The sequence below is a fragment of the Amblyraja radiata genome, chromosome 2 (assembly GCF_010909765.2).
Source record: "Amblyraja radiata isolate CabotCenter1 chromosome 2, sAmbRad1.1.pri, whole genome shotgun sequence".
Classification (NCBI taxonomy): domain Eukaryota; kingdom Metazoa; phylum Chordata; class Chondrichthyes; order Rajiformes; family Rajidae; genus Amblyraja; species Amblyraja radiata.
In genome coordinates this window covers 62678157-62750245 of record NC_045957.1, presented here as the reverse complement: position 1 = coordinate 62750245, position 72089 = coordinate 62678157, and the positions used below count along the sequence as shown (strand labels likewise).

General features: G+C 42.1%; 2 protein-coding genes across 14 annotated transcripts; one reads left to right on the top strand and one right to left on the bottom strand.

Annotated features, from left to right (window-relative positions):
- Window positions 1-24654: 24654 nt before the first annotated feature.
- Window positions 24655-54156, bottom strand: hnrnpa2b1 (heterogeneous nuclear ribonucleoprotein A2/B1). 12 transcript variants are annotated; one of them, XR_004416473.1, is made up of 12 exons: window positions 53502-53747; window positions 50476-50589; window positions 48336-48482; window positions 45178-45388; window positions 43912-44013; window positions 42785-42856; window positions 42632-42711; window positions 38781-38858; window positions 30571-30643; window positions 28864-29066; window positions 26273-27405; window positions 24655-24925 (listed from the first exon to the last, which is right to left on the bottom strand). XR_004416473.1 is itself a non-coding variant. In XM_033047779.1 (12 exons), the coding sequence occupies exons 2-11, from the start codon at window positions 53505-53507 to the stop codon at window positions 30591-30593; spliced, it is 957 nt and encodes a 318-aa protein (XP_032903670.1). In that variant the 5' UTR covers window positions 53508-53716; window positions 54087-54156; the 3' UTR covers window positions 29737-30216; window positions 30571-30590. The 12 variants fall into 12 exon arrangements, 7 of the variants coding, with proteins under 7 accessions (XP_032903670.1, XP_032903656.1, XP_032903668.1 ...); XR_004416479.1 differs by adding an exon at window positions 34130-34249 and having other exon boundaries at window positions 24655-27405; window positions 42632-42694; window positions 53502-53741; XM_033047779.1 differs by lacking the exons at window positions 24655-24925; window positions 26273-27405; window positions 28864-29066 and adding exons at window positions 29737-30216; window positions 34130-34249; window positions 54087-54156 and having other exon boundaries at window positions 42632-42694; window positions 42794-42856; window positions 53502-53716.
- A 24-nt stretch (window positions 54157-54180) lies between these two features.
- Window positions 54181-69561, top strand: cbx3 (chromobox 3). Of its 2 annotated transcripts, XM_033047799.1 has the most exons (6): window positions 54181-54326; window positions 55594-55674; window positions 63451-63592; window positions 65656-65821; window positions 68444-68541; window positions 69362-69561. In XM_033047799.1, exons 2-6 carry the CDS (start codon window positions 55623-55625, stop codon window positions 69489-69491), a joined length of 588 nt encoding a protein of 195 aa, XP_032903690.1. In that variant the 5' UTR covers window positions 54181-54326; window positions 55594-55622; the 3' UTR covers window positions 69492-69561. The 2 variants fall into 2 exon arrangements, with proteins under 2 accessions (XP_032903690.1, XP_032903697.1); XM_033047806.1 differs by lacking the exon at window positions 55594-55674 and having other exon boundaries at window positions 54213-54326.
- The last annotated feature ends 2528 nt before the right edge of the window (window positions 69562-72089 follow it).

Here is a 72089-nt window from a genome sequence, read left to right as displayed (position 1 = left end):
ACCAGACTGATTCCTGGGATGTCAGGACTTTCATATGAAGAAAGACTGGATAGATTCGGCTTGTATTCGCTAGAATTTAGAAGATTGAGGGGGGATCTTATAGAAACTTATAAAATTCTTATGGGGTTGGACAGGCTAGATGCAGGAAAATTGTTCCTGATGTTGGGAAAGTCCAGAACAAGGGGTCACAGTTTAAGGATAAGGGGGAAATCTTTTAGGACCGAGATGAGAAAAACATTTTTCACACAGAGAGTGGTGAATCTCTGGAATTCTCTGCCACAGAAGGTAGTTGAGGCCAATTCATTGGCTATATTTAAGAAGGAGTTAGATGTGGCCCTTGTGGCTAAAGGGATCAGGGGGTATGGAGAGAATGCAGGTACAGGATACTGAGTTGGATGATCAGCCATGATCATATTGAATGGTGGTGCAGGCTCGAAGGGCCAAATGGCCTACTCCTGCACCTATTTTTCTATGTTTCTATGGTAGCAATTTGCTGACATGTTCAACATCAATCCAGGTATGACAGCTAATTTATCCCCGTTAACCCCTTCCAAATTAACACCAATTGCGAGCAAGGTAAATAAGTAGATATTGACTGCCTGAATTTTCCAGTTTCTGTTATTGGATTATTGTTTATTTCCTATGCAGATTAGCACACAGCATGACATGGGCTATACGTGCAGAGTTAGACATTCACAAATTTAAAACCCTTCAAAACCAGAGGAAGTTGAGAACAGTATGTGAGATATATTGTTTGTGCTCACAATCACTATTCAGAGACTAAATCGTGGAAACAAGAAATGCTTTATTTGCGAGTCTGCAGAATCGGGTGCCTCTCCAAGTTGAGACACACCGAGCAAAGGAAAAGCGTCTTGTTTTATACAATTCAGTATACAGTCTTTATTGATCGGACGCTTCCCCTTCTGACCCCTTCCAATCAGGGTACCGAGGTTCACAATCTTCCAACCCTCTCCTCCGTGCGTCATCAACCATTCCCTCTCCTCCCACATCATACATCGCATGTACATTTAAATTAGGTTCTTTGTCATGAGGGGCGTAAAGTTAATATTCATTTAACTGATTAAGCATGCGCAGTATCTGTGCCCTAACCTACTTAATTGCCTTTGACCTAAAGAATAGCTTCTGTGTTGTCAGCTACATTCCTTACCTCATCTTGTTATTCTACAATGTTATCAACAGCTCTGAAGGTCTGACTGTTTGTTCGAATCACAAGGTTGGTGTTTCCAGTTACTCGGCCCATCACAAGGTCGGTGACTACGACCATTCGGCCCCTCACAATGGTGGTGGTTTAATCATCTTATCCCTCACAATCCTCCCTTTTTCTTTTGCAACGCATCCTGTATTAAACCCCATTCCTAGACTTCCTGCTGTTCCAAAGCTAATAACATTCTTCTTATCTCTCTTTCCTCTGGGTCCTCTCTCGGCCTCATTATCATTATCTTCTGGACGCCCCCTTTCTCCCCCATGGGGACTACAACTGCCTGCATTTGGCTTATACTTCTAGTTATAAGAACCCTGAGACATGGTATACAACAGGGGATAATGATCAATGCAGCTAATGCCCATAAAATCACCAGTCCCACCGCTTTCCACCAGGCTCCTCCTAAAATGTAATCCTACCATCCTGCTCCCATGATTGTGTTCCATCTCTGTACCGGGACATGTGCTATTTTTCTGATTCCTTCTGATATATCCATTACTGCTTGCCCGTTGTCATCTATGTTTAGGCAGCAATTAGAGAGGTTGAATTTTCCGCATACTCCTCCCTCTTCGGCTAGTAAGTAGTCTAAGGCCAAACGGTTTTGGTATATCGCTGTTCTCATCTGTGTCTGCTGCTTCGCCAACATCTCTAGTGCAGATGCAGTCTGGTTAGTAATTACTTCCAGCACTGCCTGTAGTCTTATGATCCGATTTAACATATACACTGGGGTCCGGTAGCCCCAGGATCCGTCCTGTGCCCAAGTGGCTGGTCCATAATATGAGATGATTCTTGCAGGTGGCCACTCATCATTTTCCCATTTCCCGATGTCCATTCCTCTCTTCGTTCGGTGTAGATCATCAAAGATGGGTGTTCCTAGCGACCGCCCCTCCTCAGTGGTCAACAGAAAAAACCCTGGTTGTACCAGTCCAATTAAACAAGTCCCACTCCATTTTTCTGGCAATACCGAGTATGCCTTGTGTCCGCATATCCATAGCAGTCCTTCAGGGGCAGGTCCACTAGAGGTAACATTGTCCCATATGTCCTGCAACACTGGGATTCCCTGGTAAGGGTTGTTCCCGGTGCAATTCCATAATCCAGTCGATTCGCTTCCATCAGTCTTCATCCAGATAGTACAGTTTCCTTCATCCTTTACAGTGGGATACCATTGAGTTGCAGGTGGAACTCACTACTGTTGCAGGTGGAACTCACTACTGTAGCAGGTGGAACTCACCGCGGCTCGAGAGACTCGAGAGACTAACAGAGACTAACAGAGGCAAAGAGGTTTGCCACGCACTGCAAGGGAGCAGTGGACCAGACAGGAAGAGCGGAAGGAATTACCACTAGACAGCCAAACCAGTAGGTAATTTACGGCTGGGGTGAGTACTTTCCCATTTATAGGAGGTAGGATTATATAAATAAGGGGTGTATCAATACAGTAGGGGATTCTTAAATAGGACCAGTTAATTACTTATATAAGATGGGCGGTCAGGAGATGTGCCAATACTGCGAGATGTGGGAATTTGTCGACACCATTGATGTAGAAGATCCCTACAGCTGCAGTAAGTGTTTGAGGCTAGAGGAACTCCAGCTCCGCATTGATGAGCTGGAGACCCAACTTCATACGCTGCGGTACATCAGGGAGGGGGAGTATTACCTGGATGTTTTGTGCCAGGGGATGGTCACACCGACCAGTTTAACTAATTCAGTAGGCAGTGAGCAAGGAAAGGAAGGTGTGGCCATAAGCGAGGCAGGTAGGGGGAACCAGGAGGAGATGCGGCAGGAGCCACAGCCCTTGTCCCTGACGAGCATGACCGAGGCTCTTACTCAATGTAAGGACGGGATCAGGGGCTGTGGGAGGGATGAGCAACCTGGCTGCAGCACCGTGGATCAGGAGGCCATTCAAGAGGGGGGAGTTAGAAGAAATGCCGTAGTGATAGGGGATAGTATTATTCGGGGGGTAGATAAGGTTCTCTGCGGCCAGCAGAACATGTCCCGAAGGCTGTGTTGCCTACCCGGTGCTAGGGTTAAGGATATCTCTGCGATGCTGGAGAGAAATTTGCAGTGGGAGGGGGAGGATCCAGTGGTCGTGGTCCATGTGGGGACCAATGACATAGGAAGGACGAGGAAGGAGGATCTGCTGAAGGAGTTTGAGCAGTTAGGGAATAAATTAAAAAGCAGAACCTCGAGGGTACTGATCTCCGGATTGCTACCTGAGCCACGGGCCAAATCGGCGAGGGTACGTAAAATTAGAAAGCTAAATGCGTGGCTCAAAGACTGGTGTGGGAATAATGGGTTTGGTTTCTTGGGCCACTGGCACCAGTACTGGGACAGGGGGGATCTGTTCTGTAAGGACGGACTTCACCTGAACGGTGCTGGGACTGGGGTCCTGGCAAATCATATAACTAGGGCAGTAGAGAGGTCTTTAAACTAAGTAGCGGGGGGGAGGTATCAAGGGGGGTAATAACGGCAGGGGTAGAGGAAATAGAGCAGGGTATCAGTGGGGAAGCGGAAAGTCAAAATGTGACAGGAGACAGAATGTGTGAAGATAAAGCTCTAGATGTAAAAGGGGCAAAAATGGAAAGGAAGGGTAGTAAAAATCATCTGAAAGTGCTTTATCTAAACGCACGGAGTATTCGTAATAAGATAAATGAATTAACGGTGCAATTAAGTATATATAGTTATGATATCGTGGCCATTACGGAGACATGGCTGCAAGGGGATCAGGACTGGGAGTTAAATATAGAGGGGTACTCGACAATTAGGAAAGATAGACAGGAAAGAAAGGGAGGAGGGGTGGCCCTTTTAATAAGGGAGGGAATAACGGCAATAGAGAGGAAGGATATTGCGTTGAAGGATCAGGATAGTGAAACAGCTTGGGTACAGATAGAGAATAATAAGGGGAAAAAAACACTAGTGGGTGTAATTTATAGACCTCCAAATAGCTGTGACGCTGTTAGTCAGAACATAAATCTGCAAATAGTTGACGCATGTAAAAAGGGAACTGCTGTAATCATGGGGGACTTCAATTTTCATATTAATTGGGCAAACCAAACTGGGCAGGGTAGACTAGAGGAAGAGTTTATAGAATGTATTAGAGACGGGTTCCTAGAACAGTATGTCACAGAACCGACAAGGGGGGAGGCAATCTTGGATCTGGTTCTGTGTAATGAAGCAGGATTAATTAAAAATGTCATAGTTAGGGACTCGTTGGGAACAAGTGACCACAATATGGTCGAATTCCATATTCAAATAGAAGGGGAGCAGGTTGAAACTCAGGCTAGGGTGCTTAGTCTAAATAAGGGGGATTATGAAGGTATGAGGACTGAGCTGATCAAAGTTGACTGGGATAGCAGACTCAAGAATAAGACGGTACATGAGCAGTGGTGTACGTTTAAGGGTATACTGTATAACCTTCAAGAAAAATTTATTCCTATGAAGAAAAAAAGGGGTAAGGGTAAGAACAGTCAGCCATGGCTCAGTAAAACTATAAAGGATAGTATTCGGCTGAAGGCAAGGGCATATAAGGTAGCCAGAGATAGTGGGAGGGTAGAGGATTGGGAAGCATTTAAAGGTCAGCAAAAAATAACTAAGAGATTAATTAAGACGGGGAAAATAGACTATGAAAGGAATTTAGCGAACAACATAAAAACTAATAGTAAGAGTTTTTATAGCTATATAAAAAGAAAAAGGGTGGCTAAGGTGAACGTTGGTCCATTGGAGGGTGAGACTGGAGAGTTGTTGGTGGGGAACATGGAAATGGCAAAGGCATTAAACGAGTATTTTGTATCAGTCTTCACCATAGAAGACACAAAAAATATTCCAACGCTGGATAAACAGGGGGCGGTAGGAATGGAGGAGCTAAATACTATTAAGATCACCAAGGAGGTGGTATTAGGGAAATTAATGAGACTGAAGGAGGATAAATCCCCTGGGCCTGATGGATTACATCCAAGGGTCTTGAGGGAGATAGCGGTGGGGATTGTGGATGCATTGGTGATAATTTTCCAAAACTCCCTGGAGGCAGGAACGGTCCCAGTGGATTGGAAAATGGCCAATGTAACACCTATATTTAAAAAAGGAAGTAAACAGAAGGCGGGTAACTATAGACCGGTTAGTCTAACATCGGTGGTGGGTAAAATGTTAGAGACAATTATTAAAGAAACACTAACGGGGCACTTGGATAAACATGACCTCATCAGACAGAACCAGCATGGTTTTGTGAAGGGGAAGTCCTGTTTAACGAATCTGCTCGAATTCTTTGAGGAAGTAACAACCCGGGTTGATAAAGGGGAACCGGTGGATGTGGGATACTTGGACTTCCAAAAGGCTTTTGACAAGGTGCCACATAAGAGACTATTGCTAAAAATAAAAAATTATGGGATTGGGGGTAATATATTAGCATGGGTAGAGGATTGGCTAACAAATAGGAAGCAGAGAGTGGGGATAAATGGTTCATACTCGGGATGGCAACCGGTAACTAGCGGGGTTCCGCAAGGGTCGGTGCTGGGACCCCAGTTGTTCACAATTTATATAAATGATTTGGAGGAGGGAACCAAGTGTAATATATCAAAATTTGCGGACGATACAAAAATGGGAGGAAAAGTAGGGGATGAGGAGGATAGGAAGAGTCTGCAAAAGGATATAGATAAGCTAGGTGAGTGGGCAACAACTTGGCAGATGAAATTTAATACTAATAAATGTGAAGTCATTCACTTTGGGAAACAAAATGATAGGGCAAGTTATTTTCTAAATGAGGAGGAGCTGCGTTGTAATGCAACGCAAAGGGATCTAGGGGTATTAGTACATGAATCACTAAAAGTTAGTATGCAGGTGCAGCAAGCAATCAGGAAGGCCAATGGAGTTTTGGCCTTTATTGCTAGGGGGATTGAGTATAAAAACACGGAGGTCTTGCTGCAGCTGTACACAGTATTAGTGAGACCACATTTGGAATACTGTGTACAGTTCTGGGGTCCATACTTAAGAAAGGATGTACTAGCCCTGGAGGCAGTGCAGCGAAGGTTTACAAGATTAATTCCTGCAATGAGGGGATTGACATATGAGGAAAGGTTAAGTAGGCTGGAACTCTACACTTTGGAGTTTAGAAGAATGAGAGGCGATCTCATTGAAACATATAAGATCGTGAGGGGCCTTGATCGGGTGGATGCACCGAGGATGTTCCCAATGATCGGGGAAACTAGAACTAGGGGACATAGTTGCAGAATAAGGGGGGGCTCTTTTAAAACTGAGATGAGGAAGAACTTCTTCACCCAGAGGGTGGTTAATTTATGGAATTCACTGCCCCAGGGAGCAGTGGAAGCAGAAACTTTAAATATATTTAAGACTAAAATAGATGGTTTTTTAGCTGCCAAGGGGATAAGGGGCTACGGGGAGAGGGCAGGGATATGGACCTAGGTATGGTTAGTATAGTAAGACCTGAGTGATCTCCTGGACAAGTGTCGATCGCCTGGATTGGGGTCGGAGAGGAATTTCCCGGATTTTTTTCCCGAATTGGACCTGGGTTTTTATCCGGTTTTTTGCCTCCCCCAGGAGATCACGAGGTTCTTGGGGTGGAGAGGGGTGATAGCGGTATAAAGGGGAGGGTAGTGTCTTGTGTTCTGTGTCTTGTGTCTACTGTTTGTGGGTAAGTGTGTCTGTTTAGTGTTCAGCCATGAGCGAATGGCGGTGCGGGCTCGACGGACCTGGTGGTCTACTCTCGCACCTACTTTCTATGTTCTATGTTTCCTCTGGCCACCACACTCGGTATTGATTTGGCCACTGGGTGATGATGCGCTGGCAGGGGCTGCTGCCTACTAGGATGGCATCCTTTGCCCAGGGCCTGGCGATACACTCAGTTCCAACCGGGGTGTGTGTCAGGACCCATTCCTGGGGACTTCGATCTCTTCCCACCGTCAAATTCCACTTTATCAGGTTCCATACCTCAATGATAGATCCTCTCCATGGCCACCGTGAGCTCATCAGCGGTCCTCCACAAACCCAACAGTTAGTCACATTCAGGGTTCTGGCTATCCGGAGGGCCAAGTCCACAAACAGGTTTCTCCCCACTTCGGGGATCTCAATCTGCTGCTTTATTTCATCATACATAGTCTGGTGCAGTTGAGGCTGGGAAGGTGGGGGAGGTTTGTTGACTACTGCTTCTGCTAACTTCCCTATCACTACCTCCTTAATTCTGTCTAATGTTTCCTCCCTGGCTCGGGAAGGGATGCCTAACTGTCCTCTCTTGGTCATGCAGACCCATTTCTCCCCTTTTGGGCAGGTAATGTGCCCAACACTTCCTACATGTCCCTTATTTTCTACTACATAATATCCCCTCCCTCCGCCCTGACAAACAGCTCTAGTCCTTAGGTCGTAGCAAACATCACTTACATGGGAATGATAGGTAAATGCTCTGGTTGTTCGCCCTCCATATCTGATAGGATGGTAGCACTTATCACAGTTATTAACACTTCTTATAATGGTTACATACATAGTTAGTAATACTACAACTGCTCCTTTCATGCTGTTAGTTTCATACACTTATTTCTTACTGAAAGTTAATGCCAGGGGCTTATTCCCTGGTTTTACCGTCCACTGATCGTCTTTCTCAGGAACTGACGTCTAGTCAACGGGTCCTTTAACCCGGGTCGCATGTGTCCACCCTTTTTCTTTTGTTCGTACTGCTGTCTCCGTTGTCAGCAATGCCAGGTATGGGCCAGTCCACCGGGGCTGCAGTTTCTCCTCCTTCCAACTTTTAATCAGTACCCAGTCACCGGCCTTTATAACGTGTATTGGAAAGTCGAGTGGTGGACTTTGTGCCAACAGTCCTTTTATTTTTAATTCTGCAAGGGAACGAGACACTGCCAGTAAATAGTTCCTCAGGAACACATCGCTGCCTTCGAAGGTCGGCGTGCCCTCTACCTTTCCAAGATAGGGCAGCCCAAACAACATTTCGTAGGGAGACACCGCAATATCTTTACGGGGTGCCGTTCGTATTCTTAATAATGCAATTGGTAAACACTTAGTCCAGGGTAGTCTGGTTTCCTCCATTAACTTAGTTATCTGTGTTTTAAGGGTTGCATTCATCCTTTCCACTCGCCCAGAACTCTGGGGGTGCCAGGGTGTATGCAATTTCCAATTTATTCCCAAGGTACTGCAAACCAACAGGTGAACCTTAGAGGCAAAATGTGTTCCTCGGTCGGAATCTATGGATTCGATGACCCCGTATCGGGGAATGATTTGTTCTAATAATATCCGGGTTACTGCCTGAGCGGTGGCATTTATCGTGGGAAATGCTTCCACCCACCTGGTGAAATGGTCTACAACTACTAGGAGGTACTTCCACCTTTGTATTCTTGGAAGTTCTGTAAAATCTACCTGTATTCTCTGCAAGGGTCTTATAGCCAATTGTTGTCCTCCACCAGGGTCGGCTCTCATTACCTTCTTGTTAACCCTCTGACATAACACACAACCGGAGACTGTCTGCTTAGCCAAAGTATAGATACCTCGGCAAGCGTAGGTCCGTAGTAGTGTGTCACACAGGGCCTGCGCTCCCCAATGTGACTGGGAGTGCAGTTGTGTCATCAAATCCCGAGTTAATCCTTTGGTTAACATTTGTTTCCCATCCGGTGTCCACCACCTCCCGTCAGTGGAACGCCGAGCCCCTAACTCATTCATTTTGTCCTCCTCCTCCTGTGAGAATACAGGTATCTTTCCTACTCCTTCCCTTAATGGTATTAAAGACAACATCCTCACTGTTCCTTCTGTCGCTGCCTTTTTGGCGGCTCCGTCTGCCGCTTCATTTCCCCTTGCTTCTAATGAGTTCCCCTTTTGGTGTCCCGCCACATGGACCACCGCTATCCTTTCTGGCAAATGTAATGCTTCCAGCGCCTTCTCAATTAATTGCTCATGTGCCAACTCCTTTCCTCTTGCTGTAATCATCCCCCTTTCTTTCCATATTCTCCCAAACGTGTGCACTACTCCAAATGCATATTTGGAGTCGGTGTACACCGTTCCTTCCTTCCCCTCCAACAATTCTAACGCCTGTATTAAGGCATACAATTCACATGACTGAGCCGACCAACTACCTGGCAACCTGCCCGCTTCCACTCCTTCAAATCCTTCTCCTCCTATTATGGCATACCCACTATATGTTTTTCCATTTATACAGCGGGAAGAACCGTCTATAAACCACCTTTCTCCCTCTACCAGAGGCTGCTCCTCCAAATCCTCCCTGCTCTTGGTCTGTAGTTCTATAACTTCGCTACAGTACTGTTCTGGTCTCTGCCCTTCCTGCTCGTCGTCCGCTGAGTATAAAAACTGGGAAGGGTTTAAATTCTTATCGGTCAGAATGGCTTGTCGGGTGTAATTGTCTATCCATAATCTACAGTATCCAATTAACCCGAGAAACTTCCTGATTTCTTTTTTGTTCCTTGGCATCGGCAGCCCGGTGATCCCAGCTATTCTTTCGGGGTTTATTCTCCTTTTCCCGTCACTAATCAGGTGTCCTAGATATTTAACCTCCTGTTCTACAAATTGTAGTTTATTTTTGGACACTCTCAATCCCTTTTCCCCTAAAAAGTTTAAGAGGGTTATGGTTGCATCCCTTACTGGCACTTCTTCTCCGCCTGAGAGTAACAAATCATCTACGTACTGCAATAATTGTGTCCCATTGGTCCTGGGAACATACTCTAATACTTGTTCTAATATTTGCCCGAACAGGTTCGGTGATTCAGTCCATCGATACTGTTGCTTCCTCAGTGTGTCTGGGTTTTCCCACTCGAATGCAAAGAGGTCTCTACTTTCCTCAGCCAGGGGGCAGCTCCAAAAGGCGTCTTTCAGATCTACCACACTGAACCACCTATGGTTAGGGGGTATACGTCCCATTATGGTATAAGGATTTGGGACTACCGGGTGTCGAGCCCTAACTACCCTATTCAATTCTCTTAGGTCCTGGACCAGTTGGAACGTTCCGTCAGTCTTTCTTACAGGGAGTATTGGCGTGTTGTAGGGGGACATACAACTCTCCAATACTCCATCCTTCAGTAAGTTTTCTATAATTGGCTGCAGCCCTTTCCTTCCTTCCATTGAAATCGGATACTGTCTTACCTGTACTACTTCACTTCCTTCTCGCAAGGCTATCCTCAGAGGTGGTATTCTTAGCCCTCCCCTATTTCCCTCTCTTGCCCACACCTGTGAGACTATTCTTTCTTCATCTTGGGTCGTCAATTTATATAGTTGTACTATAATCTGTCCACCTACGGGAGCTGTGCCCATTCCTAATTGAACTTGTAAGTCCCTTCCCATCAGATTTATTCCTGCCTGGGGCACCAGGATTAAGTCTTCCATGGCCTCTCGATTTTCATATCTTACCATTACTCCTTCTATCTCGGGAGCTTTCATTACCTTTCCCCCTACTCCAGAGATTTTGACTTGCTTTTCCCCTAATCCCATTCCCTCCGGTATCCTGGTTACACTTGATCTTTCCGCCCCTGAGTCTACCATAAATACCGTGTCATCTCCTTGGGGACCTAATTTTAAGTTTACCAAGGGTTCCCGTGTACGTCCTACACACCCCAAGGAGGGGAACCCCTGACCCCTCTATTCCTCCATCAGTGTGTACGATTGTACTTCATGCCTTATCTTTGGACATTCTCTTTTAAAGTGTCCTTCTTTGTGACAATGATAACACCGGGATGGCCCGGTGCGCCATCTCCCTGATCCTTGTTCTTTATTTCCCGGGGGACCCCAACCTTGGTCCCTCCATTCACCCCTTCCTCTTTCTCTTCTTTGAAAGTTTGGGGTCCCTGGTTCTCGCCCCCCCTCACGGGAGGAGCAGATGCCCTGACCACGGGGGTTCTTTGGGTTGGGTTCCAACGCCACTTATTTCTCAATCCGACAACTCTTCGGATGTCTCAATAAGCCAGACGCACACCTCACCCCCCCCCTCACCCCATCCGTGCAACATCCGCCCCAATGGACTATCAGGCGGAATGTGCGGCTCTTCACCAGTTTGAGCCTTTTTCCCCGGGCCCTTACTTTGCCCGTTCCGGTTACCCATCCCTGTCAGACCTTTTCCCGTCCAACAGAACCCAATCGCCCGAATAATACTTAATAGTCAATATTCTTACCCGAGTCCTGTGCACAGAAATTGCTCGATTGATTGATCCCTTTCACCGGATTCCCTCTTGTTTCCAGAGTCTCTTGTCCGAATATCACTCGCTCAAACCACTGACGGCAAGCAAGGAGATCAGAGACTGCTGAATCAGCAGGGTGCACCTTCCCTTCCTTTCGTGCCTCCGTCAAGTGGCCGGAGTGGCGATCGCGGACGAGCCCCCAACTTGTGAGATATATTGTTTGTGCTCACAATCACTACTCAGAGACTAAATCGTGGAAACAAGAAATGCTTTTTTTGCGAGTCTGCAGAATCGGGTGCCTCTCCAAGTTGAGACACACCGAGCAAAGGAAAAACGTCTTGTTTTATACAATTCAGTATACAGTCTTTATTGATCGGACGCCTCCCCTTCTGACCCCTTCCAATCAGGGTACCGAGGTTCACAATCTTCCAACCCTCTCCTCCGTGCGTCATCAACCATTCCCTCTCCTCCCACATCATACATCGCATGTACATTTAAATTAGGTTCTTTGTCATGAGGGGCGTAAAGTTAATATTCATTTAACTGATTAAGCATGCGCAGTATCTGTGCCCTAACCTACTTAATTGCCTTTGACCTAAAGAATAGCTTCTGTGTTGTCAGCTACATTCCTTACCTCATCTTGTTATTCTACAATGTTATCAACAGCTCTGAAGGTCTGACTGTTTGTTCGAATCACAAGGTTGGTGTTTCCAGTTACTCGGCCCATCATAAGGTCGGTGACTACGACTATTCGGCCCCTCACAATGGTGGTGGTTTAATCATCTTATCCCTCACAAGTATCTTTTCAGGATCCAGGTCAGAGGATTTTTCTACAGACGATCCTCTTTGAAATGGCCTGCCATATAGATATGTGGGCAGCAATGGAAATATATAATGTTGATTATTGCTGGGAATAACTAGTTTGATAATGGCAACTATACTATTGTCAAACTAATTACTCCATATCTTCAAAAGTCCTGCCCTGAGGTCCTAAACATTTCTCTTTCCATAGGTCTCCACCAGAAATTCAGAACTGTTATCTTTATTTCTCAAGCATGCCGAAACTCAACTTTTTCATCCAAATAAGTTCATCCTCACCAAAGTGAAAAATATTATGCCTTTGTCAGCAGTATAAACTTCTGTTCTCTCGATCAAGATCTGACCACACCTGTAACGATTTGGATTCTTCCTTTCCCACTATTAAAAGTTGTTGAATGAAAGCAAGTTATTCTGAAGAATATGGTCTGAAGAATGGTCTCGACATGAAACATCACCCATTCCTTCTCTCCAGAGATGCTGCCTGTCCCACCGAGTTACTTCAGCTTATTGTGTCTATCTTCAAGTTATTCCCTTAATTACTATTAAATGTGGTGAGCCAGATTTGCAAATGGATAAGCAAATAGGCTTTTGTTGAAATGTGTTCCAGGTACTAACAATGGAGATTAAAGTGTAACAGAACAGCATGGAATTCTCTCTCAATTTTGTGTTGAGCACATTTAATAACCTTTCACAACTTTAGTATTTGCAGGCACTAATATCAACACATTTAAAAAACAATCTTATTTCCACAAATTGAATAAACAGGCAGAATAGATGGTCAGTTTGTTACATAACCTAGCCAATTTATATCAATTTCAGATGAAATTTGAAATCTACTTTTACACTCTATGCCTTAAATAAAATGGGGGTGTACTTAACTGGAGGCGCAGTTGTAAACATCAAATTAAATCAGTCATGGGAAGATAAGGCTGCAATAACATTCATCCAAAATAACATTTGAAGAAACCAATCCTAATTATTTCAGACAGAAGCCCAGATTGTAAGAGGCATTTAACTTCCTGAAGGCCTTTGATGAAATACTCTATACATTCCAATACAAATTAATGACAGCGAGCATACACATTCATGGATTAGCAACTAAGAAAGATCGATGCAGTTATATGGAGACTCAAGACGGCACATGCCGGAATCTTGAGCAAAAGAAAAACTATTGGAGGAACTCAGCAGATCAGGGAGCATTTGTAGAGGAAGATGGACAGAATTTGATTAAGGAAAATGGGGAATAAAATATAATCAGAGGGAGGGATGGTGAATTAAGCGAACAGGAGGGGGACAATGGAGGACCCAGAGAAAGGAAAGGTGGGTGGTGATCAGATGGTTAGGGCAGGAGTGCGTGTGTATTTGGAAGGCAAGGTGAGGGGTGGGGGGGGGGGGGGGGGGGGGGGAGGGTGAAACCTGAAATTGAGCTATTGTTTTATGCCATTGAGTTGTCGGCTGCCCAAGCAAAGTAAGAGATTCTTCCAGTTTGTGTGTGGCCACACTCGGGCGGTGGAGAAGGCAGAGGAAGGACAATTCATTATGGGAATGTTGAGTGAAGTGGCTAGCTACTGGGAGCTCAAGATAGTTCTGGTGAAGAGCTCAAGTATTCGAGAGAGATTGAACTCACCAATACAGAGGAAGTCAGGTTGAACACCCAATGCAATATACAATATTGGAGGTGGTGCACTGTAACTGCCTCACCAGGAAGAGCTGTTTGGATAATTCAATGGAGATGAGGAGTTATAGGGACAGGTATTGCACCTCCTACAGATACAAGGAAAAGTGCCTGGGATGAATGAACCAGAGTCAGAGAGCGGTCTTTGGAAAGCATTAAGACGTGGGATCACATTGAGGCTGCTGGAAATGTCAGAACCCACCCTCTCTTCGTTAATCCAGCACCCAGGTTTCTTTCCACTCCCCTCTTGTACAAATTTTGCATCCCTTCTACATATCATCCCTCCCTCTGATTCTACATTTCACTCCTATTATCAGACTTCTCCATTTATCACCTCGACCTTGGTTATTATCTCAATCCTCTTCCCCACCTGACTAAGCTGCTAATCAATCACCTTACCTGGATTTACACATCACTTGACCAACCCTTATCACCTCTACCAGCCATCTCCCCTCTACTCCATCAGTCAGAAGGAACCCGTCGTCTGTCCAATTCCCTCTAGTTTCTGTCTACCCTGCAGTCCCTCCACCAGTTGTTTTTAAATACAACATTACAAGTACAGATAGAGAAAACAAACTTCTGCAGACTGCTTCTGGGGAAGGGAGAAATTGTAATGTTGAGAGGTAGGACAATGGCAAGTGATAGGTAGACACAGACGGTGGGGATTGTGAATTCTTTTTGAAAACCAGCATTTGCAGTTCCTTGTATCTACTGAAGACTGAGAAAACTGATATGATGCAGTTTATTCTAGACCGCCTCATTTGAGGTGCAAATAACGTGCCCAGGCGACCTTATCACATAAGTGTTGCATTCCCAGAAAAAAGTTTGCATTGATTTTCTGTAACATGGACCTTTTTCCAATTGAATGCCATGTTAGTGAGCAGAGATGCATGGGATGTGTGTGATGTTATTCTCTTTTATACATGCGAAAAAGTGAATTGTCACTGATATTTAATAGCCAAGGCCAACATTAGACTCTGCAGATGGCAAGGATCATGCAAAACACATTGTCAATGTTTATTTTAGTCACAATTAGAAACATAAAAAATAGGTGCAGGCCATTCGGTCCTTCGAGCCAGCACCGCCATTCATTGTGATCATGGCAGATCGTCCCCAATCAATAACCTGTGCCTGCCTTCTCCCCATATCCCTTGATTCCACTAGCCCCTAGAGCCCTATCTAACTCTCTTAAATCCATTCAGTGATTTGGCCTCCACTGTCCTCTGTGGCAGGGAATTTCACAAATTCACAACTCTCTGGGTGAAGAAGTTCTTTCTCACCTCAGTCTTAAATGGCCTCCCCTTTATTCTAAGACTGTGGCCCTTGGCTCTGGACTCGCCCAACATTGGCAAATTTTTTCCTGCATCTAGCTTGACCAGTCCTTTTATAAGTTTCAAAAGGATAACCCCTCATCCTTCTAAACTCCAGTGAATACAAGCCTAGTCTTTTCAATCTTTCCTCATATGACAGTCCCGCCATCCCAGGGATCAATCTCGTGAACCTACGCTGCACTGCCTCAATCACAAGGATGTCTTTCCTCAAATTGGGAGACCAAAACTGTACACAATACTCCAGATGTGGTCTTACCAGAGCCCTATACAACTGCAGAAGAACCTCTTTACTTCTACACTGAAATCCTCTTGTTATGAAGGCCAACATTCCATTAGCTTTCTTCACTGCCTGCTGTACCTGCACGGCAACTTTCAGTGACTGGTGTACAAGGACACCCAGGTCTCGCTGCACCTCCCCCTTGCCTAACCTAACCCCTTTGAGATAATAATCTGACCCCTTATTTTTGCCGCCAAAGTGGATAACCTCAAATTATCTATATTATACTGCATGTCAACTCACTCAACCTGTCCAGGTCACCCTTGTGTGGTGCAATCAAGATGTTGATAACACGTCACCTCATTGACAATGGTGAGTCCTTCTCTGCAAGATTCATAGATTAGCAAAGTAATTACTGGATTTGGATTTATGGGAGAAAAGCGCCAAAATAGTTGCCGGCAGGGGAGGGATGGATAAAGGTGCAGTTATCTTAAGGAGCGACCCAAGGTTACCACAGTTCCCAAGACTGCTGCATGTCAGAGGGATTGGATTGCATACTAAAGGGCTTGTCCCACTTGGGCAACATCCTGAAAAGAGGATGTCGCTTCGTGGTCAGGTTGTGATGCGTGGCGATGCATGTAGTGACACGCCCCAGGATTTTGGAATGTGGAAAATCCTTGCGCAACATGTGTCTTATCTTAGGTACACAAAATTGCTGGGGAAACTCAGCGGGTGCAGCAGCATCTATGGAGCGAAGGAAATAGGCGACGTTTCGGGCAGAAACCCTTCTTCAGACTGATGGGGGGTGGGGGGGGGAAGAAAGAAGGAAAAGGGGAGGAGGAGGAGGAGCCCGAGGGCGGTCGGATGGGAGGGTGGGAGGAGACAGCTAGAGGGTTAAGGAAGGGGAGGAGACAGCAAGGGCTAGCCAAATTGGGAGAATTCAATGTTAATGCCATAAGGACGCAAGGTCCCCAGACGGAATATGAGGTGCTGTTCCTCCAATTTCCGCTGTTGCTCACTCTGGCAATGGAGGAGACCCAGGACAGAGAGGTCGGATTGGGAATGGGAGGGGGAGTTGAAGTGCTGAGCCACCGGGAGGTCAGGTAGGTTATTGCGGACTGAGCGGAGGTGTTCGGCGAAACGATCGCCCAACCTACGCTTGGTCTCACCGATGTAAATCAGCTGACATCCAGAGCAGCGGATGCAGTAGATGAGGTTGGAGGAGATACAGGTGAACCTTTGTCGCACCTGGAACGACTGCTTGGGACCTTGAATGGAGTCGAGGGGGGAGGTGAAGGGACAGGTGTTGCATTTCTTGCGGTTGCAACGGAAAGTGCCCAGGGAGGGGGTGGTGCAGGAGGGAAGGGAAGAATTGATGAGGGAGTTGCGGAGGGAGCGGTCTTTGCGGCAGGCAGACATGGGGGGAGATGGAAAGATGTGGCGAGTGGTGGGGTCACGTTGGAGGTGGCGGAAATGGCGGAGGATTATGTGTTGTATTTGCCGGCTGGTGGGGTGAAAGGTGAGGACCAGAGGGACTCTGCCCTTGTTGCGTGTGCGGGGATCGGGAGAGAGAGCAGTGTTACGGGGTATGGATGAGTCCCTGGTGTGAGCCTCATCTATGGTGGCGGAGGGGAATCCCCGTTCCCTGAAGAACGAGGACATTTCCGATGCCCTGGTATGAAATGTCTCATCCTGGGAACAGATGCGGCGTAGGCGGAGGAATTGGGAGTAGGGGATGGAGTCTTTACAGGGGGCAGGGTGGGAAGACGTGTAGTCCAGATAGCCATGTGAGTCAGTGGGTTTGTAATGTATGTCGGTCAGGAGTCTGTCCCCTGCGATGGAGATGGTGAGGTCAAGGAATGGTAGGGAAGAGTCGGAAATCGTCCAGGTGTATTGGAGTGCTGGATGGAAGTTGGTGGTGAAGTGGATGAAGTCAGTCAGTTGTGTGTAGGTGCAGGAGGTGGCACCAAAGCAGTCGTCAATGTAACGGAGGTAGAGGTCGGGGATGGGGCCCTGGTACGTCTCGAACAAGGATTGTTCAACGTACCCGACAAAGAGGCAGGCGTAGCTGGGGCCCATGCGTGTGCCCATAACTACGCCTTGTGTTTGGAGGAAATGGGAGGAGTCAAATGTAAAGTTGTTGAGGGTGAGGACCAACTCCGCTAAGCGGAGGAGAGTGTCAGTGGCTGGGTATAGGTTGCTCCTCTGGTCGAGGAAGAACCGGAGGGCTCCGAGGCCATCCTGGTGGGGGATGGAGGTGTAGAGTGACCGGACATCCATGGTGAAGATGAGGGGGTGAGGGCCCTGAGAGTGGAATGCGTGGAGGCGGCGGAGAGTGTCTGAGGTGTCTAGAACATAGGTGGGGAGGGATTTGACCAAGGGGGATAGGATGGAGTCAAGGTATGTGGAGATGAGTTCGGTGGGGCACGAACACGCAGAGACAATGGGTCTGCCGGGAGAGCCGGGTTTGTGGATTTTGGGGAGAAGGTAAAAACGGGCCGTGCGGGGCTGGGGAACGATGAGGTTGGAGGCTTGGTCTGGTAGGGCGTGGGAATTGATGAAGTCGGTGATGGTGCTAGAAATGGTGGCCTGGTGCTCGTCAGTGGGGTCATGGTCCAAGGGTAAGTAGGAGGAGGTGTCCGAGAGTTGGCGCGTGGCCTCAGCTTTGTAGAGATCGGCACACCAGACTACCACGGCACATCCCTTGTCGGCTGGTTTGATAACCCAATCTGGGTTTTTGCGGAGTGATTCGATGGCAGTGCGTTCAGAGGGGGAACGATTAGAGTGCGATAGGGGAGTGGAGAAGTTGAGGCGGTTGACGTCGCGGCGGCAGTTCTGAATGAAGAGTTCCAGAGCCGGGACTTTCTGAGGGGGGTTCCACGAGGAGGGGGTACGTTGGAGACGGGAAAAGGGGTCATCATTGGGGGGCGAGGACTCCTTCCCATGGAAGTGCGCTGTGAGGCGGAGACGACGGTAGAAGCGCTCCAAGTCGTGGTGGGCGCGGAACTCATTGAGATGGGGACGGAGGGGGATGTGTCTTGCGCCCTTTCGCACTACGATGTACGGGTGACCGTGATGACGCACGATCATTGCCTATGCTAATTTATTGTCCGTTGCCATGCGACACTGACGCATCGCAACGACCATAAAATCGCAAAGTGGGACAAGCCCTTAACATGTTCATTGCGTAGATTTGGGGTGGAGTGCACTGCATATAGTCCTGTGCAACCCATTTCTCTCCCGGTTCACAGACTAGCCAGTCGCCTGCCACTTTTGCAGGCTGGAAGAGTCGGTGTTCCACATCTATAAGGAGTGTGCAAGGTCGCAGCCCCTGTTCAAATACCTAAAGGGGCTGCTCCTTGCCTTCTGGCTGCACTTCACACCCACCATCCTCATCTTTGGACACCTTGTGTGCTTAGAGGAGAGGACTGAAGATGTCCTGGTTGGGTTGCTCCTAGGCCTGGCCAAGCTGGTCATCCACGAGTCACTCGCCGGGCGGAAGAGGGTTCTGCCCGCCCCTTTTACGGGATTACGTTCACGCGTAGGTGGTATTAGACACTACGCAATGTCCACAGGCATTCTGGCCTGGAGGATTTCTGGGACCACTGGGCACCGCAGAGGGTGGAATGCATCCTTAATAAGGATTGTGAAATAATTATTTAAAGAAAATCTATTTTACCTGTATTGTGTGGTGTTTGTTGTAAATAGTTGAATATTTTTTATTGTTACATTTTTTTTTTTTTAAAACACATTCATTGCTATTTCTCCAGACTGGAATGGTATCGCTATAATTGCCACCCCAGTTGAATGTTACTCCCATATTAAATTACTAAAAATACATTGGGACATTTTCTTTCGCCCTTTGTATTTGTCAAAATTGGTTAGTGATTTGCAAACTCTGCAATGGCGAACTTGCACAATCAAACAGCTGTAACGTGGAGGTCCTCTTAGTTCCACTGCCCTTTGAGTTCCAGACTCTGGACAATTACATTTATAAAAACACCATAAGGAATATAACTTTTAAGAAAGCAGCCAAGATTAAGAACGAACCTTACAACTGAATAAACAAAATATCACCACGGGAAATTCGAAAACCTAAATGTTCAAAATATTCTTCTGGGGCAACCATGGAATTTATAATCAATTATATAAACTGGAATTTAAAAAAAAAGTCATAAATAAATGTCCTCAAGACCTATTAAACGTTAAAACACCCAGCTATTCAGTTAATATGTCCACAAGACCTATTAAACATTAAAACACCCAGCTATTCACGAACATCCTGTCGAGTAGATTTGGTCAAGGGAAACATGCTCTGGTTTAGATGACTCTGGGTAAATGTCTATTGAAATGGTCACGTGATTCTAGAGTAATAAAGATTTGCAACAAATCCTCACCTTGCTTGGATGGATCATAAACAATTAATGAAAACATATTCAGGTGACAATTTCCCTGGAAAGTTCCACATATTTTACAGGGATAGCATATTACTCGCTGGTTTAAAAATGACTTCGTTTTGGGTGTTTATGTAAAAATGCCCCAAAATATCTTGATCAATGCAATAATTGATTCCAAATATTTTAAATTTATGTTTTTTTTGAAGATGGGAAAACGGTGGAGTAATGTAATGTAGACCCAATCTCATTTATGAATGGGATTTAGCTTGACTGCCATATTTTTAACGTGTAATATAGTGATAGTGTAAAATTGCCAAAAGGCCGTTACTGGTGTGTTGCATCTATCTATCCATATTATTATAATAACTATTATATTACTAAAACTCTCATCTTGTTTGTTTGTTGGTCTGCCTGTCTGTCTGTGATTATTCATACCCGGAAATACGCCAAAACGGTACACGAAAATGCTACAATTTTTGAACCACCTTACTCACAATTGTCTTGCAGTGTTTTCATTAAGTTTCGTTCAGATTTATGGTATATTTTACAAGTTATTCACGTTTTTAACTTTTCAAAATCCCACGTTTTGAGAAAAATCTGTTCCATCTGCCTGGCAGTTAGCGGCTACGATTTCACAATGGGATTTTAGCCCTGCCCACTACAATGTTGCAATCCCAGTACACTGAGTCCTGGCAGCCCTAGCAAATGCAAGTGCAATTGCATTTTTCTTTTTTAAAGTTTAAAATGAGGGAGAGTGAATAAGGGGAAACGAGCCATCCTTGCAGTTGGGGGCTATGGCTGAGTGGTGGAATATTGCGTTGGGGGAAACGGGTGAATGGTGGAATATTGCATTGGGGGCCAGGCCTCCCGTGGGGGCTATGGGCAAGTGGTGGAATATTGGGTTGGGGGAACAGGTTGCGTTGGGGGATCATGCCTCCCATGTGATAGGGGCCCAACGGGATCCCACTTGGTCTAGTATCTATCTATACGCAACTAAAACTATGATCTTGTTATCTTCCGGTTTGGCGGTCATTCTATTTGCGCAAAAATGGTACACGATTACGCTATGATTTTTCGCCAGCTTACTCACTGTTCTCCTGTACTGCGATTGCACCAAGTTTTGTTCCAATCGGTGGAAGCTGGTAAGCGTTATCAAGGCTTAAAAATCTTTAAAACTGCGCATGCACAGATCGATTGCATCTCTTACCATTCAGCGCAGATTGGTCCCTTCTACCGTCACTCCGCAGGACGGTCAACCCCTTCCTGCCCATCGCACCAACAACCCCTTCCCCTATGGTCCCATTCGCTGGCTCATGTCCCCCTCCCCCGTGATACCGCACTCTACACATGGCTCTCCCCCCTTCACAACCTTCCCCTTGCCCACACATCCCCCGGGTATGGGTGAGTGGCGGAATATTGCGTTGGGGGACCAGGCCTCCCATGGGGCCTATGGTGAGTGGTGGAATATTGTGTTGGTGGAACGGGTTGCCTTGGTGGACAAGGCCTCCCGTGTGACAGGGACCCAACTGGTCCCACTTGGTCTAGCACTTTATAATGTTGTTCCAACATGTATTATTTTTTAAAGTCTGAGAAATATTAAAACAAAGCTGTGCATCAAAAAGCTGTTATCCGTAAATAAAATGGTTACCATTGTAAATTTTAACGTTATTCGGTAATTACCATTTCCCACTATCCGAGAGCCATACAAGCAATTTCTTGACCAGACATTTTAATGAAATTCATCTACACTAGCTGAAAGGAGGGCTAGAGTGAAGGCCTCACTCAGTTTTTAAAATTAACCAAACTGGCTGGTACTTACTAGATGCAACAACTTCCCAGTGGCATCCATATTAGACTGATCAACATGTTGCAGTTCAGAAACTCAATTTTAATATTTTGACTGCAACACACAAAACTACAAATGAGTTTCCAGTGGGCATACTACAATTTTGAAAAGTCAAAATTGAACTATTTGTTTTAATATAAAAAGGGATCCTTGGTCCAGAAGACAGAAAATTCACTGGTATTTACTGCCAGACCTCACCAAAACAGTATTTAGAAGCCCTCTTATTGTCATGATCATTCACTCAGCTGCATGCAGAGCAAATATTTCAAGGCCCAGTCCATTTGCTTCTCATTCTGACATTGAAGCTCACATTTCAATACTGTTCTACCCATGTTCATCATGCCATCAAATTCATTGACAACCCCAACCCAGCAAAAATTATAACCAGTTGTCCTCCATTCTCTTAAGACTGTAAGACTTGCCACCTGCAGTCAGGGCTCTGGAACTCCGGTCTGGCCAGAGCCATCAGATCCATTCCCATGGTTGACTTCCACGGCAGATCTAATCTGCCGCCATCCAAGGCAGACTTTGAAAGCGCCCCCCCCCCCCCCGCCGAGACTTGCTGGTCCAGAAAAACAGGTCACACTCTGGAATAAGGAGTGTCTGAAAATCAGTGGTAGACCTGTACCATCTTTGGAGAAATTGAAAGTTTAATACAAGATACAAACAGTTGCAATAAATCATGATTCTGACAAATCCAGAGAACATTTTAATTGTGGATTTTTTTTATCTTCTACCTTGAATTAACATGAGCAGCTTGTTCAAGTTGTCTGCCAATATTTACAAGCTAACCAATTTGTGAATTACATATTTTATCTTCTGTATTAGATGCATGCTTTAAGTTGCTACTGATTTTCAAGCCAGCCTTTTATTGGGTCGAAATGTGCTGGCTGCGGCTCGTGATTCCCAAGGAAACTGCTGGCATTCAGCCCTCAGACAGAAACATAGAAATTAGGTGCAGGAGTAGGCCATTCAGTCCTTCGAGCCTGCACCGCCATTCAATATGATCATGGCTGATCATCCAACTCAGTATCCCGTACCTGCCTTCTCTCCATACCCCCTGATCCCTTTAGCCACAAGGGCCACATCTAACTCCTTCTTAAATATAGCCAATGAATTGGCCTCAACTACCTTCTGTGGCAGAGAATTCCAGAGATTCACCATTCTCTGTGTGAAAAATGTATTTCTCATCTCGGTCCTAAAAGATTTCCCCCTTATCCTTAAACTGTGACCCCTTGTTCTGGACTTCCCCAACATCAGGAACAATTTTCCTGCATCTAGCCTGTCCAACACCTTAAGAATTTTGTAAGTTTCTATAAGATCCCCCTCAATCTTCTGATGACACATTATAATCCCTCACATCCTGTTCTGTTGGTCCAGTTGCACTGATTATGACATGACCAAAGGAATCCCTGCTTCAATTATTCAAAAGTTTTTGCTGAAGCATATCTGTATTTCCTGATGAATGGCACCTTATTTAAATAACTCAAACTCCATAAAATATATTTCCTGTAAAATTCTCCACTCTCTAGGCTTAACCAAAAATGGCACACGGATTCTCGTGACAAATGAGGACATGAAATTTCTTTCTGCATTGCTCCACCCTGTGGGGATTCTTCCTCCTGGAACTCTTCTGCAGGTTGGTCCATTAGGTGTCCACACCTCTGTTGAAGAGAACCTTGCTCCCAGCTTTTATCACATTAACCCCATTTTTAGTTCAGAGACACAGCATGGAAACAAGCCCTTCGGCCCATCGAGTCCACACTGACCAATGACCCCCGTACATAAGTTCTATCCTACACTCTAGGGACAATTTAGTGACATTGACCACCGGTTCACACCAGTTTTGTGTTAACCCACTTTCTCATCCACTTCCTATGTACTAGGGGCAATTTACAGAAGCCGATTAACCTACTAACCTGTGCGTCCTTAGAATGTGGGAGGAAACCGGAGCACCTAGAGAACACTCACACGGTCACAGGGAAAGCATGCAAACTCCGTACGGACAGCACCCGTGGTCAGGATCGAACCCGGATTGGTGGGTATATGGAATGGGTTGCCAGAGGACGTAGTTGAGGCAGGTGCTCAGAGTCACAACATTTAAAAGACATTGGAATGATATATGGATATGAAAGGTTTGGGATGATATGGGCCAAATGCGGGTAGGTGGGACTAGTGGAGATGGTGTGGGCAAGTTGGGCCGAAGAGCCTGTTTCTGTGCTGTAAGAATCCATGACCGAGACTTACAAGTTCCTATAAGAGAAATTAAGAGGCTGCTTCCCCCTCTTTGGCAGCTTCTCTCTCCCTCATAGATACCGTATGGTTGTGATAGCGTGGCTTTAATAACTGGAGACTCAAGAGACTGAGGATCTAGAGTCTAGAGCAAGAAGCAAACAGCTGGAGGAACTCAGTGGCACAGTGATGTTGCGGGTAGAGCTGCTGTTTCAGTGCTAGAGATTCACCTCGGGTTCTGTCTGTGTGGAGTTTTTATGCCCTCCTGTGACTGTGGGTTTCCTCCAGGTGTTCCAGTTTATCTCCTTGACCCCAAAGACAGTGGTTTGTGGGTTAATTGGCTTTTGTAAATGGCCCTGAGTGTGTGGTGAGTGATTGCGAATGTGGGATAAAATTAAAATTATGTGAATGGGTGATCGATGGTCAGCATGGATTCGGTGGGCCGAAGGGCCTGTTTCCACGCTGTATCTTTCAATCAAGCAATCAAGTTGTGGAGGGAAATTGACAGACGATGTTTTGGGTCAGGACCCTTGATCACTCTAGTCTTGCGGATGGGTCTAAAACCTGTCTGTCTATTTCTCTCCACAGATGTTGCCTGACCTACTGACTCCCTCCAGCAGTTTATTTCTAGTCTTCAAAAATGATGTGCTTCCCTGAAGGCTGCTCAGAAGAGTTGGAAACTGCACTAGACTGACTTTGCTCCCACAGAGAATTCTACAAGCCTAGTTTAAGGGCTTATATCTGTGTGTAAACCAGCTGAAAACGATTTCACATTGGAGATTGTCCAATTTTACATTCTTTTTAATGACAATCTGATTTGGCATTAGTTCTAAACACGTTTAGTACACTAAATATGAATGGAATTTCTCTGCAACAGAAGTTCCACAATGATGCTGCACATGCAGCAATTCCAAGATTTACTGAGTGACATGCATCAGACCTGTTACTATACTGTTGCTGGAATTCACATACAATTCAATGACAGGGGCCCATTTTGTTTACATTCCTCAGCATATACTGGGATTATCATTTACTTGAAAGTATGTCATGCCAGACCTAGGTAAAAAAAAATATCAAGATTATAACAGTTATAATCAAGTGGGTCAAACATTTAGAATAAGAAATGAGATGTTAAAAAGGACAATTTGAGTAAAATTGTTTAAAGATAGTGGAAATGTTAGTTTTATATTACATGCAACTCCCATTAAAAAATGGTCAATAGTTCCAACTCTCAGATTTTTTTTAATTTCCGGTTAAGATCACTAGTTGCTGTGGTGCAGTCTTAGATTTATTGAATTAAGACCGGAAAATTACTAGTTAATGGGATGCACAAGTACACTATATCTTATAGCATAGGTAAAGATTTCAGCATAATAGCAACAATATTGACATTGTAGATGCCATCTATTGTGAAATGCAATCCTATGTTAGCAGCACAATAAATGGATTTGTTCAGGAGTCTTCAAAATCCCACAGGCATAAAATATTTTCTGCTCACAAGGTTCAATCCTCTCCTGTTCTCCCTTGAATTCCCATTTGGAATACCTTTGCTCACAATCATGGTCACCTCTCACTTCCAACATCACGTGGCCTTACTCTTGACATCCAAATCTCCTTGGCAATTATTGTTATTCTATACTAGCCCAAATCTTCCCCTCGGCCCAGGAATATTAAAAGCACTCTTCCAAACTACTAAAGGAAATCAGGACACAAGGTTGTAACTAATCGATATGACGCAAGCCTATTGCACTGCCAGTTTCAAACATGTTGATGACACACAGTATCAGAGCAGTGGCCATTTGGCCCATTTCCATGCTAAACAAAGGTTTACTAATTCTCAGCTGTTAAGTCATAACATCCAATGTTGTGCAGCTAGTACAAATACCTGGCATTTTTAAGTATTAATAGTTCTTCCTCCACCACCTTAAGTTACAAGGTCTTGACCTCCTCGGGTGAAGTATTCTTTGATTCTCCTCTAATTGTTCTATTAATGCTCCATCATTACCCAACTTTTATAATTCTATACATGCTAATTAGATTCGTTTTCAGTTTTCTTTGCTCCAAAAGAAACACTTCAAATATACCCAGCTTCTCCTCAAAACTACGCTTGTGGTTCTCCAGCCCTGGCAATATCCTTGCAGATCTACTTTGCAACCAGCACCATAAAAGCTTTGTGATAAAAACCGAATACAAGACACCCTTGCAAAGTACACATAACTTTCTGTTTCTTGTGGCACCACTGCATTGGTATTATATACTTTGACCAATGAAGCCATGTATAATTTAAACATTGCAGTCTATTACTTAAAAAAACCCCCGATATTGTTGATTTGAATTTTACGTTTTACACAAGTGAAGTAAGCTAATTTGACCCATTGCCATATATTCTAATCATATACCAACCAAGTAGACATTTCTGGCTCTCACAGATCCATTCCTTTGTTCTTCTAATTGGCAGAGTAAGATGGCCTTAAAACCCAGATTTTTTTTAATGCACGAATGCCCTGTTAACATCAACTCTTAATGGTTCATCCAGAACTTATGCAACAATCTCACCAGTACTGGAAGCACAATCATCCGTCCATGGCTTTTATTCACCATTAACCTTTCCACATTTGCTCCAAATACTACTATGCCATTTACCAGCTGTAGAGGACAGAACTAAACATGGATATGAACACAAAGGTTTCAGTTTTCCAATTTCAAAAAAATCAAACATGTTCGGTCACAAAATTAGCATCTACATCTTAAGTTTTTTGGCTGCATCCGATGTCTTTGGAACAATGGTCAGAGTATCTTTCAGACAATGAAGTACTAATTAATTTCATCAGACAGAAATGAGAAACGTAACAAACAGCTCTCAAATTGGCTGGCAGTGAAGTGGGGGGGGGGGGGGGGGTGAACTACACTTGAGTACCAGTTATTTATAATCTGAGTGCTTGAGTACCAGTTATTTATAATCTACCAACAATTTAGCAATGTTTAAACTTATTTCCAAGTTTGTGGATGAATACAAAATTAGATGGAACTGAGAATTGGGAGGATGCCTTCAAGGAGAATATAGACAGTCTGGTTTGGCAAAAACTACCATTACCAAGATAAGTAGGGCAGCTCCTTTTGAGCACATAGTAGAAAAGTAGGTAATATAAAATATAAATAGACTGGGTAATACTGATGTTCAAAGGGTCCAATGTATTCCTGTAAACTCACTTAAAGCCAACATGCAGATGTTAAAGCAATCAGAAAAGCTGATGGCTTTTTATCACAGCAGCATTTCAAAACATGGAGTAAAGATGTTTTACTGCAATCATACACGACCTTTGTGAGATTGTACTTGACATACTGTGCACAATTTTGGACTATGGTTTAAAAATTCATACTAGTTCCAAGGATGGCAGGCCTGCCGTATGAGAAACTAAGCAGATTAGACAGGTCAAAACCATATTTAAAGCCTGTCACTGAATGCAAAGCAATTAATTCACACAACTCAGCTTCCTTGCCAAAAATGTTCATGATCCACTGTTCCGTATCGGATCCTGCAAAGGTAGAAAGAAAAGAAACAATCCAAATGTAAGTTCCATATCCACAGAAATAATGCTGAAAATAAACAAATCAAAAACGAATGAATTAAAATAACTCCTCTTCAAATGAGTCACATAAGATTCAACTAGCATCACTCATGGGATTTCTGATTAAAAATTATCCTGAGACTAGATTTGTTCCCAAATGAACACCCCAATTGGCACATGCTGTTTGAGTAACCAGTACGGCTCAGTAAAACTATTGCACCACTACTGAACAAAAGCCAATAAAGAGGTCTATTCAGCCATTGCAACCCAACCCATTTTTGGCCAAATTTTCAAATCCAATCCTATTTTTTCTTCAAAGTATCACATTTTAATCTCAAAAAACTAAATTCCTGAAACTTTCTTAGGCAGTATTAAATTTAATTGCAGAAGTTTTAAGTTATTTTTCTGTGGTTAAAAAATATATAATTAGACAGCATGGAAACAGTCCCTTTGACTATACTAATCCCATTTTCCAGTATTCAGCTTGAAGCATTCTCTATGGCATGGCACTTCACGTGTCCATCTAAATACTAAACTGTTGACAGTATCTGCATCCACCAACTAGCCTCATGTGTTCCAGATTTCAACCACCGTAGAGGCAAATGATCAAGCTTCCTCTTTTCCCCATATTTTTCTGGAAATATCAAAACTAGGCCAACTAACAAAGATACAGAAACAACTCTTCAAATTTCAGCCTACTAGGGAGTGCTTGATGATCATTCACAGGAGAATAAAATGAGCAACATGAAACCGATAAATCTATCCACTCCCAGTAGCCGTAAAACATTTTACAGCTGGATACCATCAAATAAATCCAAGTTGCTATTCCTGAAAATATCCAATGTTGCGAATGAACCAAATATCTAAAAATGTTTATCAACTTGGGTTCCGTGTCGGTCAAAGCAGACAATAAGCAGAACCTGTGTTACAGAACATTTCTTTTCAAGTAAATAAACTTTCGATACCACTCATTAAATATATTCTGTTGCAAGATTAAGGATTTCTCACAAGGGGAAGTAATTTGTCTGCTCAGGTTGTCCATCATTTCAAAAAAATCATGCATGCCACATCATTTATTTCTGGCAAAATAAAATATCCAGTTAACCTGGCATTCTGGCAAAATTTGATATAATGTTGCACAAAATTTTTTTCCAGTATAACCATTTGATGCTCACAGGGAACACAAAACCAAAGAATAGTGATGACAAGCTAGCAAAATGTCCCATCCTCAAACATTATCCTTGAATTTTATTTTAATAAATAACAAAAGATTAAAAGCTAATCCTAACATTATTAAATGTACTTCACCAAATGCCAACAAATTCAGATACATCATGGGACAAAATTTATCGGAACATTCACCAGGTGTGAAGCACAGGTATTTTAAAATCAATATTAACATACTATTCAGTTCCATATACTTACCTACTTCAGCAGAGAACAAAACTCATCATGTGGCTTATAGCCAAGATCACTGCCCTCACCACTGTGATTTCAGTTTCAGTGCAGATCAGACCAGTTGACATAAGTCAGATGCTGGCTGAGGATGTTTCTGATCACATGTGGAATCAAGTCTGGCAGCTCTAAGGTCCAGTGGACAATCAACACCCATTTTGAGATACTAAAACCTTAAATGGCACAGAAAAGGTTATTAGTCGGGCATAAAGCAACCATTCGTTTTGTGCATGATCTTGCACAGAGAATATGGTGTAAAGAAATTCCCACATTGTACTATATTTCCTAGCAAATTCAAAATAGTTAACTGCTAGTTTGCTATGAGCTAAGTATTGACCTCATCACTTCTGTAAAATAAGACAATTAAATAATATCTTACCTACACGGTGAAGTTTAACTGATGCTTAGCTCTATTCTGCTCTATAAGACATCTGTTTTCGTTGGCCTTGTCTTTAAATTTATTGTAGTTATAGCTTTTGATCCGTGAATATCGCTCAGTTATAAGAGTGCTGGCTGAAAATAGGCTTCTTTGTCCAGACTTCTTGTGCTAGACCTGTATTCTTGGAAGTGTAAACCACTTGCTGTTTAACGTCGGATCTTGCCTTTGCTGGCCGATGAAGTGACTGCTGTATCTATACGATCTAAGGATCTCTCCATTTCGCAGAAACCATTCTCAGTTCTAGCAGTTTAAAAAGAATTCTGAGGAATTGACGATTCATCTCTGCACCTTTTGCCTGCTTAGCAGTCCTTGTATTTCTCTGGCTGTGTCAAGAGCTTAATATTTACCCACCCAGAATATATCTACCTAAGAAAACAATTACACACCCCTTTTCTTTTTTTGGGGGGGATTTTATTAAAGTTATTGTGGACATACAACATTTTCCAAACTCTACACACTGCAGATATTTAACATAGAAAGGCTGAATATTATAACTCCATGATCCTGGTTCATAGCTCTCAAAATTCTCAGTGCATCTAAGAATATTTAAATGTCAAAAATCCCCTCAAACTCATAACAATCCCACATTAGAACTTGTGTAGAACACTACAAAGACACTACAGCAAAGAAAAATTTAAAAAGCTAGAAATCTGTCTCCAAGGCATCTTTACAGTCCTTTCTCCACATCAAGAGTCCGCTCAATTAAACAATCCCAAGCATTGACAAAATGGTTTTCTCTGCCTGTGCTCTGGAGTCTTCCGTCATCTCACTGCCTTTTTATGTTCCGCTGAGATAAATTTTTCCTTAAAATTTTGCTGAGAGAATAACCTGCAGCTGTCCTGTAAACTCTGGGCTCACATCCTCCCCTATTTATATAGTGATGCCTGTTACAATAAAATAGAGGTAAACAGTAAGCAACAGTTAATCATAAAAATCCAAGGTTACTCTATATATAATATTGAAACGGTACAAAACCCTTCAAGTGTTATGCCAAATGTTATGTTTCCATAAAAGTTAATTTAAACAATTTGTTGCTACATTATTTCTCCCCATGCAACCAGCTACAATTATGAATAGTTGCACATATCTAACTGGAACAAATACATGGTGTATATATTTAAATTACTTGAAGCATTCTATATTTAACAAATCTAAGTGTTAAAAGTAACTTTGAAATGGTTGCTACTGGTACTATTTACAGTAAAATGTTCAGTAATAAGAATGGATCACATACTTACCCTTGGAATGGGTTATTGAATTAGTATCTGTTACGGCCACCATATCCTCCTCCTCCACCTCCTCCATAGTTTCCTAGAATTAAATGTTTTTTAAATGATCACAAAATTCAATCAGTTTGCATGGAAAACAATGAACTATAGTACCACAAATCCTGGTTATTTTGATCACTATTCCATCTCAAATGCCATGCAATCTTCTGCTCTTGCAGGAAAGTATAACATTCTCCAATTCCTCTCATCTTAAAGAATGACAATTTCCTTTAAATACACCACAGTAATTTAAATTAGTACAATTTAGGTTTAATTTCCTAAAGTAAAATGGCACCAATCTGATGGAAAAGGTTTCAATATGAAAAATGAACCATGTCTTTCCTAGATGCAGCCAGACCTCCCGTTTCCAGTACTTCATATCTATAGTGGAGCTTCGCCCAAATATAGATTCAGAAAATAAGCAATATTACCCATTTGCAAAACCAAGATGTTAAAGTCCATCTTTTGAATACAAACCAAACCACAAGATTGAATAAAGGACTGGCACATCTCACTCTTCAAATAATATTTTAATAGGAATTCCAATTATTGTGTCATTGTTTTCTTTAAGCAGAGTTCTGCAGGGATCTGTGCTGGGACCTCTGTTGTCTGTCATAAATGACTTGGACGTAAACATAGATGGACTGGTCACCAGGATTAGCGAGGAAGCTTGCCAAAGTATAAAGATATAGATCAGCGACAGAAATGGCAGGATAAATAGCAGATGGAGTTTAAGCCAAGCAAGTCTGACATGTTGCATTTTGTGAAAATGGAATCCAAGAGTAAAGTATTAGTTGATGGCAAGACCTTTAACATCATTGATGTACATAGGGATCTTGGGGTCCGAGCTCATAGCTCCCAACACAAGTAGACACAGTGGTAAAGGAGGCAAATGGTATGCGTGTCTTCAATGACAGTGCATTGAGTAAAAGAGTCAGAAAACCATAATGCAGCTCCATCGGACATTGATGAGGCCAAACCTGGAGTACTGTGTGCAGTTGTCACTCCATTACAGGAAGGATGGGGAGAGAGTGCCAAGGATGTTTATCCGAATGCTGCCTGGATTAGACGGTACTAGCTACAAGGAGAGTTTGGACAAACTTGGTTCATTTTCTCTGGAACTCTGGCGTCTGAGAGACACGATAGAAACAAAATAAACAGATAGGGTAGACAGTCAGAACCACCAATCATCCCCTCCCAGACATGTCAAAGACTAAGAGGCATAGCATCAATACAAGTGGGGCAAAGTTTAAAGGAGATGTTTGGGCCAAGATATTTTTAAAACAGAGCGGTGAGTGCTTAGAACGTGCTATCGGTTGTTGGCAGCAGATATGATAGTGGTATTTAAGAAACCTTTGGATAGGCACACAGAGAATGGAGGGATACGGATTACGCACAGGCAGAAGAGAAAAGTTTAACTGTGCAACAGAGCCGGTTTCTGTATTGTTTTATGTTCTGTCTTGGGTATAAACTAAAACAACTAAATTTAAATTGGTTATTCATTTCTCAAGAATATAGTTCTAAACCACAAGAATGAAATATTCCATGATATTTTAAGCAAGTCAAGCTCTGAGTGACAACCTTTAGTTTTAAACATCAAAGGCCATTCTGCACCAATTACAAAAAAGCTGCAGTATGAAAATGAAATGTTTGTAGACAAAAATTCAGACTAATACTCAAGATGAAAATGGTACAAAGTAGAACTACCAAGAAACAATATGGATGAAATAATCATTCGAATGAAGAACTGCTCACTACATCAAGGAGTTTAAATAGCTGTCAATTACAAGAACTAATACTAGAGTAATGCTTCCCTCCATTAAATTTCACCAAAGCAACTTGTCAAAAGGGATAACAAGGATCAAAACAAAGACCAAACTTCTAACTGCATGCTTTTTGACTTCTGAGAAATAGTTTAAAAAAAAATTTGAAGTACAGGAATTGCAAGAATCTGCTACTTTTTCCTGATACACAAGTCTTATTCATTCAAATAGTTTTAAAAAATGAAGTGGGCACTCTAAACCATACACTCACATTTAATTGACGTGATTTTTAATGCAATGCAATATTTCCAATAGTAAATTACATTGTTTATATAAATAAGAGTGACTCTCACTTCTAATCCAATTCATAATTAAATAAATCTGAGAAACAATGTTAATTATCATAAAAAGGTTTAATTTATTTTTAATTATGCCGCATCTGAAAATGGATCCATTGTAATTAACACACAAATTTTTCTGGTGATTTAGGAATTTATTCATTGATTTGAATTCTCAAAGAATGCTCCTTTTTTTGCAGGTCAATTTCAAACAGTTTCATTTAAGGTTGGATTGTGGTTCTAATTAAATTTCAAGAAATTAATACTTAAAAGGCACAAAGACAAAGAAAATATCCAATTGAAACTTCAAGTTTACACTTAAACTTCAGCAAAATATCTAAGTATGATGCACATTGCAGATATTCAGGCTGAACATTCCAATTGTTGCTTTATTGTTACAAAGGAACAAAGCCAATTGTTACGGTTTTCCTGCGAGTTTTTACTCAGTAAGTTCTGAAATGATAATATCCATGGAATGATTAGTGCAACTGGATTACATTACTTTTCAATAACTGATCAATGTAACATGAATTTTAGCAATTAACATTTAACACTTGATTTGGCCAACTCAGATGCATATAAATTTAAAAGTCCTAATTAACCTCACCAGAGGTGGTCTTGCACAGGTTATTTCCTCCATATTGATAAAAAATATATCTAACAGGTAAAAATACATAATGCTACTCTTGTAAAATTAAGTTTTCACCAAATCAGATCACTAACAGGATGCCACTAGGCTAGCTGGAGGGCAGAATGGAAGAAAACATTTCATACATGGAACATCCAACAGACTTAACAGTACAAAGAATCTCTGAAAAGTAGTCAGTGAAAAAACAACTTGTGGACAGCAAAGTCTCAAATAATCACATATGACCAGATAGCCTTATGGGATTCTGTGCATTCCCAATGCAACAGATAGTGTCTCATCGGAAATATAGTACTTTTGACAACCTGCAACAACAGCCTCACTGGAGTCCGCCTACACCTTTGTGCTAAAGAAAACTGGATGGGTCTGGAACTTGACACAGTAGAAGATTCCACGAGGGGATAACAACTGGAATTCCATGCTGATTAATTTACAATTTATTTTAAATTATAGAGTAAGAGTGCAGTAAAAATGAATGGAGGCAACTTCACTAACATAACATTTAATACTCCACAACATAAATTTGGGCTAAACCTTCAAACCATGTTCATGGTATGCTGAATTCAAGTGATTACTGGGCAGGGCACCACATTATACTGGCAAAGAAAAAAAAATCTAACTAATCCACCCAGGCATTTAAAGCAAACAAAATCATGAAGGGTCTAATTTCCAAGAATACTTTTCATCCCAGTCAAGAGGGAACAAAACTTAATTTACTTCTATGAACTGCCCAACTTTCTACCATATAGTAACAAAAAATCAAAAAACAAAAAAAAAATTACCTCCATATGGTCCACCCATATTTCTACCTCCAAAGTTTCCACCTTTCATTGGTCCAAAATTAGAATTCTGATGATTGTAATTTCCAAAATCATTGTAGTTACCACCACCACCAAAATTTCCTAAGGTTTAAAAAAAAGGCAGATTACTACGAGTATTTTGTTCAAGCCTTTTCATTTCCTCTATTGTCCTTTGCTATTATTGTGAAAGGATTTCAATGTACTTTGTAAAATCACAACCACAAACTTTTCTGTTTACTCAGCAAATTCTCCCAAAATGTTCACCAACACTGCAAATACCTATCAGCAAAATCAATATCCAAGTTTGACATTTCTCATATTTTCTAATCACCAAGAGCGACAATGATTAATTCTAGATATTAAAAATGTATAAATTTGTCCTAAAAGAAACAAAATTATCTATTCCACTATATGTTGCAGATTCAACTGTTCTATCTATCCTTACACCCAACAGTTGCAAAATTGAAAAGTACCATTTAATTAAGGGTGGAAACACAGTACAAAACAACTGCCCCAAAACAATGATTGTTAACAGAGTCGCTATTTTTGGTGTGTGAATGCAATCTAATAAGGGGGAGAATATAGATACGAAATGGACAATTAATATATATAAAAATCAACAAGAGCTTCTATGGATATACAAAATAGAGTACCCAAGTTAAGTTTGGGTGCCCTGGAGGATGAGAGTGCGGAATAATTAATGGGAATTAAAAAAAACGGCAGAAAATTTATAGCAATATTTTGCACCAGTTTTCATGCTGCTGCAAATATGCCAAAAGGTATACCATACAGGCTTGCCTCAAGAATGAGAAAACTTGTAATAATCTCCACCATGTTAAAAAAACAAATGAGGCCAAAGGCAAGATAAGTTGTCAGGGCCCCGATGGAAATTACATCATTGATTGAAGTTTTTTAATAAATTTACGAATAAAGTATCAGTGGATTAGAAAACCAAATCTGTTTTACTTGTTCAAGAGAAGGGAGGCAAAAAGGAAATTGTAGGCCAGTTATTTTTACTTCAGTTGGCAAAATGTCAGATTCCATAAATTTATTAAATAGCAAGTCATTTAGAGAAGCACAATGCAATCAAACCAAGCCTCTCCATTAATGGAAAGCAAACCCAGCTTATCTGATCTCTTACCATAACTTAAGTCCTGCAGTCCAAGCAATATCCTGGTAAATTGTCCCTGCAGGTTCTCCAATGCAATAATTATTCCAGTAGTATGGTGATCAGATCTGCACACAATACTCCAAGTACCATCTCAGTTTTTTTCCAGTTGCAAAACAACATGTCTAATATTTGTGCCCTGACCTATGACAGCAAGCATGCCATATACCTTCACCACATTTGCAGGTGTTGCCACTTTCACCTGCACAAATTATGCCAATAAAAGCTCAAGACCCTTCACAGCTCCAAATATTTCCCTTCAGAGTTGTTACTGAAAAATTTAGATACCTTGGAGCTTACGTGACTAGAAAATAGACCTCTATTTCAAACAAATTTCCCACCACTAATCTTTAAACTAAATACCCACATTCAATTCTGGAAAACACTCCCTATTTCCCTTATAGGTAGAGTGAATGCCATAAAGATGATCTTCCTTCCACAATTCCTATACTTATTTCAATCAATATCGATATATCTGCCCAAAAGTTAAAAAAAATTTTTTTGACTATTATTACAAATTTCATTCGGGACTACAAAACGCACAGAATACACAAAAGACATTTGTGTAAACCTAAAGAAAATGGAGGATTAGCTCTTCCTAATTTCCTTTTCTACTACTGGGCGACTAATATTAAAAACATAATTTTCTGGATGGATGATACGTGTCAACAGGTAAATTGGTTAAAAAAGGAGAGGGAAGATTGTTTGCCTTTTAACATAGGCGCGGTTCGTCTTTCTCCAACACATCTGAATAAATCAACGTATGAGCAAAATCCGATAATACACAGTACCCTACGTATCTGGAAACAGTTGAAATTAAGTCCAACTGAGACATTTCTCTCTCCTTCTACAAATCGCTAACAATCCCTCGTTTAAACCGTCTACTTTAGATATGGCGTTTGCGCAATGGAAACACTCAGGAATTGAAACGGTGGGAGATCTCTACGAGAAGGGGATTTTCCTCTCGTTTCAAGAACTACAGGAGAAATATCATTTGAACAAGCAATCTCTTTAGATATCTTCAAATCCGAGATTATGTAAAAACATACACACAAGACTGTCGTTTTATTGGTCCAGATATACTAGACGATTGTTTGAATAGAAATGCCGACACAAGCAAGTTCACATCTTACATTTATAACATTCTTTTAAATGCGCATACCCCATCTTCTGAGATGTATAGGCGAGCATGGGAAGACGAGTTGGGTTTATTAATTTCATAGGATAGCTGGGAGGAAAGCCTGCTATACATACATTATTGCTCTCTCAATGTCAGGCATTCCCTGATAAAATTTAAAATACTGCATAGGCTTTACTACTCAAAGACTAAATTGAATAAGATCTTCCCAACAGTCTCCCCTATTTGTGATAAATGCTACCTTCAAGAAGCGACTTTAACCCATTCCTTTGCTTCCCGTATAAAGATACAAAACTTCTGGAGTGGAATATTTGATATCTTCTCTAAAATACTTTAAATTAAACTGGAGCCAGATATAAAACTGATAACATTAGGTATGTCAGAAGCTTGTTCTAAGCTAACGATATTTCAAAGTGTCCTTGACTACGGCCTAATAACTGCGAAAAAACTCATACTCAAATTTTGGAAAAAGACAACAGTTCCCACAGTAAAGATGTGGATTACTGACATGTCCGAGACACTACATTTAGAAAACATTAGGCTTGTTTTGGCTGAAAAAGCAGATCAATTTCTCAAAACGGTCTCCTTTCACTGAATTTCTGTGTGTGTGTGTGTGTGTGTTTATATTATAATATTATTATTATATAACTAAAACTATAACTAAAACTCCCATCTTGTTATCTGCAAGTTTGCGTTGTTTCTCAATTTGCACAAAAACGGCACACGATAACGCTACGATTTTTGGCCCACCTTACTTTGTGTAGCACACTGTCCTGTGCTGCAAATGAAACAAGTTTTGTTCAGATCGATGGTATATTTTATATTTCAGAAGTCATTACGTTTTAAAAAAATCAACTTAAAACAGCACCCCCACCCGCGCATGCGCAGTTAGGGGCGAGTTCCCGTGCACGTCTTTATTGGCGCTGCAAAGGGCATCCGATGGGTCCTCAGCCACACCTGTGAAGTTGGAGCTTTTCCAATATTCAGATGGCAATTTTTTTTTCACAACGGCAAGATTAATTGGTCAGGAGGGATAGTGGGGGGGGGGGGGGGGAAGAGAAAATAGGGGAGACGAGGAGTGGGGGAGATAGAGGGATAGGAGGGGGTAGGAAGGGGAGAGGTTATGAAAAGAGGGAGGGAGTGACTGGGGGTAGGGGAAAGGAGAGGGAGGGATTGGGGGAGCGGAGGAGAGGGGAAAGAAGAGGGAGGGTGAAGAGGAAGGGGAGGGAGTGCTGGAGGATGAAGTCAAATGAGCCGCGCCTGCGCAATTGGGGGCTATGGGTCAGTTGGAATATTGCGTTGAGGAAGGGGTTCCGTTGGGGGACAGCGACCCAACGGGTCACAATTAGTCTAGTAACGAACTAAAATTAGAACTGTTTTATCTGAAGCTTAATAGAATCAGAGGGTGGTCTTATAAAACTTACAAGATCTTAAGATGTCTGCACTGATGAAAGTCTAGAACAAAGTTACAAGAGGGTGATCATTTAAACAGAGGTGTACTGGAATTCCTAGTGAAGGTGGCAAGTCCCTGGAATTCTCTACCCAGAAGGGCATTAAAGCTAGAACATTGGAGGCTTAAAATAAATTTTTGCAAAAATCAGGGAATTGAGAATTGTGAAACTGGCACAGAAGAGATCCTGAGCCAGGACAAGCTTGAGGAGCCAGAAGGCCTACTCCCACTTTTATTGTCATGACCTTTAAGCATCAATTTACATTAATTATTTCACCGCTGATCTAAACACTTGGGGCAATTTACAGAGAACAATTAAAATACCAACCTGCACATGTTTAGGATGTGGGAAGAAATTGTTTCAGGGCAAATATGCAAATTCCACATAGAAATTGACATGAGTCCAGGTCAAACACATGTTGCTGGAGCTGCAAAGGAGAAGCTCTGCTGGCAGCACTATTGTGCAGTTCTTCTCAGGAGAGCACACTTGGTGCACATAAATGGTTGCATCAGTTTTCTCAGATCAAATCATATTCCTGCCTTGAACCAATTTAAGATATTTACTTGTATCTTTTAAAACAACCTCAAATGATTGGCAGGAAAGGCTGAATCTGGAACAATTGTTCAATTCTGAATTTGTTTGGGATGGTGCTTTTCCATCTACAATTTCTGAACACCCTCCGATCCTCAAGAGGAAAACAATTTTGGAAACTTGACATTATTCAACAGATCAGTTCAAAAGCAATTTGTCCATTACTCCAATTCTGTACAAAGTTACCACACATGCAAAGCAGTGGTACTTAACACAGCAATTATATTGTATGCCATCCTTCAGGGACCAAAAATATTTTCTCAACAGCAGTAGCAAAGTACTCACCACCATAATTTCCACCTCCATCATAGCCACCACCCTGATTGCCAAATCCTCCACCAAATCCAGCGCCATAGTTACCACCTTAATAATAGAAAACAGATTAAATAATTGGGTGAATTTGGCAAGCTGCGCAATTGTGGCTCGCTGCACAATTTAACCCAATAAGGCAAGATTCAACCACCCAAGAGCTAAGCTGTTCAACAAAAATGTTTCCTCAAGAAGTAGAAATGAAGTTGTGCTTGAAAGCAAGAAAGGAAATTAAATTCACACAGAAAGGTGCAGATACAACTCATAACCAACAGACCCACCCAAATAAAAACAGCAAGTTTAACTAAACCTGGAAAAGTTTGAGTGGAAGTAACAAAAAAGTCAGAAAGCAACCATAGACCTTTAAATCATTGGCTCACAGTTGCTTAGAGCACAAGCAGGGAAACATAAATTATACATGAGGCACCATAAATAAAGGGAGATATTAATCTGCTCATTGATTGGACTAATGAATCTGGCATGGGATTCCTGTTTGAACAATTTGCACAAGGGATTGTTTCTTAAGAACAATATTTCAGAATACAGCCAGGAACAGGTTATTTTACATTTGGTCACGTCATGAGGTGGACTTGATATTATCTTGCGGTTAAGGATCCTCAGGGGAGCAGTGATTACAACACAGAACGCAAAATAAAGTTTAAGATTCCAAAACCAGCATTCTCAAATGAGTGTAATCCTCAGAAGACTAAGGAAGATCAGCATAGCTGACTCGACCATTACAGATGGACTGTAAAAAGCACCCCATCAGGATGCACCAGTTTGGTTTGGCATCAACTCTGCCGGAGACAGCACAAAATTGGAGAATTGTGAATGTAATTCAGTCCATTCACACAGATCAGTCTCCCCACCATCAAATTTATCTACACTGCACGCTGTCTCAGAAAAGCAGCTAACATAATCAAAGACCATTTTCATCTGCGTCCTTCCTTTTCCCATTGAGCAGAACATACACAAGTTTGAAAGGATGTACCACCAGATTCAGAACGGCTTCTTCCCCAGAAGATTGAACGGGTTCCCTCATAATGAAGGGGGTAGATCCAAATTCTCAACCTACCCGATTGCAGCCTTTACACTTAAAAACAAATCTTTCCTATCTCTGCAACACAATGTTCTGCACTCTGGTACTTTTATATTTGCACATTCCTGTTATACCCATGTATGATCAATTTGTTTGGATAGAATACAAAAATTCTCACTCAATCGCACTAACATGACAATACTAAACCAATACAAAGCAATAGAGTAACTGTAAAATAGGCTAATAGGCAATTGATCAGCAGCACAGATAGGGGAGAAGCTATTTTATACTAATCAGCAACAATTTAACCCAATCAAACAGCAGAATATGAAAAAAATAAAGATACATTTAATGGACTAGTTAAATAAAAGCTGCAAATTCAATCAGGAAGATAACGGCTTGATGTCAAACTAGAAGAGAAATAAGGATCTGAACTAAGTATTGGTCCTCTAATCTGTATCAACAAACAAAGGCAAATATTTAAAAACTAGAACATTTTACAAAATGTGAAAACTATCAAATGAACAGAGAATTTTTCAGGATTCAGCAGTGGTGAACTAAAGCGCCAACATGGAAAATAGATGAAATGGATATCTATATCTGATATTTAAAACAAAATAATTTTGCACGTGTCATGATGGAAGACACTGCAAATATTCAAAACCGAACAATATTATTAAATAGTTTGGAAAAAAAGTACCATAAGGGACAAAACATGAGAAACTGGTTTCAAAAGTCAACAAGTTTCAGGATATCAGTGGATTGCAAAATAGTAAATGTGGCCTTGTTTTCAAAGAGGAGCGGCTCTCCAATATGTATCAGATTTCCCTTTAAACTAATGGTCTAATTTTGCCCATTACCAAAGGCAGACAATTACATGTACCTACCCATCTGCTAATCCTCCTGTTGCATGCAATTTACAGCCATCATCCGAAATCTACCTGGCCGATATAAACCCTAACCCGAAGATTCCTTTAAGCTCTAATACATTACTTTCCAAATGAGAAAAATAAATTAAACTAGACCAAGTGCAGACCCGTTGGGTCTGTTCCCCCAATGTGTGGTTGCAGGGGAAGGGGGGGGGGGGGGGGGGCCGCATGCGGCGTCACACACACTAACTACCCCCCTTGATATTATATTAATATGCTCCTTTTACCCCATTACCGCCCTATCCAGTGACGCATAGCCCCCAACTCGCAGGCGTGTCTTGAGAGGGAGGGGGGTAGAGAGTAAAGAGCAGAGAGAGAATGGGGAGAGACAGAGAGAAAGGGGCAGACAGAAGGGCAAGAGACAGAGGGAGAGGGGGTGGAGGAGAGGGAAGGTGGGTGAGGGGAGGACGGTGGGGGAGGAGGGGTGAGAGATGGGAGGAGAGAGAGGGACTGAGAGGGGGGGGGAGGGAAGGGGGGGGTGGGGAGGGGATGGGGTGGAGGGTAGGGGGTAGGGGATGGGTGGAGGGGAGGGCAGGAGGGAGTTGGGGTAGAGGAGAGGGGGATGAAGTGTGGAGGGAGGGGGAGACGGGTACGGGGAGAGAGGGGGAAAGAGTGTGGAGAGAGGGGGACGGGTAGAGAGGGGGAATGAGTGGAGAGGGAGGGGGAGATGGGGTAGGGAGAGAGGGGGAAGAGTGGGGAGGGGTAGGGGGAGAGAGGGGGAAGAGTGGGGAGGGAGGGGCAGTCCATCTATTCCCCACTCTCTATCACCCCCACTCCTCTCCCTCTATTCCCACACTCCCTCCTCACCTCCCCCATTCCCCCCTCTCCCTCAATCCCCCCCACTCCCTCTGTTCACCTCCCCAGGATCTCGCCTGTCCTCCAGATCTGCAGAACTTGCTCGTTCAGAGGGGAACACAGAACAGGGAGGAGTCAGAGAGCCAAATACCAGGGGGTGGGGTGGGTTGTTGACGTAACTCGGCCTCGAGTTAATGCAGCAATTTGCTTCCCATTATCCTTTAAATTCTGGCAATGGTTTCTGTCTAGTATCATCCCTGAAGTTTCAAAGCTAGAGACTCAACAATCATAACCAGTTTTCTAGGTAAGAGTGCCTTTATTTATCACATACACCAGATATGAACTGGAATAACGAAGTTTTCACATATTGCAATTTTACAAAAAAAGTATAAATATGTTATTAAGTTAAATGATCCATTTTAGTGCAAAAACCAAAAGCCACAGTAGTTTAAAATCTGTAGTGTTCAGTAGGGCTAAGATGTGGTTGTGATGAGTGGTTCAAGAATCCATTTGTTGTTGGGAGGAAGCCATTCTAGAACTTGGACATAATAGATCTTAGGCTCCTGTATCTTTTTCCCCATACGGTAGCAACAAAAAGAGAATAGGGCCATGGCGATAGAGTCTTTGATGCACACCACCAGGGACAACAGTCCACAAATCCCGTTGTCTGAGTAACAAATTCCGTTTCTAATTATTTTAAACAACTTTTTAAAAACAAATGTTCATTTTCACAAATCATGTTTTAGAACTCTTTCTTCCTTTAGTCCTATGCGCTTCACTGTCAACTGTGCTTACTTCTACTCATCCCTCATGTCAATTTCCACTACTCCCCGCCCCTAATAGTGCTTTCATTTCTAAGCCAAGCTTATTCGTTACAGCTATTAAAGAGGCCAAATGGAAATATCACCAAGCTCAGGACCAGACTCCGCTGCTTGCATCATCAAAATGCATGCGGTAAAACGTTGAAGAATCAGCAGGTATTTGATGGAAGCAGACTCCAGTTACATACCAACACCTTTCAGAAAGGGTGGATCTTAAAAAAATACTTCTGCGATCAAACTTACCACCTCCACCATATCCATTGAAACCAGGACCATCACCAAAACCACGACCACCTCCAAATCCATCTGCAATAATAAAATAACTTAAAAGACAGACACCATAAAGTAATAAATAAGTATTTTCTTTAAATAAGCAAAGCTATCATAAAAGCTTACGAGATCCACCTCCAAAGTTTCCACCACGACCCACAGGAAAATTGCCACGAGAGTCTCCTCTAAATCCTCCACCTGTCATTTATAATATTGTTATTTACATATTGAAGAAATACTAAATGATAACAAAAATGCAGAATACTGGTAACAGCCATTAGCTCATGCACTCTGTCATTTGATAGATTTAACTACCAATGTCATTCTTCAGCGACATCTTTACATTTACCCCAAATCTAACAACCCTAATATCCAAAAATCTGGATAATGTATTCAGCAACTCAACTGTCACAGTGCACCTCTGAGAATTCCAAATATTCCTATGCAGAAATTTCTCATCTCTTCTAAATGATTAAGCACTTATTGTAAAATCAGGAAAAACCATAATATAAACACCTCTTAAAAGCTAATCTAACATACAAATTACTCTAAACTCTCAAGGCCAGTCCGTTTACTCTCTAACATAATAGGATAACCGCACTAATCTAGCAAATCTCTCTCCAAAATAGGAGAGCAGATACATACATAGCCTAAGAATGCCCCCGTTAGCACCCAACATGAAGCATCTTTACCCTTTCACTCACATCTTGCAAAGAAGGCCAACCTATCATTTAGCTTTCTGACCACTCGGGCTCTGTGTGCTTATGTCCATTTGTCCTGTATCAAGACACTCAAGTCCCTCTGATCAACAATGGCTTGCAATCTCCCAATATTAAAGTATTTTGCATTTTGTATTCAAAATGCACACAACACGCTCTTGAAGCAAAACTGCAATTCCCTCATATATCAGGCTTCCATTTAGGTCTAACATTTAAATACAATATACTTAATTCTCCTCATCCAAATCACTAATTTAGATTGAGAAGCTGGGACCCCCTTCAACCGTTGTAATGTAAACCATCCAATGTAAACCCCAATCCATAATCCTTCCAAGTGCACCGATAAAATTTCCTGAAATAGTTGCCACCATTTTCCCTATATCAACCCAACTGATCTGCAACTCCCCATATATTATCATCTGTATTCTCAGTGTCTTTTGCAATTTCATACATAATCACCCCCCCCCCCCCCCAATGAAAATCTGTAAAACATTACCCCGTAATAAATGTTGTCTACCAGTTTGGATAACATACCTCCTCGTCCCATCCGGGTACTTTGTGCCTCCATTATTTCCTGACGAGACAGCGCTTTTCTCACTTCTGCATTGTGGCCATTAACATAATGATACTTTTGAACTGGAAGAAAAATTTACAAGAGTATGCAAAGTATTACCAAGAATCTTTACAATGATCAAAAGATTTTAAAATTTGAAGCGTTGATTTTACAATACCTAGAGCACGTATTGTGAAATTGTTAACTAGAGGCCTTTTAGAATACTGACATTTATAGATTTCTTCTATGCATCCTGGATAGAACTGATGATGTGCAGTTATCCCCAATTTGAAGTAGCCATACAGAGCCCAGTTTGTTATATTCCACCTACTAGTCCTCAAATTCAATATTTGTTTATTTTTTCTAAATGTCTTCATAACCTCACCTTCCCTGCAATTCAGTGTACAAAGTTATACATTCCCACTTTCTCTTGCTCAACAACTTCTTGTACACACTTCATTGATCATCAGGTTTATTTCGTTAATATCCTCATGAATCACTTAATTAACTGCCCTTGTTTACCTCAACTGACTCTAGTTTTGTATCAAAGTACTTTCAACACACGGAAGGTGATTAAAAAAATCATTTTACACAATGCAAGCACAAGATTTCCCTTCTCCACTGTGGAACAGGAAATACTTGATTCGGCCAAATTTCATCATATAAATCCCATATCACGCCATCTTTTCCTATGACACAGTAAACCATTTCAGGCCAATGCTCATGCTGGCTCTCCAAGCAAATCCACTTCTGTCAGCTTTTCCTGTAACCCATTCCTCCCATATTCCCACCAATCACCTATACACTAGGGACAATTTAAAGTGGCCAATTAACACATTAACTAAGTTTTAAAATTTAGGAGTAATCCAGAATACCTAGGGGTATTAAAGCCCTGCTGAGAAAATGAAAATGCCGAACAGATAGCACTATCTGTTCAGGGGCTGCATGTTCTCTACATAGCATGATTGTATACAATCCAGTTGAAAGTGAGAGGCAGCATCGCTACCACTGTGCTACCCATAGTACCAATAACAATTTCAATCAATAATGAAAATGAGCATTACAAAGGAAACTATCTGTAATCTGTAATGCGTGAAGCAGAAGTAGTTCCTACGCTAGATTTCCCCCCCCCCCCAGAATCCTAGAAGCCAGAAAACATGGGATGGGGAAAGAAAGAGGAGTGGAGGAGAAAAGAGAAAAATAAAGAATTATGTAATGAATAAAACAATTCTGTTAAAGTCGCTTACGGACTACTTTGTCCACCGGATCATGGTCATCAAATGATACAAATGCAAATCCTCTTTTTTTCCCACTTTGTCGGTCGGTTATTACATCAATGGATTCTATTTTCCCATAGTTCTTAAAATACGCTCTGAGGTGATGTTCATCAGTGTCATCTTTTATTCCACCAACAAATAATTTCTTCACAGTTAAGTGAGCACCTGGTTTCCCAGATTCCTAGAAAAAAGTATATTTTAATCACTAAATAACTGTAAATAATGAGTTGGATTGTGCTCCATACAACCCGTTGTCAGCACACAACCAAGTGCTAATCCCCAAAACATATATGCTTGTCAGCATTAGATGCTTTTACTTAGTTCCCCTGAGAAGCAGAGCAGACCCAGTGGCAATCTGGGCTCAGACAATGGCAGTGGCTAAAGGAACATTTAAACAATACCACCAGAAAAAAGGTTTCAAAAAATTGAGACACCATCTCTGGAAGTTTTGCAATCATGAACATTTGGTTCCTAAAGTGTAATGTTGGCCAAATAAAGAAATAGGATGTCAACTAAAAAAGTCTAAAATAAAACAAATAGAATATATCGTTAACAAGGGAAGTCATAGGCTACGCCAGTTAGAAAATTCAACATAATTAACAATATAACCCAGGATAAATATATAACTACATACCATGCAACTTGGAATAGTACAAATGCAGAATTATAACTGAGAACAGCAAACCATCCACACCTCATCTCAATTAATGCTGCAATTCAAATTGCTACCAAAATTAGTCATGACCAGCCAGTTGTCATTGATATCTGCCCAACAATGTTTATGAAAGAACCAAATATGTGACAGTGAATTAATAATTCAATCTTAGATTGGAAGAAATATGTACATTTTATAAATTCCCCGCACTTTGCGCATGGGAAATCAATGCATACCAAATTGGATTGTTTTTCTTGAAATTATGACAAGAGGATGGATAAGGGTGGGGGGTGTAGGAGAGGATGAGGTCATAGATGTGGACATTAAAAAGGCCTTCGACAAGATTTTGCATGACAGGCTGGTCCGAAAGGTTAGAACACATCGAATTTAAGACAAGCTAACAGATTGGAAACAAAATTGGTTTGGTGCTTGGGTCCTTGAATGGAGTCAAGGTGGGAGGTAAACTCCATCCATCGCATTACACCCCCCCCCCCCCCCTCCCCTTGACTCCATTCAATCGCGTTACCTCCCCCCTTGACTCCATTCAAGGACCCAAGCAGTCTTTCCAGGTGTGGCAGAGGTTCGCCTGTACCTCCTCCAACCTCATCTATTGCATCCGCTGCTCTACATCGGTGAGACCAAGTGTAGGCTTGGCGATCGCTTCGCCGAACACCTCCACTCGGTTCGCAATAACCAACTCGATCTTCCGGTGGCTCAGCACTTCAACTCACCCTCCCATTCCGAATCCGACCTTTCTGTCCTGGGCCTCCTCCATGGCCAGAGTGAGAACCACCGTAAATTGGAGGAGCAGCACCTCATATTTCACTTGGGCAGTTTACACCCCAGCTGTATGAACATTGACTTCTCTAATTTCAGGTAGTCCCTACTTTCAATGCATTTTACGCACGCTTTGATAGGGAGAATGACTATCGACCAGTGGTGGTGAAGTGCTTTGAGAGGTTGATCATGGAGCAAATCAACTCCTACCTCGACAAAAACCTGGACCCACTGCAGTTCACTTAACGCCACAACAGATCAACGGTGGATGCGATCTCGCTGGCCCTCCACTCCGCTCTGGACCACTTGGACAACAAAAACTCATATGTCAGGCTGTTATTCATCGATTACAGCTCGGCATTTAACACAATCATCCCCTCCAAGCTGGTTACCAAACTCACAGAACTGGATCTCTGCGCATCCCTCTGCAATTGGATCCTCAACTTCCTCATTCACAGACCACAGTCTGTTCGTATTGGTGGAAATGTGTCAGCCTCGATAACAATAAGCACGGGAGCACCTCAAGGCTGCATGCTCAGCCCTCTGCTGTACTCACTCTATACTCATGACTGCGTAGCCAGTCACAGTGCGAACTCCAAGTTCGCTGACGACACCACTGGTGTGGGACGTATCACTGATGGGGATGAGTCAGAGTACAGAAGAGAGATCGAGCAACTGTCCATATGGTGCCAGCGCAGTAACCTGGCCCTCAACACCAGCAAAATCAAGGAACTGATTGTGGACTTTGGAAGGAGTAGGAGGGGGATCCACAGCCCCATCTATATCAACGGGTCGATGGTTGAAAGGGTCAAGAGCTTCAAATTCCTGAGCGTGCACATCTCTGAAGATCTCTCCTGGTCCGAGAACACTAATGCAATTATCAAGAAAGCTCATCAGCGCCTCTACTTCCTGAGAAGATTACGGAGAGTCAGTTTGTCAAGGAGGACTCTCTCTAACTTCTACAGGTGCACAGCAGAGAGCATGTTGACCGGTTGCATCGTGGCTTGGTTCGGCAATTTGAGCGCCCTGGAGAGGAAAAGACTACAAAAAGTAGTAAACACTGCCCAGTCCATCATCGGCTCTGACCTTCCTTCCATCGAGGGGATTTATCGCAGTCGCTGCCTCAAAAAGGCTGGCAGCATCATCAAAGACCCACATCATCCTGGCCACACACTCATCTCCCTGCTACCTTCGGGTAGAAGGTACAGGAGCCTGAAGACTGCAACAACCAGGTTCAGGAATAGCTACTTCCCCACAGCCATCAGGCTATTAAACCTGGCTCAGACAAAGCTCTGATTATTAATAACCCATTTTCTGTTATTTGCACTTCATCAGTTTATTTATTCATGTGTGTATATATTTATATTATGGTATATGGACACACTTATCTGTTTTGTAGTAAATGCCTACTATGTTCTGTGTGCTGAAGCAAAGCAAGAATTGCATTGTCCTATACAGGGACACATGACAATAAACTCACTTGAACTTTCTCCTCCCCTTCTCAGCTCACTCAGCCCACTGGCTCCACCCTTTCCTTTCTTTTTCCCGCCCCCCTCACATCAGTCTGAAGAAGGGTTTCAACCCAAAATGTCTACCTTCGATTTTCCAGCATCCGCAGTTCATTCATAAACTTGAGGTTATTCATTAATTTAGTTCATTATCTTTATTTGTGGAAAACCCCACATTGAAACCTTACCTCTCTTGCCACTGCACGTTTAGGCTCCACCACACGACCATCAATTTTATGAGGTCTTGCAGCCATTGCATCATCAACTTCTTCAGCAGCTGAAAATGTCACAAATCCAAACCCTCTTGATCTTTTGTTTAGAGGATCCCTCATGACCTGCAAAGAAAGTGACTTCTAAGTCCATAAACTTGATAAATCTGAAAAAAAGCATAATTAATAGCTGCCCTCTCACATTAGTACATTGGAACTATTTATGTGAAGGCTTATGCTAGTTAGCTGAGCCCTTGAATGCCAAAATTCAAATCTATTCTAAATGTAAATTTCATGAAGACACGTTGAAATCTTAATAAATGACCAGATTTCAAGAATTTAAAAAAAGTGACTGGCATTCCTCTTCTGAATGCTAAAAAAATTAAGATATGATTTAATAAGTTTAACTATTCTGATAATGTTGTACAATTAAAATAAGTTCAAAGTCATGTGTTAATTTATTTTTTATTTAAAGAGATTACAGTGGGCTATAAGCCACTTGAAGGTCAATGATTTAAAATCATTGCTTTCATAGCAAAAGGATTTGAGTATCGGAGCAGGGAGGTTCTACTGCAGTTGTACAGGGTCTTGGTGAGACCACACCTGGAGTATTGCGTACAGTTTTGGTCTCCAAATCTGAGGAAGGACATTATTGCCATAGAGGGAGTGCAGAGAAGATTCACCAGACTAATTCCTGGGATGTCAGGACTGTCTTATGAAGAAAGACTGGATAGACTTGGTTTATACTCTCTAGAATTTAGGAGATTGAGGGGGGATCTTACAGAAACTTACAAAATTCTTAAAGGGTTGGACAGGCTAGATGCAGGAAGATTGTTCCCGATGTTGGGGAAGTCCAGGACAAGGGGTCACAGCATAAGGATAAGGGGGAAATCCTTTAAAACCGAGATGAGAAAAACTTTTTTCACAGAGAGTGGTGAATCTCTGGAACTCTCTGCCACAGAGGGTAGTTGAGGCCAGTTCACTTTTTTTTTTGTTGCAGTTTTAGTTAGTCCTGTGCCCTGTTTGTGGGAGAGATAGTCTTTTTAATGTGGGGGGTAGGGGGTAATAATATTTCTAGGTCCCTACCTGGTCGGTGAGGCAGCTTTTTCTCCGGGCTGCCCTGTCGACCCGTCCTCGTGGCCTACCAGCGGGCGTGGAGCGCCGTTTCCTGGCGGGGACCGCCCAGCACCTCGGCTTCAGTGGCGGCACAGCGCTGGAGCGCTATCGCGGAGCGGGCGATGCCTTGCCTAGGTCGCCGCGCTGGAGCTCCGGTGAGCTGTGACCGCCGAGTTCAACACCGGGCTGCGGGTCTGCAGAGCGGGCGGCGCCGACTTTAACATTGGGAGCCTGGGAGCTCCAAACCGGCGCGGCCTTGTCGGCTTCGGAAGCCGCGGTCCCCAGTTAGGAAGCGGCCGTTCCAGGTGGCCCAGCCGCTGAAAGGACTCTCCCGACGCCGGGGCAACAGCATCCGGCCAGGAACATCGGGGCTCCGTAGAGGCAATAGCGGAGGCCTCAATAGGCCTGACTTTGGGAGAACTGGGGATGGGGACTGGACATTGTGCCTTCCCCCACAGTGGTAACCATTGTGGGGGGATGATTTTCTGTGTGTAATGTGAATATGTTAGTTTGTGTCCAAGATGGCTGTCGGAAGGGAGAGTGGACGTGGCGCGCTTTAGCTGCTGCCGCTGCTCTCTTCACATTGTGTTTTTGATTTTTTGTCTTTGGAGCGAATTCTGTCTTTAATTTGTGTATTGGTGATGTCCTTATTATTTATTTTACTCCGACTATATGTTTTTTCTCTCTTGTTAATTTTCTGTAAGGTGTCCTTGAGACTTTGAAAGGCGCCCGCAAATAAAATTTATTATTATTATTATTATTGGCTATATTTAAGAGGGAGTTAGATGTGGCCCTTATGGCTAAGGGAATCAGAGGGTATGGAGAGAAGGCAGGTACGGGATACTGAGTTGGATGATCAGCCATGATCATATTGAATGGCGGTGCAGGCTCGAAGGGCCGAATGGCCTACTCCTGCACCTAATTTCTATGTTTCTAAAATTACAGCAAGTCTATTTGAAAATCTTACCTGGTAAACAGTTATATTTAAAATTTCAGAACTTACCACACAGTCTGTCAGCTTTCCCCATTGTTCAAAGTGGCCTTTTAAGTTTTCTTCTGTTGTATTAAAACTGAGACCGCCGATGAACAGCTTGCGATACTGCTCTTTATCCCGGTTCTGGGGAGAGATTCAATAGGTTAAATAATTTAACCAGCAGTCCTGCTACAAAAATAAGAGGATACTCCAGCATCAGGTCCATGTGCAAAGGTATATTGCAGAGGGTTATGGGAGGTCTTTAAAGAGCATTTTGTATCTTAGCCTGGTAAAAAATAAAAAACACCTCAGTAGTGAGAAAATTAATTATTTTAAAAATAGGACCAGGCTGCTGACTGAAGAAGACAGTGCACAGCAGCTCAGTGGGTTAAGCAGCATCACAGAACATGGATAGGTGATTTCTCTGGCTGGGTCCCTTCTTCACAGGGGTGGGGGAAGCTGAGAGGGGCAGGATAAAGCCTGGCAGGTAATAGGCCTACTTACTGGCTTTGTTCTCCTCTTTCAGCCCCCCCCCCCCCTCCTCACTTACGATCGGCCTGAAGAAGGGCCCAACCGAAATGTCACCTTTCGAGATTTCTCCTGAGATGCTCAATTTCGGTTTAGTTTAATGTCACGTGTCGAGGGACAGCGAAAAGCTTTTGTTGTATGCTATCCAGTCAGCAGAAAGACAATACAACAAAACTGTGTCTTATTTTGTAAACCAGCATCTGCAGTTTCTTGTTTCTACCCATGGATTAATATTTTTAAAGCCGAAAGCTTCAAGGGATTTTACCAAGACTGACTAAATTTAAAATGTGTACATGCAAAAAAAGTACCCACATCCATACAGAACAATACTCTGCTCTACTTACCTCAAATACTGTTCTACACCCAGTTGCCCTACTGCTGGTCCAGTGTTGTGTACAGGATAAGCTGAAACACTTCTAAAATTGATCTGATGCTATAATCTCACACTACATTGACTATTTCCATTTGCACTCTCTAAAGCTTACATTTACCACTACTTAATGGAGAGCGAAGTTGACCCCAGCAATATTACCATCTGTAACCTTACCTCATTTTTCACCTATGGAGAAAGCTGAAAAAGGAGGCAGGACAGAGCCAGCAGGCAATATTACCACAAAAGTTGATTATTCCAATGCCATTTCTCAATTTATATAGATAAGATCTTATTCCAAACTGTCATGGCAATCCCTGTCAAGTGTTACTGTGTTAATTTAATAACATTAATGTCAAACCAATCAGGGGACAAAAATGTAAAATCTCATTATATTCAAAATTCCTTGTCTTTGCCATTTCAAGACCTCCAATCCAAGCATGGCATTAGTACAACCCCATTACTTTTCTCACGCTAAGAACCATCTAGGCCTATACTCAAATTCCCTCCATTAACTCTACTTGTCCACTGGCAGACATCAATTGTAAACAAAGTGTGTTGATTTGTCCCCTTGGAAGTGAGTTTTGGTCTGAATATGCTCTTGGCATCACAACATATTCTACGCTCCTGCTCGGTGCCTCAGGTCAGCTGATCAGTTGCTCCTGGAGGTACCGAGGTCTAAGCGGAAGCTCAGAGGGGATAGAGCCTTCTCTGTTGCTGCTCCGACATTATGGAACACTCTACCTTTGCACATTAGACAGGCCCCTTCACTGTCCATTTTCAAAACTAGTCTTAAAACCCTTTTCTATTCCTTGGCTTTCGACCCTGCATGAGACTTTGCTCCTGTTTTAGTGTTTCTATTGTTTTTACTGTTTTGTTTTATGTTTATGATTAGTCATGTACAGCACTTTGTTGCAACAGTGGTTGTTTTTAAAGTGCTCTATAAATAAAGTTCAGTTCAGTTCATCAAATGTCTGAAATGAACAAAGACGCAGACACCTTTATTTGCATAAACATGATTGACAGAGTGGGTAGAACCAGGGTAATTATGTCTTATTTGAAATGTAGACAAAATTGAGATTCTTTTGAATCTCACACGTAGCCCACCTATTTTGAAGATACATAGTGTGATGTGCACAAATACATCGTCAGATTAGTCAAATCATTATTCTGTGATTCAGTACAATGTTTTAGTTTTAAGGTTATAATGAAAGAAATGGCCAGTATCTACCACAAAAAAAATAGAGATAAGGGAAATATTACATTTCTGCTGAAGAGACCAGAAACGTCACTCATTCCTTCTCTCCTGAGATGCTGCCTGTCCCGCTGAGTTACTCCAGCATTTTGTGTTCACCTTACATTACTGCTTGTGGAAATGTGCCATGAACTGGCCGCCTTCTCCTGTACATACGCGATGGCTCCTCGAAGTATATTTAATTAAAGTACTTGTAATATTCCAAAAGTGCTGGAGAACGGACAACCCATATAAAGCTTTTACCCGTTCCTTTCAAATACTCTCATTTACTTCCCTAGTGTTGAATGTGTGCTTTACTCGGAAACATGGGGAAAGGGGAGAAATGTGGAGAGGGAAGGGGAGAAATGTGGAGAGGGAAAGGGGAGAAATGTGGAGAGGGAAAGGGGAGAAATGTGGAGAGGGAAAGGGGAGAAATGTGGAGAGGGAAAGGGGAGAAATGTGGAGAGGGAAAGGGGAGAAATGTGGAGAGGGAAGGGGAGAAATGTGGGGAGGGAAAGGGGGGAAATGTGGAGGGAAGGGGGGAAATATGGAGAGGGAAGGGGGGAAATATGGAGAGGGAAGGGGAGAAATGTGGAGGGAAAGGGGAGAAATGTGGAGAGGGAAAGGGGAGAAATGTGGAGAGGGAAAGGGGAGAAATGTGGAGAGAGATGGGGAGAGGACGGGAAGGGGGGGGGGGGTGTGTGGTGATAAAAATAGACCCTTAAATTAATCAGCTGTACAGTGAGCAACGGCTTCGAGAGGTTGTATTACGTCGTTACACTCACTCGTCCGGTACGAAGACCGACATGGTCTTCAATCTGCTGCCGTTATCAGCGCCATATATATGTGTTTTTCTTTCGTCCTCCGCCTCTATAAAAATACAAAAACAATACCGTCCGGAAATCTATTTTCCCTGTCCCTTACCTCCATCCCGTTCGAATAATGGTTTCCAAAATAGCTATATTGTAATGCAAGCGTTTTGTTTTTAAATGAAGCTGGAAGTTGCGGCTGAATCTAACGCCGAGCCCAGGCCTCAGCTGATGCCGCCTCCGTCTTCCAGAACCTTCTCTGCTGTCCGCCACAAAATGGTCGCCTCCCGTCACGTGACGCCGACTCGCCAACGGAAAATAATTTTGTGCCTGAAAGCAGTGGGAAATATAAACGTGTGTCCCGTCTAAACACAACACTGCGTTCAACATGCCTTTATAAATGTTTGTAAATATCGCGCGCCTGCTTGACGGGAGATGTTTGAGATAAGGGGGCGTTTAGCGGAGAACGCCGAGCACCGTCGGAATGACGCAATTTAAAATAACTTCTTAAGATCATACAAAAAATATTTTAGCTTAAGCTATGTGTTTCTTAACATCAACAGAGAGTTATAAAATAATCAAAATATGCTCATAAAGTCTCGCTAAATAATTCCCGACAGTTTATCCCAGATCACATGACAAACCCCGAAGTCTCGAGAAATAGGAATAGTTTTCCTGTCCGTTCTTTCTTTCAACTCACATATGTTGGATTAGCTTTTTCTGAATTTACAACCACTGGTTAGTTGGTTATTAACCGATATTTAAATATTATAAACAACAAGGGAAGCCTGGCTGAGCCTGCGCGTGCGCATTGCGTGAGCGCGTGGTTTTGGCGGGACCGTGAGCGAGCGAGCGAGCGAGAGAGAGCGAGAGCCGGAGACGCGAGACAGAGGCAGAGCAGAGCAGAGCAGAGCAGAACAGAACAGAGCGAAAAGGGCAGGTAGGGCGGCAAGCGATCAGGCAGGCGGGCGGCGGCGGCCTTGCTTGCTCCCAGCCGGCCGCCATCAAAGCTCCAATGGCTACGGCTGCATGGAGCTCCCTGAAGCCGCGCCGCATAGACGTGCTAATTAGGGCCCGATTATCGAATTGATAAACTTGTGTTTGCATTGAGTGGACGCGGTTCGTGTAGGCCTAGAGTTTTCTGTCTGCTTGATTTGGGCGGGTAGGGTCGCCACACCAAGGATATTTTATCAATTATCAAAATTATTTGAGCCTGTGCTTTGTTGTAGTCGTTTAGTTTTTGTTTTCCGTGAGGGTAGCCATCGCGTTCTTTCAAGCCTGATGCATAAAACAGATCTGATTTGTTCTTTGGTATTTGCGTTAGTGTTTGCCAGGTCCAGTGAATCTTTTAACACATTTTTATTATCTTGTTTCCTTTATGTGGCTTATTGTTAGGTTAATTTAATTTAGAAATACAAGTAGGGCCATTGTTTAACTGAATCTGTGCGGAAGTTGAATGTTATATTTACGATTGTTGTTTGGTTAATAAAGTTAGTAAACAGACTGGTAGGAGACGCAATCTTGCGAAAAGTCCTTAACGAACAAGTTAGGCATTCTTTACAGCTTGAATATATTAATTTCAAGACAAATTTTTATTTGAGATAAACCAAAGACTAAACTTGGTTTATACTATTTCCGAGAACAAAACAGCATGATTTGGATATAGGGGAAAATATTGGCCATGATAGTATGTTTAAGAAGGAACTGCAGAAAATCGAAGGTAGACAAAAATGCTGGAGAAATTCAGCGGGTGAGGCAGCATCTATGGAGCGAAGGAAATAAGGCGACGTTTTGGGACAGTATGAATGGAGTATGAATAGTATGATAGTATGAACGGTTGTAATCGGGTTGCTCAAGTGGAAAATTTAGTAAAAGTTTAACGTTGTCCTGTGTACATTCTATGTGCAGCACATTTCAGTTTCTATCTCGAGTTCTTTAAAAACCTGGGTTGTTAGATGCACTTCGGCTTGAATCATAAAACTCATTAATTTGTTTTGGCTTCTTAGTGTAAGGGAAGTTGACCGTTGACTGCTTCACAGTTGTAAACACATTTTGATATTTTGCACTATGTCCCTTTTTAAATTAAAATAATGTAAAGACTCTAATTAGGTTTTTAAAAGTTGTTATTGTCTTGATTACACCAAAATGTAAGTGTTTAAAATGCTGACTTTATTTATGTGTGAGCAACTGCTGATTTTTTTTCCTAGGACTTGAGTAGGCGGATACACAGTAGAAGATGACTACGGTTGAAGAATCCTTTTTTTCTCCTATTAGCCTTGTTTCTACTAGTGAGTCAATCCATGTTTACAAATAATAAAGAAAATGCATCATGTTATGTCCCATTTACAGTTTATGATCATTTGATGTTAAGTTGAGCGTTGAGTAAAATTTGTGTGTCAATTCCCAGGCTCCAAAATAAAAATGTGTACTCGTGCTATGTTACTAGATCTGCCATTTTGAGGACAGAATGAAGTTAACAATTTCTTAGAGTACCAGACAAGCATTCAATCCAATGAAATGGGCACTGCAGTTGTTATGTAGTTCTTAATGTTAAAGGTGGTTTAAAAAACACTTGCAAATAGCAGACTTTATTAATTAAAAATCTGCAAAATTTGGTGGATGGCCATGGGAAACTTTTTAAAATTATTTTTGTCAATTGTACAACTGATTTAGGAAGGGCCTGGTTAGTAGGAAATGATTATTAATGCCACTAACAAAAGCAATTGTAAGATGGTTGTTTGAGATTATAAGTATGTGCGGTCTCATTCATCAATCTATTTTATTCAATCTTGATATGTCTAGTTCAAAATTTGAATGGGTTGTTAGTTTTAATCCTGTTCTGACATCCAGGTGTGAAATTGTTTTCCACTTGTGTTTTACTTGCATGCTTTCACTAGGTAGTATGAATCAGTACAACTACAAAACCTTTTCTGAAAATCCTGCAATCTATACATTGGGCATGTTTTGCAGACTGTATTTATTTTTCTTAACACTTTGGTGGGAATTAGAGCTTTATATTGTGTAAAATGGGAAGAACTGTAGTAACAGTTATTTATAGGGTCAGTTGCTTGCATAGTCCACTGGATCAGCTATCAGCCCTTATTTTCATGCTGAAAGATGAGGGGCAAATTAGTTTATTCCCCTCCCTGTAAATTTAAAATGTTAGCCATGAAAGGTCCAACATTGCAAAAAAGATTGCAGGAAATGTTTTGGGTTTAGTCATAGATCACCTTTTCTGACTGAGCAGCAAAGTTATGATTTTAAAATAGCTTACAGGGTTTAAATTTGAAAGTAAGTTTTGCTTTATTTTTCTACTCCTTGTGCTCATTGGAGTGTTATTACTAGCTTTCTTCCAGTGGCTTTTTTAAGTGACCATTTGCATTTTGGTTGTAATCATTTAGCCTATGCACACTAGGTGATGAGCATTGTGGCCAACTTCATTTCTGTCCTACCTAATCTCTACGCATTTGGGAATCAGTTAAAGACTGGTAGTTCTACATGAGATTGTCAGTGCTGGAATTTTGAGTAACAAACAGACTGTTAGAGGTACTTTGTGGGTGGCTTCTGGAGCGATATGGACAGACAATGTTTGGATAGGGATGCTACGGACTGGTAAGGGGGGGGGGAGGGATAAGAACTGCAATGGTAGGTGGATCATTAGGAGGAGTGATGGGCAGGCGGGTCAGTTGGGGATAACAAAGTATGGGTAATAACCGAGGCAGAAACGGTAGGGAGTAAAATGTCAAAGCTGAAGGAGGGATGGTTGGTAGAGGGAATGAATGGGTTCCCAGTAGGGAGGCAGAGTGATGGAGAAGGGGAAAGGAAGGGGGCAACATCAGTGGAGGAAAGTTTAAAGAAATGTGTGCAGGGGAGAGCTGGGTGGATGGATAAGGGGAGTGGTTGAAACTGAAGAATTTAATGTTCATGCTGTTGGGATGTGGGCTACTTATGCTGAACATCAGGTTCTGTTCCTCCAATTTTGTGTGTATACTCAATCTGGCAGTGGAGGAGGACAAAGGCAGGCAGGTCAGTCTGGAATGGGAAGAAGAATTGAAGTGGCTAGCAACCAGGAGTTTGTGTTGGTCCTGGAGGACAGAGCGAAGGTGTTCGGCCACATAAAGAACACTGAATCCAATAGATTGTCAGTTGTGCATGTTGATCTTTGTCTCGCATGGAAGCGCTCTATAGGCCTCTGAATGGAGATGGGGGAGGAAATATCAGGACAGGTGTAGCGCCTCTTGTGCATGCAGAGGAAAGTACCGGGGGGTGGGGGGGGTGGGCAGCTGCTGAGGGGTGAGCGAACTAAGGAGTCATGGAGAGTGGTCTCAGCAGAAAAGCAAAAAGGGGTGGTAAGGGGAAGATGTGACTTGGCCGAAGTTCGTTGAAGGCAGCGGAAATGTCGGAGAATGATGTTGGATGCTGCGTCAGTTGAGGTCCACGATAAGGACCGAGGGAATTCTGGTCTCTGTCGCTGTTCTACTTTGGTAATGAGGGTATGAGAGCAAAATTGCAAGGAGAGGCGGATGAGGGCTCCATCCATAAATGTCCTGAAGAAAGGACCTCGGATGTGCTAATGGATCTGACATCTCATGTCCTAGGCCTCAACTGGGCTAGGAATGTCATATGCTGAGAGAATGATTATTGAGGGTTTGGACACGCTAGAGGCAGGAAACATGTTCCCGATGTTGGGGGAGTCCAGAACCAGGGGCCACAGTTTAATAATATGGGGTAAGCCATTTAGAACGGAGACGAGGAAACACTTTTTCACATAGAGAGTTGTGAGTGTGGAATTCTGTACCTCAGAGGGCGGTGGGGACCGGTTCTCTGGATACTTTCAAGAGAGAGCTAGATATGGCACTTAAAGACAGCGGAGTCGGGATATGGGACGAAGGCAGGAACGGGAGTACTGATTGGGGATGATCAGCCATGGTCGCATTGAATAGTGCTGGCTCGAAGGGCCGAATGGCCTAGTCCTGCACCCATTGCCTATTGTCAACTGAGACAAATAAACTGTTCGAAAGAGAGACATAGATACCTGGATAGACTTACTCCTTAATTGGGGATAATTGGAAGAAAAAAGTGAGACGCGGCAGAGATGATCCAAGTGAACTTGAGGATAGGGTGGAAGTTGGTTGAAATAGATGAGTTCTGCACGAGGCAGTCCATATGCAGTCGACCTTGTAGGAGAGAAAGAGTTGGAGTGTGGTGCTGGAGTATGTTTGGAATGTTTAACATAGCCAGCAAAAATAGCTGACACTCATTTGAGTGAAGGTGAGCGGAATCAAAAGAAAAGTTGAGGGAGAGGACAAATTCGAAGTTGAATTGGAAGTTGAACTGTTGAGAATATATAAGGTGTCCTGGATGTAGATGGAAGGAACCAGACAAGTTGTATCTTGCTGTGCAGTTAGGAATTGCTTTTAAAATAGACCAGTATTCTAACCAGGAACTTTGATTGTACAGCTCAACTATTCAGTGCATTACCTTGATGAGCTAACCATCTTCATAAATTAGAATTGAAGAACATCAGGCTGCAGATGCTGAGATCTGTTGCAAGAAAAGGAGAGCATAGAAACATAGAAATTAGGTGCAGGAGTAGGCCATTCGGCCCTTCGAGCCTGCACCGCCATTCAATATGATCATGGCTGATCATCCAACTCAGTATCCCGTACCTGCCTTCTCTCCATACCCTCTGATCCCCTTAGCCACAAGGGCCACATCTAACTCCCTCTTAAATATAGCCAATGAACTGGCCTCGACTACCCTCTGTGGCAGAGAGTTCCAGAGATTCACCACTCTCTGTGTGAAAAAATTTCTTCTCATCTCGGTTTTTAAAGATTTCCCCCTTATCCTTAAGCTGTGACCCCTTGTCCTGGACTTCTCCAACATCGGGAGCAATCTTCCTGCATCTAGCCTGTCCAACCCCTTAAGAATTTTATAAGTTTCTATAGGATCCCCTCTCAATCTCCTAAATTCTAGAGAGTATAAACCAAGTCTATCCAGTCTTTCTTCATAAGACAGTCCTGACATCCCAGGAATCAGTCTGGTGAACCTTCTCTGCACTCCCTCTATGGCAATAATGTCCTTCCTCAGATTTGGAGACCAAAACTACGCAATACTCCAGGTGTGGTCTCACCAAGACTCTGTACAACTGCAGTAGAACCTCCCTGCTCCTATACTCAAATCCTTTTGCTATGAAAGCTAACATACCATTCGCTTTCTTCACTGCCTGCTGCACCTGCATGCCTACTTTCAATGACTGGTGTACCATGACACCCATGAGTGCAGCAGGAAGAATTCAGCTGGTAAAGTAGTGGAACAAAATGGACCGTCAATGTTTTGGGTTGAGATCATTCTAGACTGAGAAGAGAGGAAGTAGCTAGTATAAGGGGGTGGGGGGAGTGCTGACAAGCAATGTGGATAATGGTGAGGATGGGTTGATTGGCAGAAAAGCAAGAAGGGGAGGGAAGAGGATAAAAACGAGAATAAAAGACTGCATTCTGGAAAAGAATATGAAGACTGAAAGGGGTAAGCAGTGGTGGGGAAGAGGGCCCAATGGAAGGGGGGGTCGGGGGGAAGAGAAGGTGATGGGATTCGGGTGAGGAAAATGTAGTGAGACAAATGCACTTGCACCTTCACCAATCTTATATTTTGCATTCAATGCTCTAGTGTGGCCTCTCAGTTAAGTGATACCAAAAGCAGAGTAGGTAGACAAAAATGCTGGAGAAACTCGGCGGGTGAGGCAGCATCTTTGGAGTAAAAGAAATGGGCACCATTTCGGGTCGAGACTTCTTCAGACTGATGTAAGGGTGGGGGGGTGGGAAGAAGAAAGGAAGAGGTGGAAACAGTGGGCTGAGGGAGAGCTGGGAAGGGGGTAGAAAGCAGGGACTACCTGAAATTAGAGAAGTCAATGTTCATACCGCTGGGGTGTAAACTGCCCAAGAGAAATATGAGATGCTGCTCCTCCAATTTATGGTTGTCCTCACTCTGGCCATGGTGGAGGCCCAGGACAGAAAGGTCAGATTCGGAATGGGCGGGGGAGTTGAAGTGCTGAGCCACCGGGAGATCAGGTAGGTTAATGCGAACCGAGTGGAGGTGTTGGGCGAAGCGATTGCCAAGCCTACGCTTGGTCTCACCGATGTAGAGCAGCGAATGCAATATGTGAGGTTGGGGGTGCAGGTGAACCTCTGCCGCACCTGGAAAGACAGCTTGGGTCCTTGAATGGAGTCGAGGGGGAGGTAAAGCGACGAGTGTAGCATTTCCTGCGGTTGCAAGGGGAGGTTTGGGTGGGAAGGGACTAAATGACCAGGGAGTTACGGAGGGAGTGGTCTCTGGAAAGCAGACGGGAGGAGATGGGAAGATGTGGCCAGTGGTGGGATCCCATTGGAGGTGACGAAAATGTCGGGGGATTATTCGTTGTATGTGACGGCTGGTAGGGTGGAAGGTGAGGACAAAGTTTAATAACCAAAAGCAGAGTAAGTGACTGCTTTGCTGAGCACCTCCATGCTGAAAACTGACCATCTGGATCTACTAATTGCCAAACACCTTTCCCCTTCCCATCCCTATATCAATGTGTCTGTACTTTGAGTCCACCATCGCCATGGTGAAGCCTAACACAAACTAGAGGAACAGCCTATTTTGCTCTGGTAGTCTGCAATCCAATGGTATGAGCATTGAATTCTCCAATTTCAGGTAACCCACTTTGTCCTCTGATCTACCCTGATTGGCTCCAGATTCCAATTTTCCACCTTATCGACACACCCCATTCCCCCAATTTCTTTCCTCCTCCTTCATACTTTCCTACTGATCCCCTCTGCTCACCTTTTCCCCCCTCCTTCACATCTGCTACCACCCTTCCTTTCTACTCCACCTTTCCTTCCTATCGGATTCCAGAATCTGCATCTGTTTATACATTTCTCCCCTCCAAACCTCAGTTACTATCTCCACCATTCCCTCCCCACCTGATTATTATCTGCCATTCAAACTCCCCTCAGCTGTATCCACCTATTGCCAGCACCACTTACCCTCCCCGCCCTGCCCTAATACTGGCGACATTCCCACCACTCTTTCAGTCTAGATGAAGAATTTCAACCTTAAACATTGTTCTTTTCTCTCCAGATACTGCCTGACCTGCTGAGTTCCTCCATCTGCTCTTTTGTTTACTTCATAAACTATAAAATAGCCCAATATTGTGCACCCATTGTTGCAAGGTTGTCTTAGACCCACTACTGTGGGCTCTTAGTGCTTTGGCAGATCACTATGTAAAAATATGGTATGGTGAAGAAATTACTGAGTTTTCCAACTATTGCTTCTTGTTGCCAATGATTAGAAATATTGTTTTAATGCTACCAGTGGTTCTGGGGACTGACAGTGTTGGGATTTTAGATTTCAAAGTGGGGGAAGAAAGAAAACACCACAGCTGACTTCAGTTGAGACATTTTTGTTTTGTATGCATAAATGGTTCCCCCAGAAATTACAAATGAATATTACTTGGCAGTGTGACTGACCAGTTTCTCCTTCCCTAGCCCAACGGCATTACCTGAAAACTTGTTCTGAGCTTAAGCACGAGCAAGTTTGTTTTGTGTTCATTGCAGCACTTTGCCTCGATGTGCTTAGATTTAAAAAAAAATCCAAATGCTAGAGAAACTCAGCAGGTCAAGCAGCATCTGTGGAGGGAATAGAAATATGACGTTTTGTGTTGGGAACCTTTAGACTGATGGAGTGTGGGGAGGAAGCTCAAAGAGACCCAATTCCCCCGCCATTTTCTCACCCCTACTCCATCGGTCTGAATACGGGTCCACACCCTGTATGTCGTCTGTCCACTCCCTCCACAGATACTGGTCGAACCGCTGAGTTCCTCCAGCAATTTTTCTCTGCCCATTTTCTCTGTATGTATTTGCTTCAAGAGGTGAATCAGGTAAGGAAAAATAAGTCAGAGCAACATTATTGTTAGTGATTCAGAAATGGGTCATATTTAAAAATTTGCAATTGGCCTTTATTATCAAGCAACTTTAAATTTAAGCCTATCAGATTAGAAATCAGTAATTTTTGACAATAGTTTTCAGATGTTCTTAACACCCATTATACTTAAGTGCCGTACCCAAATTTGGTATGCAGAGTGGAGTTTATTTAAAATATCCTCTGTCCTACTTAGGGGTGGCAGCCCCACTTTGAAAGTTAATGTTTTATGATATTTGCATTTCTTAATATTGACTTTTGTGGTGTGAAATTTGTTTTTATTTTGTAAAGTAGTGATGCATCTTAAGCGCATGCATGTTGATTTGTAATTTCAACTACTTTCATTTAGTATCTGCATATTTTTTATGTAATAGTTTTGAGTTACTGCTTAAGTCATTTGCTTTGCCCATGGGAGATTATTTTACAGTACTTGCAAGAGAAAATAGGCATTTAGTGTTTCCATGTGTTAAACCTTATGTTTGTATATGTTCGGATACAATCCAATCTTATACGAAATTAAAATAACAATATGCAAAGCATACACTAAGGTGTTAATTTTAGAGACTTAAAATCTATAAGAAATAATCTAAGGGGTAATGTTCACAGATTACTTGGATGAAATCAAATTTTCTTAAGCTTTTGTGGATTTGTTTTTTGCCAACTGGTAAACCACCCGATTAGTGCAGCTTTCCCATATTCTTGTAGCTTCAAACTGCAATATTCCTGCAAGCATGCACTTTCACTTTTGTACAAGTGCTTGTCTTTAGGGCTAACTAGCTGCAGTACATGGATTTGAGGAGCTGCCAGTGGTCAGTTTTTCAATACTTAATGGCAAAGCTATTGTGTAGATACCTTAATCTCCTACATTGTTGGCTTGTGCCATAATGTAAGCATGTTCCACTCAGCTTAACAGTTGATAATGGAGAAAACTGGAACACTATTCAAATCCAAATTCCAACCTTAGCTTGGGCTCCTTTTGTAAGATAAAGGGAAACATGGGGCCATGTAGCATAAATTGTTTTTTTGTTAATTTAGATTGTTTAAAAGAAAATATTCAAATATTTTATGCTACTGCACACTTTGTGTTTTATCGTCTTTTTTTTTTGCAGCAAAAATGGGAAAGAAACAAGGTAGCAAGACAAAAAAATCTGAAGATGTTCAGCCTGAAGAATATATTGTTGAACGAGTGTTAGACAGACGAGTTGTACAAGGAAGGGTTGAATATCTTTTGAAGTGGAAAGGTTTTACAGAGTAAGGATCTTTACTGCAAAAGCAATCTTTTTTTACTCTGTTTGAATGTTGGACGGTGAAATGGGCATACCATTTTGATTTGAAATTCTACAGATAGACTGTTTCAGTTTGGAAATAAATCAAGTATTATTTTGTAACACTGTCATAATTTAAAGGTCTCCACTTCCACCCATAATTGTAGAAACATTTCCAAATTACTTGATTTTTTTTGTGCCTTACTGGTTAATTGATCGTGAAATTCAATGTCCATTGATAGTGTCTTTCTTTCATGTTGCAGGATTATTAGTGGAAGTGATTTTACAATATGTTGCTGCACATGGTGCTGTGAAATCCTTCTTATGTAAAGATTGATTCCACACCACTGACAAAAACTAGCAATCTTCTAATATTTTAAAGTTACCCACTGGTCATTATATTTATTCCGATCTGCTTAAAAGAAATAGGTATGCAATCAAAATGGTATAATTGAGTCACGCACTTTATTTGCAACATTTGGCTCCTATAATTTTTAAATTTGTAGTAATATGAAATTAGTAAAGAGGTGGACACTAAATACATAGGAGAACCAATTCATTTCAGATGGACATTTAACGATCTTGCAGAAGAGACATGCAAGGTTCAAAGTGGGTGAATGAGTTGGAGGAATAGAGAGACAACTTATTTGGACGGCAAGAGTCTGGATTTGATAGAGACACAAAGATCTCACCAAAATGTATCTATCACTAACAGTTGAATCCTATTTTAACAGGACAGTTTTGCAAAGTGAGCAAGCCAATCATTAATCTTTATTTCTCTCTGGGTAGAATTAAAAGTTGTGGTGCAGCGCAGTGGTAAAGTTGCTGCCTTATAGCACTAGAAACCCGAGTTCAATCTTAACTGAGTGCTAACCTTTTTTTCAGATTTTCTCCGGTTTCCTCCCACACTCCAAATATCTACCGTTTGTAGGTTAATTGACTTCTGTGAATTGGCCCTGATGTGCAGGATAATGAGAGTGTACAGGGTGCTGAGTGCTAAGAGGTCTTTAAGATTATAACAGGATTTAAAGGAAAAAGAAACGTTACACGATTTGGAACTACGTGCTGAACAGCTATCAATACTGGATAATCACAAAAAAACCTAGAGAATCAGAACATTGTAACATAGCCTCATTGAGGGAATAGTGTTGATGCATTGGAGAATGACGTGTCATTTGATTAGATGAAAGAGGCTTGCGTGGACTGGTTGGGCTAAAGGACTATTTCCACACATTGCATATTACATTTGTCTCAGTTCCTGAAGGACATTGGATAAAGTTGGCCATTGATAGTGTTTTATCACTACACAACAATGCTGGTGTTAAACTAGAGTTCAGGTTTCATAATCTTTTGTCATTCAACTCATAAACTGTTCAACAGTAAAATCGGGTTGATGTCCCTGGTGTAAGTGTTCTTAATATTTTAATGCACAATAATATTCGTACAGAGCAAATGTCTGGTACAGCAACCTTTCATTTCCTTAATACCTGCTGCCATTGACTGTTTCGACACTTTTTCTAAAATTTCATGTATGTTTCCAATATGGATGCACTTTATTTGTCCTTAACGTGTATAAGAAGAATAAAAGTTAAGCTATATAAAAAGTGAACTATTTTGTTAAGAGGGTGGATGTTATGTCACCAATACCAGAATGCTAGGTTTAAAGCTACTCAACATTCTGCTGGTACACAAAATTGCTGGGGAAACTCAGCGGGTGCAGCAGCATCTATGGAGCGAAGGAAATAGGCGACGTTTCGGGCCGAAACCCTTCTTCAGACCCATTCTGCTTGCTTCATTGCTGTATTAGTACAAGTTACTTCTGTTAAGGTTTGCCGTTAATTTGAAAGGGTTACAATGACATTGGACATTGTTCTTTACATTTTTAAGAACTTGTTTGGGCACAAATTGGACATGATTTCCCCACGCAAAGAGAATATGAATTAGATCTGCCCTTTGCGCTTCTGCTTTTGGAATAAATCTACTTTGTTTAATGGGAATCAGGCTTTTTTGAGTAAGCTTTTACTTGATTATATTATGAATTTGTTTTAGTGCTGATAATACGTGGGAGCCAGAGGACAATTTGGATTGTCCAGAATTGATCCAGGAATTTCTAGATTCCCAAAAAGCCACCAAAGAGCGTACAGATGCATTCAAACGAAAATCTGTTTCCGAAAATGAAAGTGAAGAAAACAAGCCAAAAAAGAAAAAGGACCCGGTAAGAGACTTTTTTGGATTGATGTTTTCAGAACTGAGTCAGCTGATGCAACTTGTTTACATTGAGTCTAAATGATATAAATTACCTTTGCTGTTTACAATAAAACTGCAACTGCACTATTTCTCACTCATGATAAACAATTGTGCTCCTTGGACATGTCTCTTGTGTTTCATTGAGTGCATAAATTTGGTCTCTGTGGGGTACTTTTGGGCCCCAGGCATTTAGCTATTCCCATTCCACCCCACCAGTGAAAACCTAGCCAGTTGGGAAGTATGTAGCAGATGGTATAAATTCATATTATGTGTCTGCTGCCAATTTACATTTTATTGCCACCTGCATAATGGCTAGCTAATTATGAATTTACTATTTAATATTTGGATGTCAATTTGAAGTTGTAAGTGAGACCGCTTGTTTTTGTTTCAGGGTAATCAACGATGCGATTCAATGTGATTTATATTCTAAACTAGCAGTAGAGTTGGTCATGTGCATTTTTGGATTTTAAAATTTTGCTGTTTAATTTCTGGTGAAATTTAAGTTATTAGTTGTATGGTAAAAGATGCACTTAAAACATGAATGAATGCCAGATGTTTGAAGGTGTTCTAATGTTAGTTGCGGTGCAAAGGGATTAAAGGATTAGATTAGAATGAAAGATTGTAGAGCATTTTAAAAGTTGTAGAGTTGTGGGGAGAAAGGTATGCAGTAGTTTACAAGAATGAGGGATGGGATAGGAAAGTTCAGGGCCTGTCCCACTTGGCGATTTTTTGTTCGTCGACTGCAGGCGTCATATCAGGGTCACAAATGATTTTGAACATTTCAAAATCCAGCGGCGACAAAAGAAAAACACCGCGCGTCATACGTCATCACGCCGCAAATTTTTTGGTGACCTGATGCGTCAGTCAATTATGCCGGCAGTCGCTGAAAAAATCGCCAAGTGGGTCAGGCCCTTTAAACTTTCACACATTCTGTTTCTTGTCTTGACAAAATTAACAGGATGCTAATGATCAAATAGGTTTCCATTATAGATTTCTATGTGTTAGAGTTCAGATCGTGGAGGTTAGTTAAACCTATAAAAAAATAGTGTTGGCTGGTGAACAAGACTTTTTGTTAAATTGAATGTTTGTCTTCATGGAAGCAATAATGACAGATGTACAATACAATACAATACGGTTTATTTGTCACATGTGAAATGGATATGTCAGCAGCGATACAATGATAAAGAGCACACACAAAAACACAATAAAAATTTAACATAAACATCCACCACAGCATTCATCACTGTGGTGGAAGGCACACAATTTGGCCAGTCCTCCATTTCCCCCCGTGGTCGGGACCTCAACCCTCCGCAGCCGCCGCTGCGGGCGTCCAGATGGTAAGGACAAGGTACGAGTCCAGGTAAGTCCAGAGTCAGCTCTTCTCCACCGGAGACCTCGGCTTTAAGCTGGTGTAGGCCGGCGGCCGAAGATTTAAAGTTCCCTCCACGTCGCAGCCAGAAGCACTGCAGACTGCAGGGCCGGCGGTCGAAACTCCCGTCCAGGGGTGATGTTAAGTCCATACCGCGCCCGCGGTAGAAGTTGGCCGCGGGTCGGCAGTGATGGCCTCTTCTTACCCCGGGTCCCCCACGAGGGATCCCGGGCTGTAGACGCCGCGCCAGCTGGAGCTGTGCAGACCGCGGCTTCAGGCTGCCGGCTGCTGCGGGCCAACGAAACGGAGCGCTCCCCTCCAGCGAGCCCCAGCGAGGGCTCGCCTGCTCCGCGCTGACAGTCCACGCTGCACCCGGAGCCCCGAGCCCCGGGCACGTCTCCGGGAAAGGCCGCGCCAATCCTCGCTGTTAGGCCACGGGGGAGGCGACCTGGAAAAAGTCGCCTCTCCTTGGAGGAGGCGACCGAAACGGTTTCCCCCTCACCACCCCCCACACAAAACACACAAAGAAAGATTAAAAACATACTTTAAAACATACTTAAAAAAATAAAAAAAGTTGAAAATAACTAGCTTTTTAAAATTCACAAGAGTTTGTGAGATAAAAATTAGTTATGACAAAAATGCTTCCGTGTGAAGTCAACCAAACATTGTCAGCATAACATAAATATTTCACAATTAACTTTGGGGGAAAAAAAGAATCATACACAGTACAAAACAATATACCTGTAATGCTTTCAGAATTAGAAGAGATGTATTCCACAGCTTTTCATAATTTTGGTCACACACGTGACTAAGAATGGGGCAGCAGTTCATGCCAAGAGCAAAGTGAGATCTAGATGATAATACAATTGGAGCATAGGAGCCAAGCTTTGGAGTAACTTCGTTTGGCTGTGCTTTTGCCCATGAGTGAAGCTGAAGAATTATTATTTTTTGCACCCTGTTTCCCAACCTATAATGACCCGGTTCAGTAGACTGAATCTTTTATTATTTTTTTTACCATTTCCGCAACCACTGAGCCTATCTACCTTGGTATTTGAATTGTTACTTGCCTCTCTTTGTTTCTCTGATCTTCAATTTCTTTGCTACCCTTGCCTATTAATATTCTGCAAGGTATTATACAGTTTCTTAGTTTGTTCATTCACGTTTTACACAACTTCAATTTTTGATGCATGCTAATGAATAACAATTTTTTTCCCTCCTAAGACTGACAATCAACCAAGAGGTTTTGCCAGAGGATTGGAGCCAGAACGCATCATTGGTGCAACTGACTCGAGTGGCGAATTGATGTTTCTGATGAAGTGGTAAGAACTATGTTGTGAATTAGTCTATTTTCCATTTTAGTTGAGAATTTCATTTCATTTTTCTTGGGCCATTTTATCTCATTTGATATTTGTAATCTATTATATGGTGATCACGGCTGAGCTGTGGTCAATGAATAGGATCCTGATAAGTGTTCCTGTCAAAGTGATCTGGCTGAATGTATAGCAAGAGAGATTGTCCTCCTTGGAGCTATTTTTTGCAAGCCTTGCAGGCCCCAAGCCTTTGCAAGCCATGGGGCCTGAAAGTTTGGCGCCAATGTGGATAATTACCATTCTTTTGAAGTATTCCATTATGGGGTTGATGTTGGAGCTACTGGTTGGTAGTCATCAGAACTGGAAAAATATATATAAAAATGAATCTTTTTATATACATGTTGAAAATGTGTGTATTTTTATTCAGATTTCTATAAAACAAAGTGTTTTGTTTTACTCTTTTTTAAACTAGTGGCCTCTTGTGGTCAAATTTAAACAATGTATTGGAAAATGGTTTTAATTGAGATGCATCTGGTTTTACTGTACAGGTCTTATTTCTAGCACATGTGGGATTTTAGTGATGAAGCTAAGGCAAATTTTATTTCATTGTCCGTTTTATGTCTGCGCCAAAATTGCCCCATGTGCTTAAATGCTTTAGACTTGGTTTGACTGTTGCATTGATTTTAGCAGTTACACTCTTGGTCATCTGAATTACTTTTACTGCTCAGGTTTGTCATTAAATCAAAGTCTACTTTCAAAATGTTGTCTTTAGAATGCTTTTTATATAACTAAACATTGTATAAATGTTTCTCATTTAACTCCCTATTAGGAAGGATTCTGATGATGCCGATCTGGTCCCATCCAAGGAAGCCAATGTTAAGTGTCCACAGGTTGTGATTGCATTTTACGAAGAGAGATTGACATGGCATTCCTATTCTACAGATGATGAGGAAAATTAACTGCAGGATGTGTGTAACTGAAGGATATTGTGGAGAAATGTTTGGATGTACAGTTATTGCCCCCAAGTTTTTTTTTTTTTAAACCTGCACTTGTCGTATAAAGTTCAATTTGTTTATTTCCCATTGACTGCAAGTGATTTGAACTGACCTGTGCATTGATCCTGAAACCTTGGGATGCATTGATTAAATACATAAATATGAAATGTACTTTTGATTCATTTTATTGATAGTAGTCTAGTCTTGTTTACCAAAAACTTTTTTGCGCATAATACAAGCTTGTACTAAATCAGTCATGAGGATTTGAGGTTAGACCCCTTCATCATATTATCTTTTTTTGTGTATCTGTTTGCTTACATTGTCAAGTTTAAAAAAACTAAACTGCAAGTAGGAAAAATAACACGGGCTTTATCTGGGCAAGTGATTTAGTTCCAACTTGCAATAGCTTTGGCTCAGCAAATTATTCCAACTATTTTCTTTACTTTATTGATATCTAGTTTCTAAAGTCATTGTTGTAAAGTTTCATTGGTTTTTGTAAATGTGTGATTTTAAAATATAACTTGACGTGCACTATTTCTGTGGAATTGGAGCTTGCTTGGTTTCTGGAAAGGTTGGAACTGATCAACCAATGCAAATTCAGTGCTGATGTAATACAGCTGCTGAATTGAAGCTTGGATACATGGTCAGGTCTTCATATGCCATTTGACTTGGATGTGAAAGTTATAACTATTCAAAGGCCTTGGTTTATACCTATGAAACACAATGTGATCATGAAATAACTAATCAACTCCACTTCTCTTCTAATGCTGAGCTGATGCAGCAACATACTCAAATTAAGAAATTCTGACCAGCTTGGAAACATGGGTTAATTTTGAAACCTGAACGATTTTTATTTATAAATTCAGATGTTATTGTTTTTCTTTGAGTACTTGTATCTGTATTGCCTAGGTTATTTAGTAATGTTGATTTTTGTTAACAGCTGAGGATAAAATGTTTAATAAAACTATTTTGTCTTTTTGGGTAAAACATTTGTCGCTTTTTTGTGCATAATCAAGAAGTTAACAGGCCATTCATTCCTTCTCTCCAGAGATGCTGCCTGTCCTGCTGAGTTACTCCAGCATTTTGTGTCTATCTTCAAGATGGGAGCTCTGTCCTTTGTAAGATCATCAAAAGTTTCTAGCATGGTCTGCAGTTGTGGGAGGTAAATTAGGTTTAACATGTTTTCTGAACTGTCTTGTGCATTAACAGCTCCAACAGCATTGTCATGTGGACAATCTTGGTACCCGCCTATAGCAACGTACAACACATTTGTCTTCTTAATTCTCCAGTTAATTGACCTGAGGCATTAAATCTTTCTCTGCATAGAATGTTGGTTGAATCTGTTTAGATTGGGCTAAAAGAGCCATAAATCTGCAGATGCAGTATGATTAAATCATGGTCGGAGAACATAAAATGGGAGCAGGCGTCCTTTTACACGCTCAATAAAACCATTGTGGTTATACTTTGGCTCAGATGCTATTATTCTGCAACCATTAGGCAAAGAAACAAACTATGAATCGGGGACATTGCCCACTCACTCTTTGGAGGGAGACTTCAATAAAAGGCAACCATTCTATTCTGTTTCTCTTGTGTTGGATGTCATAGAGTGATAGTGTGGAAACAGGCCCTTTGGCCCAACTTGCTCACACTGGCAACAATGTCCCAGCTACACTAGTCCCACTTGCCTGCGCTTGGTCCATATCCCTCTAAAACTGTTCTATCCATGTACCTGTCTATCTGTTCCTTAAACGATAGGATAGTCCTAGGATCAACTACCTCCTCTGGCAGCTTGTTCTGTACACCCACCACCCTGTGTGTGGAAAAAGCTACCCTATGGATCCCTATTTAATCTTTTTCCCTTCACCTTGAACCCATGTCCTCTGGTCCTCGATTCCCCTACTCTGGGCAGGAGACCCTGTGCATCTACCCGATCTATTACCTGGATGTGATTGTTGATCCAGTATTACGACACCTGTGCAACAATGGATGATGTGAAATGTGACTTTTTATGGGGAAGATTTATAGTACCAGGTGTGCTGAATGTAAATATCTTTGATCAATGCAATGAGAGACTTGCATACAAATCACATTTCTTTTTTCTAATAACCCAAATTCTGAGTACTGCTTATAGTTCTGGTCATTGCATTGCAGGAAAAGTGTGATAGCTCTGAAGAGTACAGAGGAGAATTGTAATGTTACTAAATCTGGAACATTTTAGCTGTGAGTAAAGATTGGATGGTGTCTTATTTTCGTTGAAAATGTAAGCCGATTGAGGTGTCTAAAATTGTGAAGGCTAAGAAAATATTTCCTTTAGTTGGAGGATTCATAAAGGAGTCCTGAAGTAAAGTAATTTGTATGATTAGAGGTGGAAAGAGGAATATTTTATTTTCAGTGAGCGTTAGGATTCATCCAGTGAGTGAAATGGTCACCCCTACTTTAAACATGGTCCAGATATGTAATATGGGGAGATGTAATCTGCGGTATATGAATTAAGTGCTTTAACAAATCCTTGACTGTGCTACTAAGGAGGCGAGAGACTATCCTGGAATTTAATTAGTTTAG

Excerpts from the sequence above, each read along its gene's own strand:
- hnrnpa2b1 (XM_033047765.1), bottom strand. Across the intron at positions 42,695-42,784 it reads AAACTTTGGAGGTGGATCTC|ATGGATTTGGAGGTGGTCGT; the intron begins GTAAGCTTTTAT and ends TTATTATTGCAG. Across the intron at positions 38,859-42,631 it reads CAATGGATATGGTGGAGGTG|GTGGTAACTATGGCGCTGGA; the intron begins GTAAGTTTGATC and ends TCTATTATTAAG.
- cbx3 (XM_033047799.1), top strand. The coding sequence starts at position 55,623 with ATGACTACGGTTGAAGAATCCTTTTTTTCTCCTATTAGCCTTGTTTCT. Across the intron at positions 55,675-63,450 it reads TATTAGCCTTGTTTCTACTA|CAAAAATGGGAAAGAAACAA; the intron begins GTGAGTCAATCC and ends TTTTTTTTGCAG. Across the intron at positions 68,542-69,361 it reads TTGATGTTTCTGATGAAGTG|GAAGGATTCTGATGATGCCG; the intron begins GTAAGAACTATG and ends ACTCCCTATTAG.